We start from the raw sequence: 72,089 nt of genomic DNA on the forward strand, positions 1-72,089 counted from the left end.
ACAGCTTCTACCCCATAGACAAAAGACTCCTGAACATCTAATCAAATGGCTATCCAGACGCCTTTTTTTACGCTGCAGCTACTCTCTGTTTATAATCTATGCCTAGTCACTTTAACTCTACCTAAATGTACATATTACCCCAATTACCTTGACTAACCGGTACCCCCGCACATTGACTCTGTACCGGTACCCCACTTGTTATTTTACTGCTGCTATTTAATTATTTGTAACTTTTGTCTTTTTTACTTAACACTTTTATTTATTTATATATATATTTTTATCTTTTTTTTTTTTTTACTTCTTAAAGCATTGTTGGTTAAGGACTTGTAAGTAAGCATTTCACTGTAAGATCTATCTATACCTGTTGTTTTTGGCGCATGTGACAAATCAAATTTGATTTGATAAAGCCCAGATTGGTGAAGTGCTGTAGAGACTGTTGTCCTTCTGGCAGGTTCTCCCATCTCAGCCATGGAACTCTGTAGTTCTGTCAGAGTGGTCATTTGGTTCTCTGTCACCTCCCTGACCAAGGACCTTCTTGCCCGGTTGATCAGTTTGGTGGCCAGCTCTAGGCTTTCTGGGTATTGTTTTTGACCATTTCCCATTGATGGAGACCACCATGCTCTAGAAAGTGTTTTATTCCCTTCCCCAGATATATGCCTCATCACAGTTCTATCTCAGAGATCTACAGACACTTCCTTGGACTTCATGGTACAATTTCTTCTCTGTCAACTGTTGTACCTTTTTATTGAAAGGTGTGTTTCTTTCTAAATCATGTCCAAACAATTGAATTGGCCACATGTTGACTTCAATCAAGTTGCAGTGACATCTCAAGGATGATCAAAAGATGCACCTGAGCTCAATTTGGTGTGTCATAGCAAAGGGGTGTGAATACTTATGTAAATGAGAGATTTCAATTTAATTTTCAATACATTTGTGAAAATGTCTAAAAACGTGTGTTCACTTTGTCATTATGGGGTATTGTGTAAATAGAGATGGGTGAGGATGTTTTTAAATCAAGTTTGAATTCAGGCTGTGAATCAGTGAAATACTTGAAGGGGTATGAGTACTGTCTGAAAGCACTAGCAGCTGTTTCTACTATGCATATGGAACCCAACCTGGAGCAAATTAGGGTTACGTGCTTTGCCCAAGGACAGATTGTTTGAGGGATCGTTTTACTTTGTCGGTTTGGGTATTTGAACCAGCCCAACGCTCCTAACCACTAGGCTACCTGCTGCTCTGTTATGAGCAATGGACAATGAAAAATAATAACATGGGTGCCTGTGCAAGTTTTTTTTTCCTAGTGGGTGGAGACATGGAGGACACACCCTTCTCTTGGAGAAACCTCGGTGTGATGTCATAGTGACTGTATATCAGCAGGTCCCTCTGTCGGCGCTCTACACCGTTGCACTACGGTGAGATTATCAAACACACAGACGGACTATTCAGGAGCTTTTGAGTGAGAGCAGGTTCGTATGCCTACTTATGTTTACCACCACATGTATTCTCAGCAAACACAGTGAAAAGGTCATTGGTGAGCAACACTGAGAAAATAATCAGGTTATTAGAAATTCCTTATAATAGAATGGATGTCTGCAGAGCAAATCAAACTGCTATGATTATATCATGTAACTTCAGGTATAATGTTTAGTATAAACAGCATGGCTCCAGCCCTGAATTCTGATTGGCTGACAGACATGGTATATGTACCATATACCACGGGAATGACAAAACATTTATTTTTACTGCTTTAATTACGTTGGTAACCAGTTTATGATAGCAATAAGGCACCTCGGGGGTTTGTGATATATGGCCAACATACCACGGCTAAGGGCTGTATCCAGGCACTCCGTGATGCGTCCGTGCCTAAGCTAAGCCCTTAGCCATGGTATATTGGCCATATACCACACCCCCTCGTGCCTTATTGCTTAAGTATAATGTATTTGTCCTGACTTAAGGATGAGGACTGCGGTGGCTTTGCTGTGCCTGGCGGCTCTGTGTGCAGCGAGGAAGAGAAGTGAACAGACCTCAGAATGGGACTACAGAACGGAGGGTGGGTAGCTGCCCTGGGCTGTTTTCATTTCAGACTCACATTTATTCACAAAGTACATGTTTATGTAGGTTCACGGTGAATAAAGTAACGCTCCCTATACTTTCAATTCATTTTTCAGCCAAAGGTGGGTGAACCCTTGTTCAACATTTTTTTTAAAGTACATAAACTGCATTTACTTTGCAGTTGTGTGTGTGGCTTAGTTGGCAGAGCATGGCACTTGCAAAGCCAGGGTTGTGGATTGATTCCCTCAGGGCACCAGTACAAACAAATATGAAAATGTATGCACTCACTACTCTTAAGTCGCTCTGGATAAGAGTGTCTTCTAAAATGTAAAAACTTTTACTTGCGTTTACCATCCACTACATCACTGGGAATCATCCTCAGTCATGATTTGCTCTTGCATTCCTGAGGTGTTCTTTAGACTTGACCAGGTTGACAGAAATCAGCATAGTGCTGGTGTTACAAGTAGAAGTACAGCTTGTGATGCCAAACACTATCAACAAAACTTTTTACTAAATGATCCCCCCCCCCCCCTCTTCTTTTGTTCATGCCACTGCAGCAGAGAAGGTGAACACTAGAGGCTGTGTCAACCTCACCCTGGTGTTGGACAACTGGAAGTTTGCTATCATGAACCAAGTCGTAGAGCTTCTCCTCAACGACCACAGCTCTGTGCTGCCTGACTACGGGAGGTGGCTATATCCTGTTCAGATGTGTTTTAGTTGGTTTAAGTTAGATTTGAGAATTTAATTGGTGAGATCAGACATTTTAACATAGTGTATGATTGGATACATAGAAAAAGAAGATATTTCACTGTGTTGCAAAGCCAATTACTTTATACCTTTAACTTTAGTTAGATCCCAAGAAGACTTTATTATAATATGTAGGTTGTTTTTGCACTGTAATGGACTGTACTTTTCTCCTTCACCATCCTTTCCTCCACCAGGATCCCTCCTCTATCAGATGCCCTAGGAGATCTCTACAAGGAGTTTAATACTCTGAAGGAGCGTCTGGGGGAGCTGACCACCAAGTTTGAGGGCATCGAGAGCTTTGTGGATGACCTGAGGGCAGGAAGAAGCCCATCCCAGAGGAGAGCAGAGCCCCGCCCACTCACACCAGAGGAAGAGAACCTGAACACAACACCGACCCGAACCGGAGAGGGAACCAGTACCGGCACCGGTACTAGACCACAGGGACGCAGGAACCTGGTGGTGGTCCGGAGAGTCAAGATACCTGCTAATGGTGCCCAGGTCTAAGCGGTTGGACTGTGTCCACAACCATCCATACTGTCCTCATCTAAAACTCAGTGGTGAAAATGCCGATATCATTCCCTCTAAGCACTCAAGACTAGAAATACACTGCACGTCCCTCAATTAGTTGTAAAAGCAACATACAGTAAACATGTATTGCTCTCCCCTTTCCTTCAATGGACTCAAATCACATTTTATTTCAAAACACATATTGTGGAAGACTAGTTGTAAATATTGTTTTGCTATTCCAAATGTTTTACACAATGTTTTGTGAGAATGTGAACCTGTGGAAGAATCTGATAACCTTTTTGTCGATAGGTGGCGCCACAGTGTGTCCAATGACCATGCCACATTTTTGTGGCTTTCCATTAAGTTTCCCTGTGAGGATTTGATTGAGGGTTTGATATTTTACAATATAACTATTTGTCGTGTGATGTTTGTCTAATTATTAGCATATCATCAGTTATTACTGCATATTAACAATACCCCCCCCCCCCCCCCCATGAGACTTTTATTTAGGAAAATGAGTTAGCAGATTCATTGAGAGATTTTTATTTTGAAAAGGCCTCTGTTGGAACATGAGTCACTTCCCCTGATAACTGACTGCTTCATTCTCACTTTGTTGTTACCAATTATGTATATAAACCTTGGATTGTTGACGCTATGTATTGGGCCATTGAGAGGCTTTGAAGCCACCGGTCGGCCATATTGACTCTCCTCAGTAGGGGCAGTCCTCCATAGGAATGAATGGAATTCTACAGTATTTCAATTAAATGTTTCAAGGACAAAATTACATATTATATAAGTATTTGTGTTGTTGTAGTGGGGCCAGTGACATTAGTAATCTAAGAAAATTATACTTTAAGGAAAATATTTGTATTTTTTCCCAGTTTTTATGTTAAACTCACATTTATTTCATGAGTATGCATTAAGGTGTCTGTAATAGAATAAATTGTGGCATTTATTTTGTTTACATTATTTCATCTATTGCCTAAAAAAATAAGTAATGAAATCCAAGCGGGTCCCGGTCCAAAATTCTGACTTGTCTCAGATCTGATATACAGTTGAAGTCGGAAGTTTACACACACACTTAGGTTGGAGTCATTAAAATGTGTTTTTCAACCACTCCACAAATTGTTAACAAACTATAGTTTTGGCAAGTCGGTTAGGACATCTACTTTGTGCATGACACAAGTCATTTTTCCAACAATTGTTTACAGACAGATTATTTCATTTATAATTCGCTGTATCACAATTCCGGTGGGTCAGAAGTTTACATACACTAAATTGACTGTGCCTTTAAAGTGTACTGTAAACTTTCTGTTAGCTAGCGTTACGTGTATGATCTGTGTAGTAATATTATTCGTATCTCAGAGCCATTTGCTTTGCTAGTTATGGCCTAATGTTAGCTAGATAACATTGAACCTGGTAGGTTAGTTACCTGCAGATTCATGCAGGGTAGTAATGTCATGAGTTGGGATTATGGTTCATTGTTTACCTAGTTAGCTAGCTACATGTCTGAACAAAAGACTCCACTATGCAAGTAACCATTTCAATAGAATGTTTATGATTTTTTATTTTTTTATTTCACCTTTATTTAACCAGGTAGGCAAATTGAGAACACGTTCTCATTTACAATTGCGACCTGGCCAAGATAAAGCAAAGCAGTTCGACACATGTCACTGCGACAACTGTTGATAGACGTAGCTGACGTAGCTGGTAAATTCGCTCTGACTATCTACTCCGATTTCAGAGCACTCTCATCTGAGTGCCAGAGCGCAGAATAACTGACGAATTTACTAACGCTCAACACCCGTTGAATATGGCCGGTGTCAGTAAACGTTGGCAAAAAAGCATAATGAAATTGTTGCCAGCAGCACAGTTAGTCACCAACGCTCTGGATAACATGAAAACAGCCTCACCAGCTCTGCTAGGGGGAGTAAAATGGTCAGAGTGAGCTGTTCTCTCATTTATGTCTGGAAGTAGCTAGCCAGCATTAGCCAGTTAGCTTGGGTGTTTGACTGCTGTTGTTAGGTCAGAACGCTGGGATCAACCCTACTCCTCGGCCAGAGAGTCCACTGTGCGCTCTGAATTTACGAATGGACAATCTGACAACGCTCTGAGTTTACGAACGCCCAGAGCATGCTCTGGCACTCCAGATTAAATTTACGAACACACCCATAGTATAAATCAGCATTTAGTCTTGAAATCTTTGGTAGTTTAGTACATGGCTTCACATGGGAATCCTTAAAGAGATGGGTGGGGTTAAGGCTGGTTGCATCACTGCCTGGTACGGCAACTGCTCGGTCTCTGACCGCAAGGCACTACAGAGGGTAGTGCGTACGGCCCAGTACATCACTGGGGCCAAGCTTCCTGCCATCCAGGACCTCTATACCAGGCGATGTCAGAGGAAGGCCCTAAAAAGTGTCAAAGACTCCAGCCACCCTAATCATAGACTGTTCTCTCTTCTACCGCACGGCAAGCGGTACCGGACTGCCAAGTCTATGTCCAAGAGACTCCTAAATAGCTTCGACCCCCAAGCCATAAGACTCCTGAGCATCTAATCAAATGGCTACCCAGACTATTTGCATTGGTGTTGTCCCCCCCCTCTTTACACCGTTGCTACTCTCTGTTGTTGTCTTCTATGCATAGTCACTTCAATAACTCTACCTACATGCTACTTTAAATAACCGGTGTCCCTGTACATTGACTCTGTACTGGTACTTCCCTGTATATAGTCTCCACATTGACTCTGTACTGGTACCCCCCTGTATATAGTCTCCACATTGACTCTGTACCGGTACCTCCCTGTATATAGCCTCCACATTGACTCTGTACCAGTACCTCCCTGTATATAGTCTCCACATTGACTCTGTACTGGTACCTCCCTGTATATAGCCTCCACATTGACTCTGTACCAGTACCTCCCTGTATATAGTCTCCACATTGACTCTGTACTGGTACCTCCCTGTATATAGCCTCCACATTGACTCTGTACCGGTACCCCCCTGTATATAGCCTCCACATTGACTCTGTACCAGTACCTCCCTGTATATAGTCTCCACATTGACTCTGTACCGGTACCTTCCTGTATATAGTCTCCACATTGACTCTGTACCGGTACCTCCCTGTATATAGCCTCCACATTGACTCTGTACTGGTACCTCCCTGTATATAGCCTCCACATTGACTCTGTATATAGTCTCGCTATTGTTGTTTTACTGCTGCTCTTTAATTACTTGTTACTTTTATCTCTTATTCTTATCTGTACTTTTTGAAATTGCATTGTTGGTTGGGGGCTCATAAGTAAGCATTTCACTGTAAGGTCTACACCTGTTGTATTTGGCGCATGTGACTAATAAAATAAAATTTGATTTGATTTGATTTCAACTTCTTCTGTCCTACAGGTCTACTTGTAGTAACATCATTCATCCAGCAGGAGGTGTAATCAGAGGAGGCTGGAGGAGCTGGCTCTGAAACACTACAACGTTGTCTAAAACGTAAGTGAGCGGCTTGGGCTCAAACAATGTCATGTTTAAAGACTGCTATGCAAGGCCTATTCAACATGTTGGACTACAATGATGGATCAGTTTGCAGCTTTTCCATGTATTTCTTCCTCTCAGCTGATGTAGGATTTTCCTGCATCAGCTGATCTGTGTCATCAACAGAGACCTATGGTTAAGACTCTCAATTCTACATCATATGGTCGTGCTTGGCTCTTTTATTCAACTAATATCTTTAGTGATTTCAGCTTCACATACTGATACTGTTTTTTTAAACTAGGAAACTTTACATTTGCCACAGTGTATCGAGGCGTAGTTAGATTATTTATTTTTACTGATACTTTCGGCCATCCAGGTTTGGCATTCATTGCCCAGTGTGCCTATCAGAGACTGAAGAGCCATCCAGCCTGCCCTGTGGACACGTGTTCTGTCTGTCCTGCCTGCAGAGCAGCCTTCAGACAGGCAGTACTGTCCTAATTGTCAGGGAAGAGCTGCAGCCAGACTTCCAACCGGTCTGTGTCTCACACCACCAGATGAGTTCAGAAACGTCCTTCGACATGCACCATTCTACTTCAGTGATCTTTGCTCTGAAGCTGAAGTTTTGTCTTTACCTCTTCGCACAGCACTAACTTTATATGAATTGATGTAAAGGTTATTATGATTGTGATAGATTATTGAAATTTCTGATTTACAGTTAGCTTGTGTCATCAGTTACGTCGATTTAAAAAAAAACAGCATTCAGTAAATGCGTTGACTCCTGTGCTGTTACGGAGCCCTCTATCTGTTATAGCCTCTCTCAGGGCAGCTCTGCAGCAGCATGCAGAGATCAGGGCGAGGCTGATGTAACTCCTTCTTGCTAGAGGTGGTGTCCCGCTTCTGCCTGTCTGACGGGGAGAGTCCCAGAAAGGTGGTGTCCCGCTTTTGCCTGTCTGACGGGGAGAGTCCCAGAAAGGTGGTGTCCCGCTTCTGCCTGTCTGACAGGGAGAGTCCCAGAGAGGTAGTGTCCCTCTTCTGCCTGTCTGACGGGGAGAGCCACAGAAAGGTGGTGTCCTGCTTTTGCCTGTCTGACGGGGAGAGTCCCAGAAAGGTGGTGTCCCGCTTCTGCCTGTCTGACAGGGAGAGTCCCAGAGAGGTAGTGTCCCTCTTCTGCCTGTCTGACAGGGAGAGTCCCAGAAAGGTGGTGTCCCGCTTCTGCCTGTCTGACGGGGAGAGTCCCAGAAAGGTGGTGTCCCGCTTCTGCCTGTCTGACGGGGAGAGTCCCAGAAAGGTGGTGTCCCTCTTCTGCCTGTCTGATGGGGAGAGTCCCAGAGAGGTAGTGTCCCTCTTCTGCCTGTCTGACGGGGAGAGTCCCAGAAAGGTGGTGTCCTGCTTCTGACGGGGAGAGTCCCAGAGAGGTAGTATCCCTCTTCTGCCTGTCTGACAGGGAGAGCCCCAGAGAGGTGGTGTTCTACTTCTGCCTGTCTGACGGGGAGAGCCCAAGAGAAGGGCATCGTAGAGCTGCTCTTCTCCATACACATCTCTGTACAGGGTGAGTGCACTGGAGGAGATGGGAAGACATTTTGAGTGGTACCCTGGCCACAATGTAGTGGCTGGAGCCAATTCACATAATAAAGTGAACATGTAATGTTGTAGAGTTAATGTAGGGAATGTGTACAGGACCAGAGAGCTCACTACCTTCCTGACTTACAACATTCCTGACGTCCACTCTGTGCTACCTAAACTCCTGCTGCAATAGATGTATAGGCGCCTTACAGTATACATACTACACACACATTTACAGTATACATACTCTACACACACACATTTACAGTATACATACTCTACACACACACATTTACAGTATACATACTCTACACACACACATTTACAGTATACATACTCTACACACACACACATTTACAGTATACATACTCTACACACACACACACATTTACAGTATACATACTCTACACACACACACATTTACAGTATACATACTCTACACACACACATTTACAGTATACATACTTTACACACCAATTTCTCTCACATTGTCTTTCAAAGAGCTGGCCTTAGACTAATTATATACGGTGCATTCGGAAAATATTTTTCCACATGTTGTTACATTACAGCCTTATTCTAAAATGGATGAAGTTGTATTCCCCCCTTATCAATCTACACGCAATACCCCATAATGACAAGCAAAAACAGTAAAAAAATAATAAATAAATGTTAGCAAAAACAATTATGAAATATCACATTTACGGAAGTATTCAGACACTTTACTCAGTACTTTGTGGAAGCAGCTTTGGCAGTGTCTTCTTTGGTATGACGCTACAAGCTTGGCACACCTGTATTTGGGGAGTTTCTCCCATTCTTCTTTGCAGATCCTCTCAAGCTCTGTCAAGTTGGATGGGGAGCGTTGATGCATAGTTATTTCAGGTCTCTCCAGAGATGATTGATCAGGTTCAAGTCCGGGTCTGGCTGGGCCTCTCAAGAACATTCAGAAACTTGTCGTGAAGCCACTCCTGCGTTGTCTTGTCTGTGTGCTTGTCCTGTTGGAAGGTAAACCTTCTCTCCAGTCTGAGGTCCTAAGCGCTCTGGAGCAGGTTTTCATCAAAGATCTCTCTGTACTTTGCTCCGTTCATCTTTCCCTCGATCCTGACTAGTCTCCCAGTCCCTGCCGCTGAAAAACATCCCCACAGCATGATGCTGCCACCCCCATGCTTCACCGTAGGGATAGTGTCAGGTTTCCTCCAGACGTGATGCTTGGCATTCAGGCCAAAGAGTTCAATATTGGTTTCATGGTCTGAGAGTCCTTTAGGTGCCTTTTGGCAAAATCCAAGCGGGCTGTCATGTGCCTTTTACTGAGGAGTGGCTTCGGTCTGGCTGTAAAGGCCTGAACGGTGGAGTGCTGCAGAGATGGTTGTCCTTCTTGTAGGTTCTCCCATCTCCACAGAGGACCTCTGGAGCTCTGTCAAAGTGACCGTTAGGTTCTTGGTCACCTCCCTGACCAAGGCCCTTCTCCTCCGATTGCTCAGTTTGGCCGTGCGGCCTGCTCTAGGAAGAGTCTTGGTGGTTCCACATTTCTTCTTTTAAGAATGATGGAGGCCACTGTGATCTTGGGCACCTTCAATGCTGCAGAAATGTTTTGGTAACCTTCCCCAGATCTGTGCCTCAACACAATCCTGTCTCAGAGCTTTACGGACAATTCCTTCAAACTCATGGCTTGGTATTTGCTCTGACATGCACTGTCAACTGTGGGACCTTATATAGACAGGTGTGTGCCTTTCCAAATCATGTCCAATCAATTAAATTTACCACAGGTGGACTCCAAACAAGTTGTAGAAACAGCTCAAGGTTGGTCAATAGATACAGAATGCACCTGAGCTCATTTGTGAGTCTTATAGCAAAGGGTCTGAATACTTATGTAAATAAGGTATTTCTGTTTTTTATTTATAATACATTTCCAAACATTTCTAAAAGCCTGTTTTTGCTTTGTCATTATGGGGTATTGGGATGTCATTATGGGGTATTGTGATGTCATTATGAGGTATTGTGATGTCATTATGGGGTATTGTGATGTCATTATGGGGTATTGTGTGTAGATTGATGAGGAATTTGTTATATTTAATCCATTTTAGAATAAAGCTGTAATGTAACAACATTTGTAAATGTCAAGGGGTCTGAATATTTTCCCAATGCACTGTATTTTTACGCAGGGCTTATGTGTAAATATTAGGTTTATGATTGCTTAATCAAAGCTTAGAAGTTGTTCCACTTGTCTGAATAACCCCACAAGGGTGTGCATCACCATGTCTTAGACTAGGAGTGGAAGGCTATTCACCAAAAAGTATTTATAACCATTTGTCGCATCATTTATTTCACCAACAAAAAAAAATGAGCCACCCTTGTCACATGTCTTTTGTGCATACGTTTTACAGACAAATTGGTGTTTACTTTACACCCGTTGTGATTTTTTTCTATTGCATAGAAATGGTTGGATGGAAACCTTTGACGGTGACAATCTTTCAACATGGCATTAAATCATCTCATCTCCGGGTGACTTCTGTCACATGAAGAAGCTGTGATGGAGGTAACGCTGAGTAAATACCTAACGTCAAGTCAGATAGTTTCACATTCACGTTCCCTGAACAAATGATAAGAAACAGGTAGGGCTGCATACCAATGAAACAAAATATGTTCTCATGCTTTGAATTGTTCACACTACCTGCGTTGCTTAATGAATTTATTTTGCAACTGTATAATACATATAAAGTTGGTTCATGTGAAAATAATAACACATACAGTGCTGTGAAAAAGTATTTGTCCCCTTTCTCATTTTCTCAATTTATGCTTATTTTTGATGCTGAATGTTATCAGATCTTCAACCCCAACCTAATATTAGATTAAGGGAACCTGAGTGAACAAATATCACAACAATTACATACTTATTTAATTTATTTCATGAACAAAGTTATGCAACACCCAATTCCCCTGTGTGAAAAAGTAATTGCTTATTGAGTAATAACTGGTTGTGCCACCCTTAGCTGCAATGACTGAAACCAAAAGCTTCCTGTAGTTGTTGATCAGTCTCTCACGTCTCTGTGGAGGAATTTTGGCCCACTCTTTCATGCAGAACTGCTGTAACTCAGCCACGTTTGTGGGTTTTCAAGAATGAACTGCTCGTTTCAAGTCCTGCCACAACATCTCAATTGGAATTAGATCTGGACTTTGACTAGGTCATTCTAAAACTTCACATTTGTTGCTTTTGAGCCATTTTTATGTAGTCTTGTGTGTTTTGGATCATTGTCTTGCTGCATGACCCAGCTGTGCTTCAGCTCACACACAGATGGCCTGACATTCTCCTGTAGAATTCTCTGATACAGAGCAGAATTCAGGATTCCTTCTATTAAGGCAAGTCGTCCAGGTCCTGTGGCAGAAAAGCATCCCCAAACCACCACACTATGTGTGCATGTGCAATAGTCCCTTGGGTGTCTAGTGATACAGGTTATGGACTCTATAGGCCACAGGTGTCAAACACAGACAACGGAGGGCCGAGTAGCTCCAGCTTTTTGCTCCTTCCTTGTATTTGATTGATGAATTACGGTCACTAATCAGTAAGGAACTCCCCACACCTGGTTGCCAAGGCTTAGTTGAAAAATAAAAACAGAAACCTGCAAACACTTGGCCCTCCATGGAATGTGTTTGACACTCCTCCTATACGAGATTTAAATGGTGGTAGCGTAGTCAAGGGAACAAGCAGTGCTAAACGCAACCTTGCTGTTATCCCACACACAGTCTCTGAGGTTCATAATGAATGTCCCTTTTTCTGCCTATGTTTAAAGTAATGAAATACCAAGAAAATATATATTTTTGTCAGATGCCTTAAATGTACTGAGAATGTTCCAAAGCCAAGCAACTATGCTGCACCTGGTTGGCTCTGCCATGAGGCTGAAACCTGGTTGGCTCTGCCATGAGGCTGAAACCTGGTTGGCTCTGCCATGAGGCTGAAACCTGGTTGGCTCGGCCATGAGGCTGAAACCTGGTTGGCTCGGCCATGAGGCTGAAACCTGGTTGGCTCTGCCATGAGGCTGAAACCTGATTGGCTCTGCCATGAGGCTGAAACTTGGCCGCAAGTGGATCTTTCATTAAGACAATAACCCCACACATCAAAATACACAAATAAATTGTTTATGGCCACAAAATCTACATGTTGCAATGGCTCTCAGTCTCCGGACTTGAAACCCATTGAAATCCATTTGAATTGACGAGTCCATGAGTGCAGACGAAGGAGATCAATGATCTGGAAAAATTCTGTATGGAGGAAGGGTCTAAGATCCCTCCCAATGTGTTCTCCAATCTCATAAAACATTTTTGAAAAAGGCTTAGTGCCATTATCCTCTCAATGTGAGGTATTGAAAGATATTGAAAACAGGGGTGTCAATGATTTTTGCCCTTATCAAACAGAATCTCTTTCTCTGAGCAATTGTATTATAAAATAATATCATTTTCCATTTTTTGTTTGCATATCATATAACTCAGTACTTGAATTGTTTATTTTATACAGTAATTTTTGCTGATCTTTTTCAAGGATGTCAATAATTTCGGACCCCATCGTAGCTATGAGCTGCCTGTCAGAACTTAAACCTAAACATTTGCAATGCTAACTAACTCGCCTATGTGTAACCAGTGTAACCACGGTGAAATGGCTGGCTAGTTTGCGGTGCAAGCTAGTAGTGTTTCAATCGGTGACGTCACTCGATCTGAGACATTTTAATTAGTTGTTTCCCTTCCCACTTTTGTGGAGAGCTAGGTAATGATGATCCGTGGGTGACTGTTGTCGATGTGTTCAGCGGGTGCTTGGTTCGAGCCCAGGTTTGGACAAGGAAGTAATACTGTTACATATGTAGCTCGATAGTTACTGCTACATCATTGTCCAATTAATTTGTTTAGGCCAGGGCTGTTCAATGTCGGTCACAACCCTTCTGGTTTGCCATGTAATCAGGGACTCAAACCTCAAATCAAATCAAATTTTATTTGTCACATACACATGGTTAGCATATGTTAATGGAAGTGTAGCGAAATGCTTGCGCTTCTAGTTCCGACAATGCAGTAATAACCAACAAGTAATCTAACCTAACAATTCCACAACTACTACCTTATACACACAAGTGTAAAGGGATAAAGAATATGTACATAAAGATATATGAATGAGTGATGGTACAGAACGGCATAGGCAAATGCAGTAGATGGTATAGAGTACAGTATATACATATGAGATGAGTAATGTAGGGTATGTAAACATAAAGTGGCATAGTTTAAAGTGGCTAGTGATACCTGTATTACATAAGGATGGCAAGATGCAGTAGATGATATAGAGTACAGTATATACATATACATATGAGATGAGTAATGTAGGGTATGTAAACATTATATTAAGTGGCATTGTTTAAAGTGGCTAGTGGTACATTTTTACATAATTTCCATCAATTCCCATTATTAAAGTGGCTGGAGTTGAGTCAGTATGTTGGCAGCGGCCACTAAATGTTAGTGGTGGCTGTTTAACAGTCTGATGGCCTTGAGATAGAAGCTGTTTTCAGTCTCTCGGTCCCTGCTTTGATGCACCTGTACTGACCTCGCCTTCTGGATGATAGCGGGGTGAACAGGCAGTGGCTTGGGTGGTTGTTGTCCTTGATGATCTTTATGGCCTTCCTGTGACATCAGGTGGTGTAGGTGTCCTGGAGGGCAGGTAGTTTGCCCCCGGTGATGCGTTGTGCAGACCTCACTACCCTCTGGAGAGCCTTACGGTTGTGGGCGGAGCAGTTGCCGTACCAGGCAGTGATACAGCCCGACAGGATGCTCTCGATTGTGCATCTGTAGAAGTTTGTGAGTGCTTTTGGTGACAAGCCGAAGACAATACTTTCCACCTCCCCATTTACTCCAATAAATTATCTCCTGGTGCCGGTGATGTGGTGATGTCAAACTCGGCAAAAATATCAGTCTTGAAAGACAATTACTTGAATCATTCAATGGATAGTTTTGGGGACAAAAGTGATAACGAAAGTCTCTTATTTGGAATTTTCAAATGTGACTTCTCGCCGTCAATGAGAATTGTCTTTCTGGGCCAGATTTGAGATAAACTGTAATACCGAAGTTGTCCTCTGAGTCCAGTCGAAAGCATGCTTCCAGACCAGAACCCTGGGTCCTTGGCTGGTAGAGGTGTAGAATGATTGGGAGTGATTGCTGCTTAGACTTCCCCCCCCTGAAGCATGCTAGGGATTCAGCATTTTCCGGTGTGAGGTAAGGTGAAACTTTGCATTTAAGACTTGTGTTTATAAGCAGTGCACAAATTCATGTGTCAATGCACAACCTGATCGTGTAACCCTGGCATTAAAGACAAGAATGTTTTCATGTGGTGAGTCAAAAACATACAGTCATATTCACACAGTCGTCATCGATCATCAGTCAGTTATCCAGGGTAGCTGTATATCCGGTTCAGTGAGGTATTGCATGTCAAGGTGATGTCCTTGGTTGAACGTTAACAAGATGCATAACAAGCATTGTTAAAAGTCACTTCAATTAGATGGAACTTTTAAGTACATCTTTTTAACAATATTTGTGCATTGAAACTCTGCTTTCAGTAAATCTAAACTTACCAGTTGTTATGTGTGTGTCACGCCCTGGCCTTAGTATTCTTGGTTTCATTTATTATTTTAGTTAGGTCAGGGTGTGACATGGGGAAGGTATGTGTTTTTTGTATTGTCTAGGGTGGTTGTAATGTGTAGGGGGTTAAGTAGAGTAGATGGGTTAGTGTTCAGTGTAGGTGTCTAGGAAAGTCTATGGTTGCCTAAATTGGTTCTCAATCAGAGACAGCTGGTTATTGTTGTCTCTGATTGGGAGCCATATTTAAGGCAGCCATGGGCTTTAGCTGTTTGTGGGTAATTGTGTTTGTGTCAGCACTATTTGTCTTATTAGCTTCACGGTCGTCAGTTTGTTATTTTGTTAGTTTGTGTATAGTATTCGTTTCGTGTTTTTCCCTCTCTCCTCTAAATAAAAGAGGATGTATTTTGTACACGCTGCGCCTTGGTCCAATCTCTCACAGCAAGACGATCGTGACAGTGTGTGCTGAGAGATCAATTTGATTCCTAAGTGACTTCTGGAATTTAATCTGAAACTAGGCTTTAATTTGATCTGAACATTCCATTAAATACTAGTTCTTTGGATATCATTTGTTTTTGATTTTTGAATTAAACATTTAAAAATGTTCCCCTAAAACAAGACAATGTTCGAATCTAGTTAATGACGAGGTGTTAGGAATTGTACATAATTATTGTTTTTCAGCTTGTATCCCGGCCGTGGCCCTTAGTCTACCTTTGTATTTTGCATGCTAGCTACTGAGTAAAGCTTTCTCTTGTCACTATCACCCATGGAGGGCTATTGTGAAATTAGGGCAGAGTTTTAAGCATGCTGTATTTAGAAGGGGAAAAAAGCATTTGTTAAAGGTGCAATGCACATACAATTTGATATATTTTTATATTAGTTGCTAGACGATTAATCAGGTGTGCACAATTTTGATGTATCCTTGTAGCGACAACGCGACAAAGTATTTTTACTGTTGTTTTATTTCTTTACTTACACACACACACACATCTTTTTTTTCTCACACTATTGGTTAGAGCCTGTAAGTAAGTATTATGTACCTGTGGTATTCGGCACACGTGACAAATAAACTTTGTTTTGACAACGTTGGAGCTTTACTGTCCATTTTCTTTTGATAGCATAGCTAAATCTTAAATATGCTCCAGAGAGGGAGGGGTTGTTAAGTTAGTAGCAAGGTAGGCTACAGCCTCATGATAATCTTCTGGTTTAATTTCTCAGAGGAATTTAAAATATGTATTTATCAGCATTGGTCACGCATCATGTACCGTCTAATCCATCGTTCTTTCTTTTGTCAAAGCTGTCATCCAAGAAGATCAAGATTCTTAACACGAACAAACAATGTATTGTTAGTCATCGTAGCTACATTTCCACCTTATTTACCTGGCTGTAGTACTGTACATACGGTTTCAAAGATTATTTGTGACATGCAAAGGATACAGCCAGTGTAAAACCTTAGCTATTTCCCTTCCATGTAGTACGGGGTCAGTGCCAGTACCATAGCTACAATGTGCAGGGAGACTGGAGTGGCTAAACTGTATGTACAGTTGAAGTCGGAAGTTTACATACACCTTAGCCAAATACATTTAAACTCAGTTTTTAACAATTCCTGACATTTGATCCTAGTAAAAATTCCCTGTCTTAGGTCAGTTAGGATCACCACTTTATTTTAAGAATGTAAAATGTCAGAATAATAGTAGAGAGAATGATTTATTTATTTCAGCTTTCATTTCTTTCATCACATTCTCAGTTGGTCAGAAGTTTACATACACTCAATTAGTATTTAGAAGCATTGCCTTTAAATTGTTTTCGATAGGATTGTGATGGCCACTCCAATACATTGACTTTGTTGTCCTTAAGCCATTTTTCCACAACTTTGGAAGTATGCTTGGGGTTATTGTCCATTTGGAAGACCCATTTACGACCAAACTTTAACTTCCTGACTGATGTCTTGAGATGTTGCTTCAATATAGCCACACTTCTTTCCTCATGATGCCATCTATTTTGTGAAGTGCACCACTCCCTCCTGCAGCAAAGCACCCCCGCAACATGATTGTAACAATTCCAGTGGTGGAAACAAGAGTCAGGTGCAGAGAGCAGGAATCTCTTTCAAAAAGTGGAATTTTATTTCCTTAACGTAATCACCTACAAACCGGTGACGCCACACTAAACACTGGGCGCGTAAAGAGAAATGTCCAAAGTCAATAGAATAACAAAATACACAAAATACACACCACAAACACGAAACAGAAAATCAAGCCCGCACAAAAGGGAGCGGGCAAACTGGGTTTAAATAACCCCTAATCTAAACACACAACAGGTGAAACAAATTAGACAAACTAAAAGGATAACAGAAAAGGGGATCGGTGGCAGCTAGTAGACCGGAGACGACGACCGCCGAGCGCCGCCCGAACGGGAAGAGGCACCATCCTCGGCGGGACTCGTAACAGTACCCCCCTCCCGACGCGCGGCTCCCGCAGCGCGCCGACTCCGGCCTCGAGGACGACCCGGAGGGCGAGGAGCAGGGCGCTCCGGATGGAGGCGGTGAAAGTCCCTCAACAGGGACGGATCCAAGATGTCCCCCACCGGTACCCAGCATCTCTCCTCCGGACCGTACCCCTCCCAGTCCACGAGGTACTGCAGGCCCCTCACCCGGCGTCTTGAGTCCAGAATGGCTCTGATCCTATACGCCGGGGACCCCTCGATGTCGAGAGGGGGAGGAGGGACCTCCGGTACCTCACCTTCCTGCAGGGGACCAGCTACCACCGGCCTGAGGAGAGACACATGAAACGAGGGGTTAATACGATAGTAAGAGGGAAGTTGTAACCTATAACACACCTCGTTTATCCTCCTCAGGACTTTAAATGGCCCCACACACTGCGGCCCCAGCTTCCGGCAGGGCAGGCGGAGGGGCAGGTTTCGGGCCGAGAGCCAGACCCTGTCCCCTGGTGCAAACACAGGGGCCTCACTGCGGTGGCGGTCAGCGCTCCTCTTCTGCCGTTCACTGGCCTGCTTGAGAGAGTCCTGGACCGCTCGCCAGGTCTCTCTAGAGCGCTGTACCCATTCCTCCACCGCAGGAGCCTCAGTCTGGCTCTGGTGCCACGGAGCCAGGACCGGCTGGTACCCCAGTACACACTCGAAGGGCGACATGTTCGTAGATGAGTGGCGGAGTGAGTTCTGGGCCAACTCCGCCCACGGGACGTACCTCGCCCATTCTCCTGGCCGGTCCTGGCAATACGACCTCAGAAACCTACCCACCTCCTGGTTCACTCTCTCCACCTGCCCATTACTTTCGGGGTGATACCCAGAGGTGAGGCTGACCGAGACCCCCAGACGCTCCATAAACGCCCTCCATACCCGGGACGTGAACTGGGGACCTCGATCAGATACGATATCCTCCGGCGCCCCATAATGCCGGAAGACGTGGGTAAATAGAGCCTCCGCAGTCTGTAGGGCCGTAGGGAGACCAGGCAATGGGAGGAGACGACAGGACTTAGAGAACCGATCCACAACGACCAAAATGGTAGTGTTCCCCTGAGACGGAGGAAGATCCGTCAAAAAATCTACTGATAGATGAGACCATGGCCGTTGTGGAACCGGAAGGGGTTGTAACTTCCCCCTTGGTAGGTGCCTAGGAGCCTTACTCTGAGCGCATACCGAGCAGGAGGAGACATAGAGTCTCACGTCCTTAGCCAAGGTGGGCCACCAGTATTTCCCTCTAAGACCACGCACTGTCCTCTCCACCCCCGGATGACCCGAAGCAGGTATTGAGTGAGCCCACCGAATCAATCGATCACGAACACCAAGCGGTACGTACCTACGGCCAGTCGGACACTGGGACGGCGCAGGTTCTACCCTCAACGCCCGCTCGATGTCCGCGTCCACCTCCCATACCACCGGAGCCACCAGACATGAGGCGGGTAGGATGGGAGTCGGATCGATGGGCCGGTCATCCGTGTCATAGAGACGAGACAGCGCGTCGGCCTTTGTGTTGAGGGAACCTGGTCGGTAAGAGATCGTAAATCTAAAACGAGTAAAAAACATAGCCCACCTCGCCTGACGCGGATTCAATCTCCTCGCCTCTCGGATATACTCCAGATTGCGATGGTCAGTCCAGATGAGAAAAGGGTACTTAGCCCCCTCAAGCCAGTGTCTCCACACCTTCAGGGCTTTTACCATAGCTAGTAACTCCCTGTCCCCCACATCATAGTTCCGCTCAGCCGGACCCAACTTCTTAGAAAAGAAAGCACAGGGACGGAGCTTCGGTGGCGTGCCCGAGCGCTGTGATAGCACGGCTCCAACACCAGCCTCGGAGGCATCCACCTCCACTATGAACGCTAATGAAGGGTCCGGATGCGCCAACACGGGAGCCTCAGTGAAACGTGCCTTCAACTGATTAAAAGCTCTCTCAGCCTCGGCCGACCACTGTAGACGCACCGGCCCTCCCTTTAGCAGTGAGGTAATGGGGGCCACCACTTGGCCAAAACCCCGGATAAACCTCCGGTAGTAATTGGCAAACCCTAAAAACCGCTGCACCTCCTTTACCGTGGTTGGAGTCGGCCAATTACGCACGGCGTTAACGCGATCACTCTCCATCACCACCCCTGAGGTGGAAATGCGATAACCCAGGAAGGAAACGGCTTGTTTGGAGAACACACATTTCTCAGCCTTGACGTATAGGTCATGCTCCAGCAGCCTCCCAAGGACCCTGCGCACCAGGGAAACATGCGCGGCACGTGTAGCAGAATAGATCAGGATGTCATCAATATACACTACCACACCCTGCCCGTGCATGTCCCTGAGAATCTCATCTACAAAGGATTGGAAAACGGCTGGAGCATTCTTTAACCCATACGGCATGACGAGGTACTCATAGTGGCCTGATGTGGTACTAAACGCTGTTTTCCACTCGTCTCCCTCCCGAATACGCACCAAATTATACGCGCTCCTAAGATCCAGTTTTGTGAAAAAACGTGCTCCGTGGAATGATTCCACCGCCGTAGCGATGAGAGGTAGCGGATAACTAAATCCCACTGTGATTGAATTTAGACCTCGATAATCAATGCACGGACGCAGACCTCCCTCCTTCTTTCTCACAAAAAAGAAACTCGAGGAGACGGGTGACATGGAGGGCCGAATGAACCCCTGTCTCAGAGCTTCCGTGACATTTGTCTCCATAGCCAACGTCTCCTCCTGTGACAAGGGGTACACATGACTCCTGGGAAGTGCAGCGTTCACCTGGAGGTTTATCACACAATCCCACCGTCGATGAGGTGGTAATTTAGTCGCTTTCTTTTTACTAAAAGCGATAGCCAAATCGGCATATTCTGGGGGAATGCGCACAGTGGAAACCTGGTCTGGACTCTCCACCGAGGTGGCACCGATGGAAACTCCCACACACCTACCTGAACACTCCTCTGACCACCCCTGAAGAGCTCCCTGTCTCCAGGAAATGAGGGGATTGTGAATGGCTAGCCAAGGAACCCCCAACACCACTGGAAACCCAAGTGAATCAATAAGGTAGAAACTAATCTGCTCCCTATGATCCCCCTGTGTTACCATGTCCAGCGGAATCGTGGCCTCCCTGACCAGCCCTGACCCTAACGGTCGGCTATCTAAGGAGTGCACGGGAAAAGGTGGGTCTATCTGCACCAGCGGAATACCCAACCTACGGGCGAGTCCGCGATCCATAAAACTCCCAGCTGCGCCTGAGTCTACGAGCGCCTTATGCTGGAGAGAAGGGAAAAACGCAGGGAAAAAAATAACCAAAAACATGTGACCGACAGGAAGCTCTGGGTGAGTCTTGTGCCTACTCACCTGGGGTGATCGAGGAGTATTCCGCCTGCCATCTCCACTCCCAGAGGCGCTCCTCCAACACCGGTCCGAAGTGTGTCCTCTCCTGCCACAATAGGTGCAAGAGAAGCCACCTCCTCTGGCCCCCCTAGATGCAGCCCCTCCCAACTCCATCGGGGTTGAAGCGGGAGGACTGGGAGGTGGAACGGACAGGACCCCCTCTGAACGCCCGCGGGCAGCTAGCAGGTTGTCCAGTCGTATAGACATGTCAATTAACTCATCGAGAGAGAGCGTAGTGTCTCGACAAGCTAGCTCCGGACGGACGTCCTCCCGAAGTCTACATCGATAATGGTCCATCAGGGCCCTGTCATTCCACCCCGCGCCAGCAGCCAAGGTCCGGAACTCCAAAGCGAAGTCTTGCGCACTCCTCGTCTCCTGTCTGAGGTGGAACAGTCTCTCACCCACCGCTCGGCCCTCCTGAGGGTGGTCAAATACGGCCCGAAAGCGGCGAGTGAACTCTGGGTAGTTGTCTCGAACCGAGTCTGGGCCGTTCCAGACCGCATTAGCCCATTCCAGGGCTCTACCCGTCAGACAGGAGATGAGGAGGCTAACACTCTCCTCTCCAGAGGGAGTCGGACGAACAGTGGCCAAGTAGAGCTCCAACTGGAGCAAAAACCCCTGGCACCCAGCCACCGCTCCATCGTACTCCCTTGGGAGCGCAAGACGCAATGCACCCGAACCTGATGCTGACGTTGATGGGGAAGGTTGCGCCGTCTGGGAAGGAGCTGGGGTTGTAGTCGGGATACCACTCCTCTCCCATCGTTCCATCCTCTCTATCATCATGTCCATTACCGTCCCTATCCGATGGAGAACGGCGGTGTGATGCTGGACACGCTCCTCCATCGATGGGAGAGGGGTGGTTGCTGCTTCTGCTGACTCCATTATGTGGTGCGGGCTTCTGTACCAATTCCAGTGGTGGAAACAAGAGTCAGGTGCAGAGAGCAGGAATCTCTTTCAAAAAGTGGAATTTTATTTCCTTAACGTAATCACCTACAAACCGGTGACGCCACACTAAACACTGGGCGCGTAAAGAGAAATGTCCAAAGTCAATAGAATAACAAAATCCACAAAATCCACACCACAAACACGAAACAGAAAATCAAGCCCGCACAAAAGGGAGCGGGCAAACTGGGTTTAAATAACCCCTAATCTAAACACACAACAGGTGAAACAAATTAGACAAACTAAAAGGATAACAGAAAAGGGGATCGGTGGCAGCTAGTAGACCGGAGACGACGACCGCCGAGCGCCGCCCGAACGGGAAGAGGCACCATCCTCGGCGGGACTCGTAACAATGATGCTGCCACCCCCGTGCTTCACGGCTGGGATGGTGTTCTTTGGCTTGCAAGCATCCCCATTTTCCTCCAAACATAACGATGGGAAGCTTGTGGAAGGCTACCCGAAACGTTTGACCCAAGTTAAACAATTTAAAGGCAATGCTACCAAATACTAATTGAGTGCAATCTGACAGAAGGAGACGACTCCTGAACAGCTAAACAATGGCTGCCCACCCACAGACTATATGCACTGTCTATCTGCACTGACTCTATGCACATTCACAGGTGTCGACCCACACATTCACACTCAGCTACTCGGATACTCTTAAACACTCACACACTTACTGACGCCAACATACAGTTGAAGTCGTAAGTTTACATACACCATACACCTCAGTTTTTCACAATTCCTGACATTTAATCCTAGTAAAAATTCCCTGTCTTAGACCAGTTAGGATAACCACTATATTTTAATAATGTGAAATGTCAGAATAAGAGTAGAGAGAATGATTTATTTCATAATTTTATTTCTTTCATCCCATTCCCAGTGGGTCAGAAGTTTACATAGGGTTGGCATCCAATTGTTAAGGTACAACACACCTTGTAAATTTTATTCAGTAAAACCCTCATTCACCCAAGTTCTTCTCTGCAGCTACCATAACATCTATTTTCTGATATTTAAATCCATTTTTGTGGTGCAGGTGATAACCATGGCAACGAATGGTAAGAAGACGAGTACTATTAATCAGCCTTGACCAATCATCATCCTCCTCCACCCTATTCACTGTCTCAGCATATGACACCTTCTGTTCTATTCTGACCCTGGCAACCCCTGGCAATCCCTTCCAATCCCTGGCAGTCTCTCTCGCACCGGACACTTCTGATCCCCAGCGATATGGGCACCACCACAATTGACACAGACGTGTTTTTTTCTTTGTCCCATGCCTTCCTGTACACTTCTCACATCTCTGAATCTCCCTCCTACACACTGCTGCAACTTGACCATAAGCTATATACATATAATAGTGTGTATAGACCATATGGACAGTATATGAATAGAAAAGGTATGTACAGCAGTAGTTATATAAGATTAGCCATGATGACTAGAATACAGTATATACATATAAATTGGGTAAAACATTATGTAAACATTATTCAAATGACCAGTGTTCAATGACTAGAATACATCATACACATTGCATTTGGAAAGTATTGAGACCCTTTGACTTTTTCCACATTTTGTTACATTACAGCCTTATTCTGAAATGGATTAAATTGTTTTTCCTCCCTCATCAATCTACACACAATACCTCCTAATTGTCAGGTCCACTCCCACTCCAGTGCTCGACATCACCGGTCAACTAACTATTGGTCCTGGGAACCCATCTTGAAGCGTACCTGGCAACCATCATTTCGCACTCCTATGTCTCATCAACATCAGTCACACCAGGACTTCATTATTCCCTTGATTACCTACCCTTTATATAGCACTCTTTGGTTATCAGTCATCAGGTAGTATTGTTTGTTTCCATGTTTCCTCTTGTTTTGTATTTTTCCATTTTCATTGTTATTAAACTCACTAACTGCACCTGCTTCCTGACTCCCTGAATATATGTTAAAATAATGACAAAGCAAAAACTGTTTTTTGGCTTTATTGCAAATGTATTAAAAATAAAAACGGCAATTTCACATAAATACGCTGTATGGAGTACACCTAGCTGAAATGACTACAGTAAAGCCTGCAAAAACACTACAGTGAATACTATAGTATGCTATAGTATTTTTTCATGTGGGTTGTTTGGGGAAACGTGTTTCGTTCACGAATCAAACTAAGAAACCCTTTGGTGTCTAACCTCGGTCCATTTATCTTGTCGTGCTCCCTATGTCGTTTTGTCCCATAAGCAGTAGATGCGTAGGGGGAAATGTGGAGCTTTATTGTTATGTGATGACAACACGTTGCCAGGATACTGCTTCAGTATGATCTGTTAGATAAAAGAATAAAAACAGACAACAATGTCAAGTTCAATAGCCTTGTTCAAGCATTGTACAAGTGCCTAAACACGGAGTCCGGGGAACAGCCCAGCTAGTCGATTACCTATCAACTAGACTCCGTAACACATACCTTCAAAAAATATGAAACAATTATCATTTATTTGACCAACGCCGTTTCCATCACCATTTTTCACAAAGTTGCCGAAAGAGAAATCCACCATGTCGAACAGATCAGTCTTTTTTTTGTCGAACTTTAGTACATTTCTCCTAGATCTGCCATTCCCATTACATATGTTGCATACATTTTTTTGTGACACTGCTTTTATCAAATTAACCTGGGTCAATGGAAACCTGCCCACTGACTTCCGAATGTCAAAGCGACAAATCAAAGTGCATCAGGATCGAGCATTGCTTGTGTATTTTGCTGTTCATTCTTAGCCTAAAGCGCAACAAATCAAATCAAATTGTATTTGTCACAGGCGCCGAATACAACAGGTGTAAACCTTACAGTGAAATGCATACTTACAAGCCCTTAACCAACAATACAGTTTTAAGAAAAGTAAGAGTTAAGAAAATATTTACTAAATAAACTAAAGTAAACAATACAAGAGCAACAATAAAATAACAATAAGGAGGCTATACAGGGGTACCAATTCAATGTGCGGGGGTACAGGTTAGTCGAGGTAATTGAGGTAATACTGTACATATAGGTAGGGGTAAAGTGACTATGCATAGATAAAAAAAAACAGCGAGTAGCAGCAGCGTAAAAAAAAGGGGGGGGGGGGGGTCAATGCAAATAGTCTGGGTAACCATCTGATCAGCTCTTCTGCAGTCTTGACCTGGGGGGAGGAAGCTGTTTAGAAGTCTTTTGAACGTAGACTTGGCGCTGCGGTTACAAGCGAACATGCTGATCCTTTGTACTCCCACACCTCTAATTTACCTCTTGTTATGCAACAGCTGTGTTTCAGTTTGTATTCTGGTTCAGAAGAATAATCTCCTACATGCTCTACGAGATCCACTGTCACGCGTCACGTACCGTCTAATCCATCGTTCTTCTTCTTTTTTTCCGAAGCTGCCATCCAAGAATGTCAAGATTCTTAACATGAACAAACAATGTATTCAGTATATTATACATGTAAAGTGGGTAAAACATTATGTAACATTTTTTTAAGTGACCAGTGTTCAATGACTAGAATACAGTATACACATACTGTATATGACTAAGAACAATATAGTACAAAAACAAATATATGTACTACAACCAAGTAAATAAGTTGTAAAAGTAGCTACGATGACTAAGAATACATTGTTTGTTCATGTTAAGAATCTTGACATTCATGAATGACAGCTATGACAACAACAAAAAAATTATGGATTGCACTGCATTGTTGAAGACAGTTATGCAAGCAAACATTTCACTCTGCCTTGTGCACCTGACCAATAAACTTTGATTTGATATACACTCAACACCATATGTATTTGTATAGTGAAGTTAAGATGTTTAATTTGTCTCTATACTCCAGCATTTTTTCCCCTCGATTTAAGAGCAAATGTTTTATATGAAGCGACCGTAGGCTTTTATTTTAGGGTATTTTCTAGAGGTGGGCACCAATATTGATATTCTTATGCTATTGAAAGCCACCCTTTGCCTTGATGACATCTTTGCACACTCTTGGCATTCTCTCAACCAGCTTCGTGAGGTAGTCACCTGGAATGCATTTCAATAAACAGGTGTGCCTTGTTCAAAGTTAATTTGTTGAATTTCTTTCCTTCCTAATGCGTTTGAGCCAATCAGTTGTGTTGTGACAAGGTAGGGGTGGTATACATTGATAGCCCTATTTGGTAAAAGACCAAGTCCATATTATGGAAAGAACAGCTCAAATAAGCAAAGAGAAATGACAGTCAATCAGTACTTTAAGACATGAAGGTCAGTAAATTTGGAAAATTTCAAGAACTTTGAAAGTTTCTTCAAGTGCAGTTGCAAAAACCATCAGGGGCTATAATGAAACTGTCTCTCATGAGGACCGCCACAGGAAAGGAAGACCCAGAGCTTAATCTGCTGCAGAAGACAAGTTCATTAGAGTTACCAGCCTCAGAAATTGCAGACCAAATAAATGCTTCACAGAGTTCAAGTTACAGACACATCTTAACATCAACTGTTCAGAGGAGACTGTGTGAATCAGGCCTTCATGGTCGAATTGCTGCAAAGAAACCACTACTAAAGGACAACAATAATAATAAGAGACTTACTTGGGCCAGGAAACATGAGCAAAGGACATTAGACCGGTGGAAATCTGTTCTTTGGTCTGGTGAGTCCAAATTTGAGATTTTTGGTTCCAACTACCGTGTCTGTGTGAGACGCAGAGTAGGTGAACGGATGATCTCGGCATGTGTGGTTCCCACCGTGAAGCATGGAGGAGGAGGGGTGATGATGTGGGGGTGCTTTGCTGGTGACACCGTCTGTGATTTATTTAGAATTCAAGGCACACTTAACCAGCATGTCTACCACAGCATTCTGCAGCGATACGCCATCCTATCTGGTTTGTACTTAGTGGGGACAATCATTTGTTTTTCAACAGGACAATGACCCAACACAGCTCCAGGCTGTGTAAGGGTTATTTGACCAAGAAGGAGAGTGATGGAGTGCTGCATCAGATGACCTGACCTCCACAATCACCCGACCTCAACCCAATTGAGATGGTTTGGGATGAGTTGGACCGCAGAGTGAAGCTAAAGCAGCCAACAAGTGCTTAGCAATTTGTGGGAACTCCTTCAAGACTGTTGGAAAAGCATTCCAGGTGAAGCTGGTTGAGAGAATGCCAAGAGTGTACAAAGCTGTCACCAAGGCAAAGGGTAGCTACTTTGAAGAATCTAAAATCTAAAATATATTTTGATTTGTTTAACACCTTTTTGGGTTACTACATGATTCCATATGTGTTATTTCATATTGTTGATGCATTCACTATTATTCTACAATGTAGAAAATAGTAAAAAATTAAGACAAACCTTTGAGTGAGTAGGTGTGTCCAAACGTTTGACTGGTAGTGTATTTGAGCATATCAAGATATTGGTTCATTCTTACAGTTAATCTACACTATTCTGCATTTTACAACATGCATACATTACTGCCTGAACAAAACCTTGTCACAGACCCTTAACTTAGCATAGCACCTTTTTTTCCCTGAAGAGTGTATCTAGAATCTAAACGTGTTCTTCGACTGTCCCCATAGGAGAACCCTTTGAAGAACCCTTTTTGGTTCCAGGTAGAACCCTTTTGGGTTCCATGTAGAACCATTTCCCGCAGAGAACTCTACATGTAACCCAAAAATGGTTCTACCTGGATCAAAAAAGGTTTGTACCTAGAACCCCAAAAAGTGTTCTCCTATGGGGACAGTCGAAGAACCATTTTGGAACCCTTTTTTCTAAGAGTGTACCTAATTGCCCTGCTGATGGCCCATCAACGGTGGGAGATGTATTCAAACTGGTTAGGTAGGTATTTGCTACCAGAACATTCAGAGACATACTGTATGCCTAGTTCCAACTATCTGGTTAAAAGAAAGAACCAGAGAAACAGGTTAGCTATTCTAAGATACAACATATAATTGTGTGGGTGCACTTGTCACAACGACAGTGCATGTCATAGAGATCATTCGTTGTTGTTATTGACCAGCCCCCATTGTCTACAGTATATAAGAGTCGTACATGTATAGGGCCAAACCAACAGAACTACACAGAAGAAAGGTTGAATGCATAGATACAGGTGAGCTCGTCTAACATATTTGTGAATGAAGCCAGATTTGAAGAAGGGGATAATGATATTCGTGGGTATGACGATAATGATAATCATGATGATAAACATAATGATAAACATGATAATCATGTTATGATAATCATGTTATAAGGAGATTCTGACAATGAGGAGTCAAAGGACGCTTTCCGTGTTGCTTCTGTTGATGATGGGTAAGTACTTCATCCATTTTGTTTGATGCTGACTGTGCTACTGTTTGAAATGTGAATTTCATTTAACTGACCTTGATTCCACCCTGTTGTTGCACAAGGTACGGTGACCACTGCACTTCCTGGTGAGTTTACATTGTGTCCAATTCCACTTTTCAACTCTGACTGAATTATAGAAGACTGAAACCATCATGTTGATACTTATAGATAACAGGAAACAAGCAGAGATCAGATCACTTCGTAGTGAATGAACTAGCACAGATAAATCAATTTACTTCCTTATTCTACAGAAAGAATGCATGGGAATGCAAGTTAACTTGCACACTTAAATTAAATTAATATTGCCACATTATCCCTCGAGATGATCTGTGATTTAGAATTAAAGATTTTTGGAACATAACTGTTTTCATAGTGTTTTAGTGTAGTTTCTATACACACATTCCATGCATTGTTTAATTTAGAGAATTAGCTCATCTTTATCTACTTTGTTGGTTAAAACCACATGATGCACCTTAGATGATGTCAAAAGTGTTTGAATCGCTCTTGAAGTATTATCTTCAGTAAATCCAATATATATGGCCTAAGTAGCCATGATTGCTAACATTAGCTAGCCTTAGTCAGATGACTTATAAACAGTGGTGGAAAAAGTACCCAAATCATCATACTTGAGTAAAAGTAAAGCTACCTTATTAGAAAATGACTCAAGTAAAGTGAAAGTCACCCAGTAAAATACTTCTTGAGTAAAAGTCTAACAGTATTTGGTTTTAAATATACTTAAGTATCAAAAGTAAATGTAATTGCTAAAATATACTTAAGTATCAAAAGTATCACGAATAATTTTGTGATATTATATTAAAACCTCTTAAGGATCTGCGCCTTTTTATCAATTTTCGCCTAAAGTGACAAACCCAAATCTAACTGCCTGGTGCTCAGACCCTGAAGCAAGGATATGCATCTTCTTGGTACCATTTAAAAGGAAACACTTTGAAGTTTGTGGAAATGTGAAAGGAATGTAGGAGAATATAACACATTAGATCTGGTAAAAGATAATACAAAGAAAAAACCAACAGTTCTTTTGTATTTTTTTGTACCATCATCTTTGAAATGCAAGAGAAAGGCCAAAATGTATTATTCCAGCCCGGGTGCAATTTAGTGTTAGTGTAGCCGTTGCATTTATGTATACAAAATGTTGTATCAAGACTTCCCAAATGTGCCTAATTTGTTTATTTAACCTCCTGGCTAGATTATGAATTTCGAGTGGATCACAAGCAGAATGGTTTTGGGGGTGCTTAGCACTTTCTCATTCAAACAACTAGCAAAAGTCTAAATGCTGAAACCCTGTTTTGTTATTATGTAGCAGTTATAGTTTCTGTCTGGTTTATAATTACTATCAAAATGTCCCAAAATAATATACATCAACCAGTGGTTGCAGCATGGTACAACACAACACATTACTCTTAAAATGTCACAAAATAAGTTTAAAAATCAACTGGTGGTTGCCGCATGATACAACATAACAAACAAGCGCTTAAATAAAAAAGGAAATCTCATATTTTGGGGCTACAGGGCTTTACAGGAAGTGCTCGTGCTTGGTTTTCAACCTCTTTGTCTATTCCCTCCAGCAACTACTGCTGATGCAGACATCATTTCAACGGTTGGCCATTCATCAGCCACTGGTGAGTTTACATTAAGTCCAATAAGTGATTTTCAACCCACTTCTCAACTAAATTGTAACCATCTCTCATCTTATTCATATAGTATGTTATATACACAACCGTTCAAAACTTTGGGGTCAATTAGAAATGTCCTTGTTTTTGAAAGAAAAGCACATTTTTTGTCCATTAAAATAACATTAAATTGATCAGAGATACAGTGTTGACATGTTGACATTGTTAATGTTGTAAATGACTATTGTAGCTGGAAACGGCAGATTTTTTTATGGATATCTACATAGGCGTACAGAGGCCCATTGTCAGCAACCACTCCTGTGTTCCAATGGCACGTTATGTTAGCTAATCCAAGTTTATCATTTTAAAAGGCTAACTGATCATTAGAAAGCACTTTTGCTATTATGTTAGCACAGCTGAAAACCGATGTTCTGGTTAAAGAAGCAGTACAACTGTCCTTATTTAGACTATTTGAGTATCTGGAGCATCAGCAGTTGTGGGTTCGATTACAGGCTCAAAATGGCCAGAAACAAAGAACTTTCTTCTGAAACTCATCAGTCTATTTTTGTTCTGAGAAATGAAGGCTACTCCATGTGAGAATTTGCGTCCCTCTGCAACTGGATCTTCGACATCCTGACGGTTCACCCCTAGGTGGTAAGGGTAGGTAACAACACATCTGCCAAGCTGACCGTCAACACGGGGGCCCCTCAGGGGTGCATGCTTAGTCCCCTCATGTACTCCCAGTTCAGTGCATAGCCTCGCCCGACTCCAACACCATCATTAAGTTTGCTGATGACACGACGATGCTAGGCCTGATCACTGACAATGATGAGATAGCCTATAGGGAGGAGGTCAGTGACCGGGCACTGTGGTGCCATGACAACATCCTCTCCCTCAACGTCAGCCAGACAAAGGAGCTGATCGTGGTCTACAGGAAATGAAGGGCCGAGCATGCCCCCTGGGCTTTAGTGGAGCGGGTCAAGAGCTTCAAGTTCCTCGGTGTCCCCGTCACTAAGGATTTAACATGGTCCAGACACACCAAGACAGTCATGAAGAGGGCACGACAACAACTTTTCCTCCCCAGGAGACTGAAAAGATGTGGCATGGGTCCCTCCAGATCCTCAAAAAGTTCTACAGCTGCACCATTGAGAGCATATTGACCGGTTGCATCACCGCCTGGTATGGCTAATGTTCGACATCTGACCGTAAGGCCCTACAGAGGGTAGTCATACGGCCCAGCACATCACTGGGGCCAAGCTTCCTGCCCTCCAGGGACCTAAATACTAGGCGTGTCCGAGGAAGGCCTTAAAACATTGGCAAAGACTCCAGTCACCCAAGTCATAGACAGTTCTCTCTACTACCGCATGGCAAGCGGTACCTGAGCGCCAAGTCCAGGTCCAAAAGGCTCCTTAACAGCTTCTACCCCCAAGACAAAAGACATACTCTATATACCTACATACTCTAACCCTACATACTCTATATACCTACATACTCTATACACCTACATACTCTAACCCTACATACTTTATATACCTACATACTCTATACACCTACATACTGTATATACCTACATACTGTATATACCTACATACTCTATATACCTACATACTCTATATACCTACATACTCTATATACCTACATACTCTAACCCTACATACTCCATATACCTACATACTGTATATACCTACATACTCTATATACCTACATACTCTATATACCTGCATACTATATATACCTACATACTCTATATACCTACATACTCTATATACCTACATACTCTAACCCTACATACTCTATATACCTACATACTCTATATACCTACATACTCTAACCCTACATACTCTATATACCTACATACTCTATACACCTACATACTCTAACCCTACATACTTTATATACCTACATACTCTATACACCTACATACTGTATATACCTACATACTGTATATACCTACATACTCTATATACCTACATACTCTATATACCTACATACTCTATATACCTACATACTCTATACACCTACATACTCTATATACCTACATACTCTATATACCGCTATTCCCAAACACCATAGTGGGTTCGAAACAAAAGCAGGACACCGCTTTGGTCCCCGAGTCTTGAAACGCCGTATGAGCAGCACAAAAAGTTCACCTCTGGATACTCTGATCGAATTGACAGAACACAGCTACTTCTTCACCACAAATGGATCGGCCAAAAGGCATGGATCCACTTTCTCCACGAATCATACTCACTTTTGTCAGGATCAAATTTAAAATTCACTATCCCTCATCTGCTCTGGGTTTTCAGGCTCGTAACATGCATTTTTCTCTCCTTTACTTGACTCAAATGAGAAAGTATATATTTCGCAGTCGTTTTGCATATTGCGCCCTACTTTCTGACTCACCTGAGCCCCGGACAAGAATTCCATCTGTGTGTGGGAATTCGGGAAACTCAGTACCGAGCCGCCCACTGTTGACATGCTTCCAAAATGACAAGCCCGGCCTGCGTGCCAGGTCGCCTCTTCCTGTGGTTTTCCGTTCTTAGGTCACATCTATAACATGTAATTACATAACACAACAGATTAGATAAACTGGCATGACAAACTCACTCACACATTCACCAAAAACAGCTGTGAGCAAACCACTCCCCAAATATGCTAATGAGCCACCGCCCCTTCAAAAGAGGAAATATTAATTTTCTGCAAAGTGCAAAGAACCTTTGAAGGGGTCAAAGGGTTCTTTGGATCAGTATGGTTCCACATAGAACCATCACCCTTCCTATAGAGCCCTTGAGGAACCTTCTAAGTGCTAAACTTCATCTAAAATCAGTTGGCTGAGATCCCGGTGCAGATATCACACTATAGGTTTCCAATATAAATTGTTGATCTAATACCAATGGCAAATGTGGAGTATTTAATTCCAATAATCTCTATTTTTATTTTAGTGTGTGGCATCTCTCCACTCAACAACAAAATAGTGGGAGGTGAAAATGCCCCTGCAGGAAGTTGGCCCTGGCAGGCAAGTCTCCAAACTTCTGACGGACATGTTTGCGGTGGGTCCCTCATCAACAAGGTGTGGGTGATGTCTGCAGCCCACTGCTTCACCAGGTGAGTTAGCGTGAGATACAGGGGACATAAAAGTTGTAATACAAATAGATAATTATGTCAGTTATTTGTGATGCAGCTGAGCGCAACTCTTGAAATAAGTTTTCCAAAATGTAACTGTCCATTAATTCCATGTTAATCTTATATTTCATCACTTTGATCCATCTTAATTTAATTACAATTTTTCGTTCCAACAAAAAGCTCAGACCCAAATGGTTGGAACATTAGCCTTGGTCGTCAGACCCTGGAGGGAATTAACCCCAACGAAGTGTCCAGAACTGTGGATGAGATCATTATACATCCAGATTACAACGAGTTCACAAAGGACAACGACATCGCTCTGCTCAAACTCTCCTCGCCGGTCATCTTCACAAACTACATCCGACCCGTCTGTCTGGCAGCAAATGATAGTGTTTTCAACAATGGTACTGATAGCTGGGTGACCGGCTGGGGTAACATCAATGAAGGAGGTGAGGACACATTCATGATCCATTGTAGGAGATGTTGATGAGATGATGTTTTATGTGAAACAGTATCCCCAGTGGTCACAATGCAGGAGCACACGGAAAAAAAGAGTTTCTTATTGCGATGGAAATTGACAACCTGATGAAAACTGTCCTGAAGTTGTTACCTCCCATTTTTAATCTCCCATCACACATCACTTTATTTCCTTCAGTTCCCCTCCCATCCCCCCAGGATCTGCAAGAAGTGGAGGTTGCAGTTGTGGGGAACAGACAGTGTGACTGCCTCTATCGGGATAGCTTAATCACAGACAACATGCTCTGTGCTGGTGATCTGGCAGGGGGCAAGGACTCGTGTCAGGTAAAGTTCACGCTAACCCATCTTGTTCTACTACAGGGCCCAGTTTTTCAAAAGTTATCGATTCGGATTTCGGCAAGTGGACAGGATTAAATGCATAGAAATAGAATGAATAGAACGGGCGTCCCCATTCAGGTCAATGATACTGTTCTACTCATTATAATTATATGCTTTTAATCCGATTGCCGAAATCTGATCAGATATGTTTTGAAAAACTGGGCCCTGTTCCATTTCATTTCCTAGAGCCTTCTTTTAATGAACTTGCTCCATCTTCTCAGGGTGACTCAGGAGGTCCAATGGTGATTCAACAGAACTCTGTCTGGGTCCAGTCTGGGGTTGTTAGTTGGGGTTATGGCTGCGCTCGGCCCAATCTCCCTGGGATCTACACCAGAGTGTCCCGTTACCAGTACTGGATCGACTCCCATATCATGACCGACAAGCCAGGCTTTGTCCAATTTACCTCCAGTGGGGTAGATGCTGACAGCGATTACATCTGTTCTGATGTCCCAACAACTACTGTCGACCCCAACCCCTACCCCTCCACCTACGCTTACCCCTACCCTTATCCCTACCCTTACCCCTACCCTTACCCCTACCAACACCCCGACCCTTACCAATACCCTTACCCTTACGAATCCATTTTTGATCATGGGAACAGTTTGTTCAGCTCCCTTTATTTGCTGAGCACCTTATTCATTCTGATGTTTCTTACCATTTAACTTATTTCCGTGATGCAGTCAAGGGCAAGGTTTTATTGGCAGTCTGAGTGCAAGTGCTATTTGTTGGGGAGATGTATCTTTTAAAGTAATGGCTGGCGTGCTCTGGAAGAACGAGAGTTGGGAAGGAGGTAGCCTATTGCTGCATATCCTATCTAGTATATTGTGTGTTGACTTTTCCCTGGGCACATCCTGCTGAGTGAGTGTTGTTTTCAATGGGCCTTACTGTTGTCTTGATTTATTTGTGAAGATGGATAACCTGAAATATATTTACTTATTTATTAAAGGGGCAATATGGGATTCAAACAAACAGAGACCCTGACACTTTTTTTGTAAAACGCTTAGGGATAGAGCTGAAGAAATGTATCTCTTAAATTCATAGACAGAGGTTTGGGTACAATGACTGTCTGATAGCTTTAACAATGTTTTGTAAGCTTTACAATTTTTTACAATTACATTGTTTACAAAAAAACATGGTAAAACAAGCTTGTATTTTGGCTTGTGGTGAAGTAGGACAGCACTAAAGCTCATGAGACATTTTAAGTTACATTCTTCAAGAATTAATGGCTATATATCATTAAAGATGCACTTTAGTCTCATCTTCATCTCATTTATCACATGATTTATTTAACAAAAGTCATGATATGTCACAAGTGGGAGGGGCGTTTCCTCTTCTGTTCTCTATTGGTCCTCTAACCACTAATTTGCACAAAACATATATGTTATACCCTTAAGTGGGTGTACATTAATTGGGATAGATATTGTTTCAACAAGAAAGTTTTTTTTTTTTTAAGCTGGAGTGTGTCTAATTTAAAAGTAAAATAATGGGTGTACCGTTCCCAGATTGCCATTTTAATATTTGAGAAATGACAAATCCTTTTGCTATGAAAGCTGTATAATAAAATAAAAAATCAAATGTTCTTTATGGAGCGGCCTGCAGTGGTCTAGTGGTTAGTGCCACAGCCGACTGGATAAGAGCGTCTGCTAAATGACTAACATGTAAAACGTCTCCTGTCTTTCTTGTCTCTTCTTCTATCTTTCCTATCAATGGGTAACACTATGCTTTAAATACACATATGAACCTTTCCTAAAGAAGGCACTGCATTGGGAAACTTTGGTGGAGGTTTACTCATTAAAATGTTGTGAACACATATGTGCGACTTTATTTATTTTTTATACAAGGTTCACATATTAGCCAAGTAGTTTAAGTAGTTTATAAGTGTGTGTATATATAAGTGTGTAAATATATATATATATATATAAGTAGTAAATAAGGCCTTTATTATGCCGTATATCAATGTATTCTACCTTAATTAAGGGTTCAATTATTAATAAATAAGTCATGTGTTACTGGCCAGTCCTCAATAACATAATTCTAATTATTATTAGGCAGTAAATCAATATTATCCGGAGAATATTGATAATATTGATTTCAGCTTTTATATATTATCATATCCATGTAGTACAGGATCAGTGCCAGTACCATAGCTACAATGTGCAGGGAGACTGGAGTGGCTAAACTGTATGTACAGTTGAAGTCGGAAGTTTACATACACCTTAGCCAAATACATTTAAACTCAGTTTTTAACAATTCCTGACATTTGATCCTAGTAGAAATTCCCGGTCTTAGGTCAGTTAGGATCATCACATTCCCAGTGGGTCAGAAGTTCACATACACTCAATTAGTATTTGGTAGCATTGCCCTTTAAATTGTTTGACTTGAGTCAAACGTTTCGGGTTGCCTTCCACAAGCTTCCCACAATAATTTGGGTGAATTTTAGCCCATTCCTCCTGACAGAGCTGGTGTAACTGAGACAGGTTTGTAGGCCTCCTTGCTCGCACACGCTTTTTCAGTTATGCCCACTAATTTTCTATAGGATTGAGATCAGGGCTTTGTGATGGCCACTCCAATACCTTGACTTTGCTGTCCATAAGCCATTTTGCCACAACTTTGGAAGTATGCTAGGGGTCATTGTCCATTTGGAAGACCCATTTGCGACCAAGCTTTAACTTCCTGACTGATGTCTTGATGTTTCTTCAATTTATCCACATAATTTTCCTCCCTCATGATGCCGTCTATTTTGTGAAGTGCACCAGTCCCTCCTGCAGCAAAGCACCCACACAACATGATGCTGCCACCCCCGTGTTTCACAGTTGGGATGGTGTTCTTCGGCTTGCAAGCATCCCCCTTTTTTCCTCCAAACATAATGATGGTCATTATGGCCAAACAGTTCTATTTTTGTTTCATCAGACCAGAGGACATTTCTCCAAAAAGTACCATCTTTGTCCCCATGTGCAGTTGCAAATTCTAGTCTGGCTTTTTTTATGGCGGTTTTGGAGCAGTTGCTTCTTCCTTGCTGAGCAGCCTTTCAGGTTATGTCGATATAGGACTTGTTTTACTGTGGATATAGATACTTTCATACCCGTTTTCTCCAGCATCTTCACAAGGTCCTTTGCTGCTGTTCTGGGATTGATTTGCACTTTTCGTACCAAAGTACATTCATGTCTAGGAGACAGAACGCGTCTCGTTCCTGAGCGGTATGACAGCTATGTGGTCCCATGGTGTTTATACTTCCGTACTATTGTTTGTACAGATGAACATGGTACCTTCAGGCATTTGGAAATTGATCTCAAGGATGAAACAGACTTGTGGAGGTCAACATTTTTTTTTCTAAGGTCTTGGCTGATTCCTTTAGATTTTACCATGATGTCAAGCAAAGAGGCACTTGAGTTTGAATGTAGGCCTTGAAATACATCTATAGGTACACTTCCAATTGACTCAAATTATGTCAATTGGCCTATCAGAAGCTTCTAAAGCCATGACATCATTTTCTGGAATTTTCCAAGCTGTTTAAAGGCACAGTCAACTTAGTGTATGTAAATTTCTGACCCACTGGAATTGTGATACAGTGAATTATAAGTGAAATAATCTGTCTGTAAACAAATGTTTAAAAAAGTACTTGTGTCATGCACAAAGTAGATGTCCTAACTGACTTGCCAAAACTATAGTTTGTTAACAAGACATTTGTGGAGTGGATGAAAAACGAGTTTTAATGACTCCAACCTAAGTGTATGTAAACTTCCGACTTCAACTGTGTATATGCTGCCAGATTTTCCACCGGATCATAGCAATTGGTTTCTCTGGGAATTTTAATGTTCTGCTGACCAATATGCCACCTCATGTTTGTTGCCTATATTTTAGGACTTAGTAGTGCTATTTTAATTCATTATGACCCTTGCTTTATTTGAAAGGATTTGAGAATGAGTTAAGAGTTGGGGAAAACAGGGCAGCTACAGGGCCATGAGAATGAGATATGCAGTTGTTGATATGGGAGTGAGAGGACACTTTTTACACCAGTTTCACAGAGACCGTTTGGTCATTGAGGTTACTTACACAGCAAATTCTTCAGTGTTACATTGAACACTGAGAGTGTTAAATTAAATCTGAAAGTGTGGACCTGTATAGACATCGGAACAGTGTTCAATTGACACACTGCTTAGTGTGTAAAGCCTTATTTCCCAGAGTGCTTTGCATTTCAAGTGAATTGTAGAGATAGCAGCACCCATGACTGTATTTGTTGGTGACAGAGACATGCTTGTTGCATTTGTAACAGCTGTCCAGGAAGATTTTTGAGAGAAGGGGATTAGAGACGGCTGCCAAGATGGCGGCTAGGAAAAAGGAGGAAAGTGGAACATAGTATAAGAAAAAATGGAGTGGGGGATTGCACAAGCCTTCTGGAAGATCAAATGAAGGACAAGATGATTGACAAGAAAAACATGAAAGGGGAACATGTTATGGGGGAATATGGAATGGAGGAATTCACAGAACTTTTGAAAGAGGTACAGAAGGAAATTGAATGTGACGAGAGTGACAGGTGCAGTGATATCCGTCGAGAAGGAGCTGAGTGTAGAGGGAAAGAGGGAAGCTGTGCTGTGAAGGAGCTGAGTGTAGAGGGAAGCTGTGCTGTGAAGAAGGACATGAGTGTAGAGGGAAGCTGTGCTGTGAAGAAGGACATGAGTGTAGAGGGAAGCTGTGCTGTGAAGAAGGAGCTGAGTGTAGAGGGAAGCTGTGCTGTGAAGAAGGACATGAGTGTAGAGGGAAGCTGTGCTGTGAAGAAGGAGCTGAGTGTAGAGGGAAGCTGTGCTGTGAAGGAGCTGAGTGTGGAGGGAAGCTGTGCTGTGAGGAAGGAGCTGAGTGTAGAGGGAAGCTGTGCTGTGAGGATGGTTAGCATCAGGAGCAAAAAGAGGGATATGTCCTCCAGTGGTTCAGAGATGGAACCTGACTAGTGGATGAAGTACCTACAGTGAGGACTGCCGGGTTTGTGTCTCGTTCTTACGATGATAAGGATGATTCTGGCCCAGTGGGAGTGAGATTTGTGGAGAGAATGGATCCTTGTATTCTGGCTGATAAATATGTGGCGTCAGGTTCGGTGTAGAAGAGATTGGGGACTGTTGAATCGGTGAAAGTAACTCGAAGTGGTCTCGTGAACTGAGAAACATATATAGTCAGACAGATTTATTGTGTTTCTTCAGTCCAGAGGGAGCTGGCGCTCCAGACCACGCGACTAGGAACAAGAACTGTGACTGCTTTTCTGTCCGGAAGTAGGGTGCCGTTGAAAGGAGTGATAACGGGGGTGGCTTTAAGTAATGAGGAGGATCAGCTGAAATTGAAGATTCCTGGTGTCTGTGAAGCCAGTCGTTTGGTGTGACGTAAACGCGGTGGAAAACTTGGTGAAACGGAGAAGACTTTGTCCATCCTGCTGAGTTTTCATGCAGAGTTTTTGCCCGACTAGGTCAAGATAGGATGTGTCAGTTATCCTGTGAGAGCTTTTGTTCTGAAAATACTAGTGTTTTATGTGCCTAGCTTATGGTCATGTGGCAGCAGTGTGTAGGAGGGAGATTCCAAGATGAGAAGTGTGCAGGAGGACATGAGACAAAGGAATGTGTAGTATCGGTGGAGAAAGCTGTGTGTGAGCTGTGGGGGTGCACATGGGGATGGAATCGGAGGTGTCCGGTGAGACAAAGGCAGCTGGAGGTTAGCATGAGTCAGAGTAGTAAAGAAAGTGTTGTATGCTGAAGCAGGGAAGAGAGTGGTAGAGGAAGATGGGTACAGGGTGAGGGGTACAGGGTACAGGGTGAGGGGTACAGGGTACAGGGTGAGGGGTCCTGAGAAGATTCCTGTGAGTTGGCAGAGACCGACAAAGAGGGATAAGAATAATATGCTGTCACGGTTTTCTAAAGTAGAACCCAGAAGCAGACCAGGACAAGGAGAATAGGACGAAGGTGAGTATTTATTTACAAGTTTAAACGTAGAGGTAGAAAGATCCAGGTGGCGGAGCGGGCAGCGGAGGTGGGTTGATGGGAGTGAATAGGCAGATCCAAGGGAGTAACAGAAGCCACCGACGACCAGGCAGGGATGGGGTGAGTGTTCCGGGTGAATGACTGTAGACAGAACAAACGGAGGTAAGTTCAAGGCAAGCAAGATGTACAAAATAACAAAACAAACTCTATCAAACTGGAGGCTGATACGCTGGCACAACATACTGTTCATGGCTAACGATCCGGCAGGGAATGGATGTCAGGTCAAAGGTTATGAAGTGGAGGGGTGATGATCAGGACCAGGTGTGCAGATAGCTGATGGGATACAGGTGCGGGTAATCAGAGATCTCCCAACTAGCTACGTCGCCCGGCAACCAGACAGGGTGCGTTCCAGGACACCGGAAAAACACTCCAGGACAGAACACAGGCAAAAACAGACTCAGGAAGCGGGATTCGTGACAGTACCCCCCCTCCAACGAACGCCACCGGGCGGACTACCCGGAGCGCCAGGGTGGAGGCGGTAGAAGTCACGAAGCAGGTCAGCATCAAGGATCTGACGCCGAGGAACCCAACTCCTCTCCTCTGGGCCATATCCTTCCCAATCCACGAGATACTGGAACCCTCGACCCCGCCGTCTGGAGTCCATGATGCGGCGCACCGTGTAGGCAGGACCCCCTCCGATCATCTGAGGAGGAGGAGGACGAGGAGGAGGGGGCAACCCCGTGACAAAGTCCAGAGCCAGATGCGACCAAGGTCGCCGGGGAATAGGTAGGAGGTGAAGAAGCCCAGAGTTGGGCCGATTGGTACTCTTATTCTGCGCACAAACAGGACAAGCTATCTTGCTGGTGTGGGACCACTGAAGGACAGCAGAATGGACCGACTCAGGCACGAACAACCGACCCGGTGGACCGTTACCGGGGCCGGGCTGCGTCCGAAGGGCCGCCATCACATCCTCCTCAATCCTCCATGTAACGGCTCCCACGACAAAGTTCTGGGGAAGAATCGTCTCAGTCTTGGCCCCACTCTCCGTCTTGGAGAACATCCGGGACAAGGCGTCCGCCTTGCCGTTCCTCGACCCAGGTCGGAACGTCAGGGAAAAATTGACGGGAGTTGAGACGTCTAGCCGATTGCACGTAAGCCAGATTCTTGTGGTCAGTCCAGACCACAAACGGTTGCCTCGCTCCCTCCAACCAGTGGCGCCACTCCTCCAAGGCAAGCTTCACAGCGATAAGCTCCCGGTTACCCACATCGTAGTTTCTCTCTGTTGGTTAAAGACGACAAGAGTAGAAGGCGCAGGGATGGAGTTTACCGTCAGTGGAGCTACGCTGGGACAGGATGGCGCCCGCCCCCACATCAGACGCGTCCACCTCAACAACAAACTGACGGGAAGTGTCAGGTTAAGAGAGAATGGGGGCGTTGGTGAATCGGCTCTTCAAGTTCAGAAATGCTCGGTCTGCCTCAGGAGTCCAACAGAAACTTCTGGTGCAAGACGTCAGGGCAGTTAAAGGGGCGGCCACCCGGCTGTAATCACGGATAAACCTCCGATAGAAGTTCGCAAACCCCAGGAATCTCTAGAGCTGCAATCTCGTACCGGGCTGGGCCCAATCCCGAACCTTCTCTTGGTCCATCTTGATCTCTCCCCTGGAGATGATGTACCCGAGGAAGGACGTAGTGTGGGCGTGAAAATCACACTTTTCAGCCTTCACGAACAAGCGGTTCTCCAATAACCGCTGCAGGACCTGCTTGACATGCTGGACGTGGCTGGAAAGCTCCCTTGAGAAGATGAGGATATCATCCAGGTAAACGAACACAAAAATACCAATCATATCTCTCAGCACATCATTCACCATACTTTGGAAAACAGCAGGAGCGTTGGTCAGTCCAAACGGCATCACCTGGTACTCGAAATGTCCCATAGGTGTATTGAACCCAGTCAACCACTCGTCCCCCTCTCTGATCCGAACCAGATGATAAGCATTGCGTAGGTCAAGCTTCGTAAACACCGTAGCACCCTGTAAAGAGTCGAAAGCAGAGCTCATCAAGGGCAGGGGATACTTGTTTTTGACCGTAATATCATTCAACCCCCGATAATCAATACACTGTCGAAGAGAGCCATCCTTCTTGCTCACAAAAAATAATCCTGCTCCCAGGGGTGATGACGAGGGGCGAATGAGACCTGCAGCTAGAGACTCCTTGATGTAGGTCTCCAAGGCTTCACGCTCAGGTCGAGAGATACTGTATAACCGTCCCTTGGGAAAGGCAGCTCCAGGGAACAGATTAATCGCACAGTCATAAGGTCGGCGGGGAGGAAGTGACAGAGCCTTCTGCTTACTGAACACTTCACCCAAATCGTGATAGGTTTCTGGAACCAGGGACAAATCAGGGGGAGCAGACTCACTGACCTGACTGGGAACAGCATGAGAACAGGCAGTCCTAAGGCAGTTAGCATGACACTCAATGCTCCAACTAGTTACCTTACCCGTCCCCCAATCAAACGAGGGATTGTGTTCTCTCAGCCAGGGGTAACCAAGAACCAGAGGAACATGGGGCGAAGGCAGAATGAAGAAGGAGATAACCTCTGAATGATTCCCCGACAACAACATCTTAACCGGTTCAGTCCTCATAGTGATCCGTGCCAGACTACTGCCATTCAGAGTGGTTGCTTCAATGGCTTCCGGCAATTGCTCCTTGGAAAGCCCCAGCTGTTCCACCAAGTCGGCATCAATAAAGCTGCCATCGGCACCTGAATCGATAAAAGCGTTCATCGCTAAACTCTGTTTCTTATTCATGAGGGTCGCAGGAAAACGGGGTCTGACAGGGTTCTTGGGAGGTTGAAACTGGCTCGCTAAAAGTCCTCCCAAACTTAGCGAGCCGGGCAGTTTAACGGGCGCTGAGGACAAGCGGAGATGTAATGTCCCGAGCTACCACAGTAGAGGCAGCTGTTGGTCTCACGTCTACGTTGGCGCTCCTCCTTAGTTAACCCGTGCCGCCCCACTTGCATGGGTTCAGGATCTGGCGGCAAGACACCTCCACTAATCCCGTGTGGGGAATAATGATCAACACATTCTGGTCCACTTCCTGACCCGAATGGTAACCGAGTTGCTGATTGATTGGACGGACCCCACTGCTTCTCCCTCCTCTCTCGGACTCTATTATCCACCCGAATAGATAATGTGACCAAACTGTCCAGGTTACTAGGCTCTGGATAGGAGATCAGCTCGTCCTTGAGTTGCTCCGACAACCCCTGGTAAAAAGCCGCTTGTAGTGACTCCTCATTCCAACCACTCTCCACAGCCAATGTCCTGAATTCGATCACAAAATCTGCCACACTGCGAGCTCCTTGGCGAAGAGAGAACAAACGCTTAGCTGCGTCCTTACCTCGGACTGGATGGTCAAAAAGCTTTCTCATCTTTCTCATGCAGGTCTCCTGTCGTCCCCAAACGCCTGAAGCCCATTCCAGAGCTCTACCACGCAGCAGTTCAATAACAAAAGCTATCTTAGCCTTCTCTGTGGCGTAAGAGTAGGGCTGCAGATCAAAAACTAAACCACACTGCATAAGAAATGAACGGCATCTTCCCAAATCCCCTTCGTACTTATCAGGCGTCGGAACCTTGGGCTCACAGAAGGAAACCGCTCCAGAAGCGGCAGGTGAGAGGGGTGAAACAGGTGGTGGATGATCCGCCGGCAAACTGAGCTGATCCTGGATACTCGTCAAGCTAGCAGAGAAGTTCCGGACTGAAAACGCTATCTCCTGTAGCGCCGTGCTGTGTTGTCCCAATATCTTCTCCTGATGGGTAATGGCATGACAAACGGAGTCCAGGTCCGCTGGGTTCATCCTTGGCCGGATCGTTCTGTCACGGTTTTCTAAAGTAGAACCCAGAAGCAGACCAGGACAAGGAGAGTAGGACGAAGGTGAGTATTTATTTACACGTTTAAACGTAGAGGTAGAAAGATCCAGGTGGCGGAGCGGGCAGCGGAGGTGGGTTGATGGGAGTGAATAGGCAGATCCAAGGGAGTAACAGAAGCCACCGACGACCAGGCAGAGATGGGGTGAGTGTTCCGGGTGAATGACTGTAGACAGAACAAACGGAGGTAAGTTCAAGGCAAGCAAGACGTACAAAATAACAAAACAAACTCTATCAAACTGGAGGCTGATACGCTGGCACAACATACTGTTCATGGCTAACGATCCGGCAGGGAATGGATGTCAGGTCAGAGCTTATGAAGTGGAGGGGTGATGATCAGGACCAGGTGTGCAGATAGCTGATGGGATACAGGTGCGGGTAATCAGAGATCTCCCAACTAGCTACGTCGCCCGGCAACCAGACAGGGTGCGTTCCAGGACACCGGAAAAACACTCCAGGACAGAACACAGGCAAAAACAGACTCAGGAAGCGGGATTCGTGACATATGCGCATCTGTAAGGTTGGTTTCTCAGCATTCATAGCCCTGGTTGTCAACTGTAATGCAGAAATGGAACGTAAGTCACAGAAAATAGAGGTTGTGGTGGCAGTCACAGTGAAGTACTTTGGATTGCGAGGTTTTACTGCAGAAGAGTTGCAGTGGGTGTTGAGTGGTAGTGTTCTGTTCTCTCAGACCATTGGTCTGGAGTAGGTTTTAGGGTTAAATAGTGGAATAGGCTGATGTTTATTTTTGTTGTAAGGGCTAAAAGTTGTCAGGGAAATAGTTTTTTCCCCCAATTTTGTATTACCGGAATGTAATATACACTGCTCAAAAAAAGAAAGGGAACACTTAAACAACATCAAACATCAAACTGTCCACTTAGGAAGCAACACTGATTGACAATACATTTCACAGTGGCCTGCTGGAGGTCATTTTGCAGGGCTCTGGCAGTGCTCCTTCTTGCACAAAGGCGGAGGTAGAGGTCCTACTGCTGGGTTTTTGCCCTCCTACGGCCTCCTCCACGTCTCCTGATGTACTGGCCTGTCTCCTGGTAGCACCTGCATGCTCTGGACACTACGCTGACAGACACAGCAAACCTTTTTGCCACAGCTCGCATTGATGTGCCATCCTGGATGAGCTGCACTACCTGAGCCACTTGTGTGGGTTGTAGACTCCGTCTCATGCTACCACTAGAGTGAGAGCACCGCCAGCATTCAAAAGTGACCAAAACATCAGCCAGGAAGCATAGGAACTGAGAAGTGGTCTGTGGTCACCACCTGCAGAACCACTCCTTTATTGGGGGTGTCTTGCTAATTGCCTATAATGTACACCTTTTGTCTATTCCATTTGCACAACAGCATGTGAAATGTATTGTCAATCAGTGTTGCTTCCTAAGTGGACAGTTTGATTTCACAGAAGTGTGATTGACTTGGAGTTACATTGTGTTGTTTAAGTGTTCCCTTTATTTTTTTGAGCAGTGTATGTTTACCGTGACTGGCCTCACACTACAGTACAGTAGCTGGCGGTGTATGCACCTAAAAGTTGGATGTGATCAGTCAACCTAATCCTAATCCTAAGAAGAAGAAGCTGTCCAGTGAAGACAGGAAGACTGGTCTCGGCACCAGTGTAACAGATGTGATCGTACTTCGTAACTATGCGTGTCCCGAGCCTTTCGCCAAATGCAATTCTTGAGGTGGAGTAACTCTGCAAGATCACTGTCGAACCAGGGGCTGAACCGGTTTTTAATTCACATTGTCTTTATGGGGGCGTGTTTGTTAACAATACCACTGAAAATATCAAAAAATAAGATGCAAGCGTCTTCGACAGAGGGGATCAAACTGATTCTGTACCATTTTACAGAGGCCAGTTCATGAAGGAAGGCTTGCTCATTAAAGTTTTTTAGCGAGCGTCTATGATAAGTCAGGACAGGTCGTTTCACTGAGCAGCAATTACGTACACAGGCTGTAAAACAGTGATCACTAAGGTCATTACAGAAAACACCGGACTGACACCTGTCAGGGTCATTTGTGAGGATAACATTGAGGAGAGTAGCCTCTGCTGGGAGTTTGGAGTCATACCTTGTGGGATTGGTAATAATCAGTGAAAGATTTAGGGAGTCCCATTGCTTTAGGACTTGGTCAGGTGGTTTAAGCATGTCCCAGTTTAGCTTACCAAGCAGGACAAATTCAGACTTAGTGTAAGGGGCCAGGAGAGAGCTTAGGGCAGGTAGGGTACAGGCCGGTGCTGATGGAGGACGATAGCACCCAGCAGCAGTCAACAAAGAGCCATTTTAAAGTTTAATGCTTAAAACCAGCAAATCAAATTGTTTGGAGACAGACTTGGTGGAGACAACCGAGGACTGAAGGTGATCCTTGGTAAAGATACCCACTCCCCACCTTTAGAAGCGCTGTCTTGCCAAAAATGGTTATAACTACAAAGGTTAACATCAGTATTCGAAACACGTCTCAGTAATGACCAACACATCTGGATTGGAGCTGTGAATCCACACTTTCAATTGATCCAATTTAGGTAATACGTTTCTAGTATTAACGTGCAGAAAACCCAGGCTTTTACGAGAGCAGAAATCAGTGAAGCAGATATCAGAGCACAAGTCAGAATTGGGGCAAGCAACAGTATATGGGCCAGGGTGTACATGCACATTTCCACATATCATCAACAGTATTACAATCAAGGCATGGCATAAGACAGGGAGAGCTCTGCAGTGCTAATTTATGACATCTGAATGTGCATTAGATGGCAACAAGATCAAATTGTACAGTAATTTCATCAGGTAACATGAATACAAAGCCGGCGAGACGTGGTTAGAATAGGATGGGAGGCCAAAAGTCTGTGTAACCAATAGAGAGTCAGTCCCGAGTGTGGTAACAAACAGAGTCTGTCCCACGATTGGGTAAAGAAAGTTCATGGTCAACAAAGCATTTAGGAGTCATGATGCAACTAGCAAAATAGCAAAATACACAATAATTGTTTTAAAATATATAACGACTTGGGGCTAGCCATTGTATGTTCAGTGTCACTCACTGTGTGTGCCGGAGGTCAGCGAAAGCTCAGGAGAGTGGGGGGAGTGTGGTGGGGGTACCTGTACCAGACAGGGGGAGACAGGCCAGGGCAGACAGTGAACAGTGAGGGGGGAGTGTGGTGGGGGTACCTGTACCAGACAGGGGGAGACAGGCCAGGGCAGACAGTGAACAGTGAGGGGGGAGTGTGGTGGGGGTACCTGTACCAGACAGGGGGAGACAGGCCAGGGCAGACAGTGAACAGTGAGGGGGGAGTGTGGTGGGGGTACCTGTACCAGACAGGGGGAGACAGGCCAGGGCAGACAGTGAACAGTGAGGGGGGAGTGTGGTGGGGGTACCTGTACCAGACAGGGGGAGACAGGCCAGGGCAGACAGTGAACAGATTGCCAGTTGGAATCCAAGCAGCAGTGCAGCAGAACAGTCACTTGTTGGGCCCAAAGGCATCGGCACCTCTCACCTCACACCTCCGTGCTAATTGAAGTTGTATCTGGTCTGTCCTAGCAAGCTCAGTTCCAGGTTGGATGGTCTCCTCAGGTCTCTGCTGTTTGTTTGCTAGATCACCCTCTGTATAGCTTGGAAAAAGGAAAGCAGTAATCCCTCCAATTGATTTTGTCCAAAATTAGGTTGTAGGTTAGGAGTTTTGATCTGAAGCAAAAGCCATGCTGTGGAGGGTAGTATCCTGTATATGTCCCTGCCGAAAAATCCAAGTTTATCTAACTCCAGATCTATCCTTTTGTAAAAAAAAAACCATGTTGAAAAATGTGAGAGCTCACATGCAGCTGTGTCTCTCTCCATACTCCACCCCATACTCCATACTCTACTCCATACTCTACTCCATACTCTACTCCATACTCTACTCCATACTCCATACTCTACTCCATACTCTACTCCATGCTCCATACTCTACTCCATACTCCATACTCCACCCCATACTCCATATTCCACCCCATACTCCATATTCCACCCCATACTCCATATTCCACCCCATACTCCATACTCCACCCCATACTCCATACTCCACCCCATACTCCATACTGTGCTCCATACTCCACCCCATACTCCATACTCCACCCCATACTCCATACTCTACTCCATACTCCACCCATACTCCATACTCCACCCCATACTCCATATTCCACCCCATACTCCATACTCTACTCCATACTCCACCCCATACTCCATACTCCACCCCATACTCCATACTCTACTCCATACTCCATCCCATACTCCATACTCTACCCCATACTCCATACTCTACTCCATACTCCACTCCATACTCCACCCCATACTCCATACTCCATACTCCACCCCATACTCCATACTCCACCCCATACTCCATACTCTACTCCATACTCCATACTCCACCCCATACTCCATACTCTACTCCATACTCCACCCCATACTCTACTCCATATTCCACTCCACACTCTACTCCTTACTCCACTCCATACTCCACCCCATACTCCATACTCCACCCCATACTCCATACTCTACTCCATACTCCACCCCATACTCCATACTCTACTCCATACTCCACCCCATACTCCATACTCTACTCCATACTCTACTCCATACTCTACTCCATACTCCATACTCTACTCCATACTCCACCCCATACTCCATACTCTACTCCATACTCCATACTCTACTCCATACTCTACTCCATACTCCATACTCTACTCCATACTCTACTCCATACTCCATACTCTACTCCATACTCCACCCCATACTCCATACTCTACTCCATACTCTACTCCATACTCCACCCCATACTCCATACTCTACTCCATACTCTACTCCATACTCTACTCCATACTCTACCCCATACTCCGTACTCTACTCCATACTCCATACTCTACTCCATACTCCATACTCCACCCCATACTCCATATTCCACCCCATACTCCATATTCCACCCCATACTCCATATTCCACCCCATACTCCATACTCCACCCCATACCCCATACTCCACCCCATACTCCATACTGTACTCCATACTCCACCCCATACTCCATACTCCACCCCATACTCCATACTCTACTCCATACTCCACCCCATACTCCATACTCCACCCCATACTCCATATTCCACCCCATACTCCATACTCTACTCCATACTCCACCCCATACTCCATACTCCATCCCATACTCCATACTCTACCCCATACTCCATACTCTACTCCATACTCCACCCCATACTCCATACTCCATACTCCACCCCATACTCCATACTCCACCCCATACTCCATACTCTACTCCATACTCCATACTCCACCCGATACTCCATACTCTACTCCATACTCCACCCCATACTCTACTCCATATTCCACTCCATACTCTACTCCATACTCCACTCCATACTCCACCCCATACTCCATACTCCACCCCATACTCCATACTCCATACTCCACCCCATACTCCATACTCCACCCCATACTCCATACTCTACTCCATACTCCATACTCCACCCCATACTCCATACTCTACTCCATACTCCACCCCATACTCTACTCCATATTCCACTACATACTCTACTCCATACTCCACTCCATACTCCACCCCATACTCCATACTCCACCCCATACTCCATACTCTACTCCATACTCCACCCCATACTCCATACTCTACTCCATACTCCACCCCATACTCCATACTCTACTCCATACTCCATACTCTACTCCATACTCTACTCCATACTCCATACTCTACTCCATACTCTACTCCATACTCCATACTCTACTCCATACTCCACCCCATACTCCATACTCTACTCCATACTCTACTCCATACTCCACCCCATACTCCATACTCTACTCCATACTCTACTCCATACTCTACTCCATACTCTACCCCATACTCCGTACTCTACTCCATACTCCATACTCTACTCCATACTCCATACTCTACTCCATACTCCATACTCTACTCCATACTCCATACTCCACCCCATACTCCATATTCCACCCCATACTCCATAGTCCACCCCATACTCCATATTCCACCCCATACTCCATACTCCAACCCATACTCCATACTCCACCCCATACTCCATACTGTACTCCATACTCCATACTGTACTCCATACTCCACCCCATACTCCATACTCCACCCCATACTCCATACTCTACTCCATACTCCACCCCATACTCCATACTCCACCCCATACTCCATATTCCACCCCATACTCCATAATCTACTCCATACTCCACCCCATACTCCATACTCCATCCCATACTCCATACTCTACTCCATACTCCATACTCTACTCCATACTCCACTCCATACTCCACCCCATACTCCATACTCCATACTCCACCCCATACTCCATACTCCACCCCATACTCCATACTCTACTCCATACTCCACCCCATACTCCATACTCTACTCCATACTCCACCCCATACTCTACTCCATATTCCATTCCATACTCTACTCCATACTCCACTCCATACTCCACCCCATACTCCATACTCCACCCCATACTCCATACTCTACTCCATACTCCACCCCATACTCCATACTCTACTCCATACTCCACCCCATACTCCATACTCTACTCCATACTCTACTCCATACTCTACTCCATACTCCATACTCTACTCCATACTCCACCCCATACTCCATACTCTACTCCATACTCCATACTCTACTCCATACTCTACTCCATACTCCATACTCTACTCCATACTCTACTCCATACTCCACCCCATACTCCATACTCTACTCCATACTCCACCCCATACTCCATACTCTACTCCATACTCCACCCCATACTCCATACTCTACTCCATACTCTACTCCATACTCTACTCCATACTCCATACTGTACTCCATACTCCACCCCATACTCCATACTCTACTCTATACTACATACTCTACTCCATACTCCACCCCATACTCCATACTCCACCCCATACTCCATACTCTACTCCATACTCCATACTCTACTCCATACTCCACCCCATACTCCATACTCTACTCCATACTCCACCCCATACTCCATACTCTACTCCATACTCCATACTGTACTCCATACTCCACCCCATACTCCATACTCCACCCCATACTCCATACTCTACTCCATACTCCATACTCTACTCCATACTCCACCCCATACTCCATACTCTACTCCATACTCCACCCCATACTCCATACCCTACTCCATACTCCGCCCCATACTCCATACTCCATACCCCATACTCCATACTCTACTCCATACTCCATACTCTACTCCATACTCTACTCCATACTCCATACTCTACTCCATACTCTACTCCATACTCCACCCCATACTCCATACTCTACTCCATACTCCATACTCTACTCCATACTCCACCCCATACTCCATACTCTACTCCATACTCCATACTGTACTCCATACTCCACCCCATACTCCATACTCTACTCCATACTCCATACTCTACTCCATACTCCACCCCATACTCCATACTCTACTCCATACTCCATACTCTACTCCATACTCTACTCCATACTCCATACTCTACTCCATACTCCACCCCATACTCCATACTCTACTCCATACTCCGTACTCTACTCCATACTCCACCCCATACTCCCTACTCTACTCCATACTCCATACTGTACTCCATACTCCATACTCTACTCCATACTCTACTCCATACTCCACCCCATACTCCATACTCTACTCCATACTCCATACTGTACTCCATACTCCATACTCTACTCCATACTCTACTCCATACTCCATACTCCATACTCCATACTCCACCCCATACTCCGTACTCTACTCCATACCCCATGCTCTACTCCATACTCCATACTCTACTCCATACTCCATACTCCACTCCATACTCCATACTCTACCCCATACTCCATACTCTACTCCATACTCTACTCCATTCCATACTCCATACCCCACTCAATACTCCATACTCTACTCCATACTCCACTCCATACTCCATACTCTACTCCATACTCTACTCCATACTCCATACTCCACTCCATACTCCACTCCATACTCCATACTCTACTCCATACTCCACCCCATACTCCATACTCTACTCCATACCCCACCCCATGCTCCATACTCTACTCCATACTCCACCCCATACTCCATACTCTACTCCATACTCCACTCCATACTCTACTCCATACTCCACCCCATACTCCATACTCTACTCCATACTCCACCCCACAATCCATACTCTACTCCATACTCTACTCCATACTCCATACTCTACTCCATACTCTACTCCATACTCCATACTCTACTCCATACTCTACTCCATACTCTACTCCATACTCCACCCCATACTCCATACTCTACTCCATACTCCATACTCCACCCCATACTCCATACTCTACTCCATACTCCATACTGTACTCCATACTCCACCCCATACTCCATACTCCATACTCTACTCCATACTCCACCCCATACTCCATACTCTACTCCATACTCTACTCCATACTCCATACTCCATACTCCATTCTCCACCCCATACTCCATACTCTACTCCATACTCCATACTCTACTCCGTACTCTACTCCATACTCCATACTCTACTCCATACTCCACCCCATACTCCATACTCTACTCCATACTCCATACTCTACTCCATACTCCACCCCATACTCCATACTCTACTCCATACTCCATACTGTACTCCATACTCCATACTCTACTCCATACTCTACTCCATACTCCACCCCATACTCCATACTCTACTCCATACTCCATACTGTACTCCATACTCCATACTCTACTCCATACTCTACTCCATACTCCATACTCCATACTCCATACTCCACCCCATACTCCGTACTCTACTCCATACTCCATGCTCTACTCCATACTCCATACTCTACTCCATACTCCATACTCTACTCCATACTCCATACTCTACTCCATACTCCATACTCTACTCCATACTCCATACTCTACTCCATACTCCATACTCCATACTCTACTCCATACTCTACTCCATTCCATACTCCATACCCCACTCAATACTCCATACTCTACTCCATACTCCATACTCCACTCCATACTCCATACTCTACTCCATACTCTACTCCATACTCCATACTCTACTCCATACTCCACTCCATACTCCATACTCTACTCCATTCTCCACCCCATACTCCATACTCTACTCCATACTCCACCCCATACTCCATACTCTACTCCATACTCCACCCCATACTCCATACTCTACTCCATACTCCACTCCATGCTCTACTCCATACTCCACCCCATACTCCATACTATACTCCATACTCCACCCCACACTCCATACTCTACTCCATACTCTACTCCATACTCCATACTCTACTCCATACTCCACCCCATACTCCATACTCTACTCCATACTCCACCCCATACTCCATACTCTACTCCATACTCTACTCCATACTCCATACTCTACTCCATACTCTACCCCATACTCCATACTCCACCCCATACTCCACACCCTACTCCATACTCCGCCCCATACTCCATACTCTACTCCATACTCCATACTCTACTCCATACTCCACCCCATACTCCACACTCTACTCCAAACTCTATTCCATACTCCACCCCATACTCCATACTCTACTCCATACTCTACTCCATACTCTACCCCATACTCCATACTCTACTCCATACTCCACCCCATACTCCATACTCTACTCCATACTCCATACTCTACTCCATACTCCATACTCTACTCCATACTCCACCCCATACTCCATACTCTACTCCATACTCTACTCCATACTCTACCCCATACTCCATACTCTACTCCATACTCCACCCCATACTCCATACTCTACTCCATACTCCATACTCTACTCCATACTCCATACTCTACTCCATACTCCACCCCATACTCCATACTCTACTCCATACTCTACTCCATACTCTACCCCATACTCCATACTCTACTCCATACTCCACCCCATACTCCATACTCTACTCCATACTCCACTCCATACTCCATACTCTACTCCATACTCCACCCCATACTCCATACTCTACTCCATACTCCATACTCTACTCCATACTCCATACTCTACTCCATACTCTACCCCATACTCCATACTCTGCTCCATACTCTACTCCATACTCCATACTCTACTCCATACTCTACTCCATACTCCATACTCCACCCCATACTCCATACTCTACCTGACGATAGACACAAGGAAACACATTAGATGTGCAGGACAACAGTATGTTGATGGCTGGAGATTCGTGATACGACTGTTAGCATGGAAATAGCTGTGAATTAGCAGGGAGACAATGTGACCATTACAGTTAGCGTATGCTAGTCAATTCGCTCTTACAGCAATAACATACAAAACCACTTCCCAGGATGCCCGCTAACAGGTACCGTACACATACAGTCAAAAGATTGGACACCTACTCATTCAAGTGTTTTTCTTTATTTTCACTATTTTCTACTTTGTAGATTAAAGTGAAGACATCAACACAATGAAATAACACATTAATTAAGGAATCATGTAGTAACCAAAAAACGTGTTACTCCATTGAATCCATCCATAGTCACCAACCAGCACCGCGGCCATAGAATTCACTTCTTAATAAGTTAATATATGGCAGATAGCAGACGACTCTATCTAAAGCCACTTATAGTATAGTGAATATACTTGTAATATGTGTATGTGATCCCTGCGGGAATTGAACCCACGACCTTTCAGTGTTAACCCTGTGTAGGAACGAGAACCGAGAGCAGAGGACGAGACGTCTCCAGACGTGAATGAATTTTCACTGAATGTGTAGCTGAACTATAGGGAAAGGGGATAGCTAGTCAGTTGCATAACTGAATTCATTCAACTGACATGTATCTTCCATATTTCACATCAAATCAATTCAAATGTTATTAGTCACATGCGCCGAATACTAAAGGTCTTTTTTACAGTGAAATGCTTACTTACGAGCCCCCAACCAACAATGCAGTTTCAAAAAATACGGATAAGAATAAGAGATAAAAGTAACAAGTAATTAAAGAGCAGCAGTAAAACAACAATGTGGAGACTATATACAGGGAGGTACCGGTACAGAGTCAATGTGGAGGCTATATACAGGGAGGTACCAATACAGAGTCAATGTGGAGACTATATACAGGGAGGTACCGGTACAGAGTCAATGTGGAGACTATATACAGGGAGGTACCAATACAGAGTCAATGTGGAGACTATATACAGGGAGGTACCGGTACAGAGTCAATGTGGAGGCTATATACAGGGAGGTACCGGTACAGAGTCAATGTGGAGACTATATACAGGGAGGTACCAATACAGAGTCAATGTGGAGACTATATACAGGGGTGGTACCGGTACAGAGTCAATGTGGAGGCTATATACAGGGAGGTACCGGTACAGAGTCAATGTGGAGACTATATACAGGGAGGTACCAATACAGAGTCAATGTGGAGACTATATACAGGGGTGGTACTGGTACAGAGTCAATGTGGAGGCTATATACAGGGAGGTACCGGTACAGAGTCAATGTGGAGGCTATATACAGGGAGGTACCGGTACAGAGTCAATGTGGAGACTATATACAGGGGGGTACCGGTACAGAGTCAATGTGGAGGCTATATACAGGGAGGTACCGGTACAGAGTCAATGTGGAGACTATATACAGGGAGGTACCGATACAGAGTCAATGTGGAGGCTATATACAGGGAGGTACCAGTACAGAGTCAATGTGGAGGCTATATACAGGGGTGGTACCGGTACAGAGTCAATGTGGAGACTATATACAGGGAGGTACCGGTACAGAGTCAATGTGGAGACTATATACAGGGAGGTACCAGTACAGAGTCAATGTGGAGACTATATACAGGGAGGTACCGGTACAGAGTCAATGTGGAGACTATATACAGGGAGGTACCGGTACAGAGTCAATGTGGAGACTATATACAGGGAGGTACCAGTACAGAGTCAATGTGGAGACTATATACAGGGGTGGTACCGGTACAGAGTCAATGTGGAGGCTATATACAGGGAGGTACCGCTACAGAGTCAATGTGGAGACTATATACAGGGAGGTACCGGTACAGAGTCAATGTGGAGACTATATACAGGGAGGTACCGGTACAGAGTCAATGTGGAGGCTATATACAGGGAGGTACCGCTACAGAGTCAATGTGGAGAGTATATACAGGGAGGTACCGGTACAGAGTCAATGTGGAGGCTATATACAGGGAGGTACCGGTACAGAGTCAATGTGGAGACTATATACAGGGAGGTACCGGTACAGAGTCAATGTGGAGACTATATACAGGGAGGTACCGGTACAGAGTCAATGTGGAGACTATATACAGGGAGGTACCGGTACAGAGTCAATGTGGAGACTATATACAGGGAGGTACCGGTACAGAGTCAATGTGGAGGCTATATACGACGCCAGGATAGCGGAGTCAGGACAGCGGACAGCGGAGTCAGCTGAGTCAATCACCACCTTCCGGAGACACCTGAAACCCCACCTCTTCAAGGAATACCTAGGATAGGATAAAGCAATCCTTCTGACCCCCCCCCCCCCCCTCCCCCTTAAAAGATTTAGATGCACTATTGTAAAGTGGCTGTTCCACTGGATGTCATAAGGTGAATGCACCAATTTGTAAGTCGCTCTGGATAAGAGCATCTGCTAAATGACTTAAATGTAATATATATACAGGGAGGTACCGGTACAGAGTCAATGTGGAGACTATATACAGGGAGGTAGCGGTACAGAGTCAATGTGGAGGCTATATACAGGGAGGTACCGGTACAGAGTCAATGTGGAGACTATATACAGGGAGGTACCGGTACAGAGTCAATGTGGAGGCTATATAGAGGGAGGTACCGGTACAGAGTCAATGTGGAGACTATATACAGGGAGGTACCGGTACAGAGTCAATGTGGAGACTATATACAGGGAGGTACCGGTACAGAGTAAATGTGCAGGGGCACCGGTTAGTTGAGGTAGCATGTAGGTAGAGTTATTGAAGTGACAATACATAGAAGACAACAACAGAGAGTAACAACAGTGTAAAGAAGGGGGGGACAACAACAATGCAAAGAGTCTGGGTAGCCATTTGACTAGATGTTCAGGAGTCTTATGGCTTGGGGGGAGAAGCTGTTTAGAAGTCTCTTGGACCAAAACTTCGTACCGCTTTCCATGCGGTAGCAGAGAGAACAGTCTTTGACTAGGGTGGCTGGAGTCTTTGACAATTTTCAAGGAACTTGAAGCTCTCAACCTGCTCCACTGCAGCCCCGTCAATGAGAATGGGGGCGTGCTCGGTCCTCTTTTTCCTGTAGTCCGCAATCATCTCCTTTGTCTTAACCCAACCCCTCTGAATCAGAGAGGTGAGGAAGGCTGCTTTAACCATCGTGCACGTCATCGGCGCCCGGGGAGAAGTTGTTGCTGTTGCAGGGTGATAACTTCCTTGCTCAAGGGCAGAACGGCAGATTTTTCCTACTTGGGGATTCGAACCAGCGACCTTTCGGTTACTGGACCAACGCTAGGCTACCCGCCGAACTATAGCTGAACTTTCTACAGTAAATATTTCTTAATCCTACATGAGTCATGACACAGTGGTCTCTATGTTGTTCTTAATTTTTATCTACTACACCTCTATGACATCTGTCCTCTCTGTCACTTTTTTTTTTTCAAACCCAAATGTTTGCCGGCTCCAACAGATGATGCTCCTTAGGTTTTATTTTGTATCCACTTGGCCCCATCAAGTGGCCATTTTTTCCAGCTTTTCCCTCCTCAACAAATGCCAACGGCATTACCACCACCAAGCGAAATGCTTTTGTCAGGTGACTTGCCTTTCGTGGACCAACACTCACACTTGACTTTCCCCCTCCCTTTCTAGCTCTGACTTTGGTGATAACTACTTTACTGAGGGAAAATGTACTTGCTACAACTGTGATTTGTTGTTGTCACACCTAGCTATCTTAAGATGAATGCACTAACTGCTCTGGATAAAAGCATCTTCTAAACTACTAAAATGTAAGTGTAAGATTACACAAACAGATCTGAATCAAGGCTAGTTCCCGCTTCAGGATGAAGTTTCCCCTAGGTACAGATCTAAGATCAGCTTCCCCTCCCCCAATCCTAACCTTAACCATTAGTGGGGGAAAATGCTAAACTGACCCAAGATCAGCATCTAGGGTTCAACTACACCCAAGTTCCCCTGTCTCGCTCTGCGTGGCACTGCCTGCCCACCTTATGTCGCCCCCTCCCGATATGCTGTAGGAGCTGCAGCAGACGAGAGCCCAGAGTGCTGCAGAGGTACAGCCCTCGGCCCAGGAGGAGATGGAAACCCTGAGATACCACAGCACCAAGGTGGGCCGCAAGAAACCCCCCAAGACCACTTCCTCCTCCCCCCGTAACCAGAGCCCCACCTCCCGCTACAACAGGAACCTCATCTCCCCCACTGACACTGACGCCAAGGCCCAGAACACAGGTCAATCTCTCCCAAGGCCTCTCATGACAACTTAGCCCATCAGTCATTCACGGACGTAATGTAAACGAGTGTGAAGTAGATGCACTGTAGCTGACTTCCCAATTTCTTTTCTCCATTGCCAGTTAACATATCCTGACTTCTAAACACATATAGTTGCATATAGACATTGTGCTCATGTTGTCCTCTATTTGTCCACAGACTTTAACAATGTGAAGGTTGCGACTGACCTGGATGACGTCACGACCCCTGAGAGCGCTGTTGCCTGCACTGTCCAATCGCAGAGATTCTCAATGCTCACAGGTAACAAACCAAGGATTTGTTGTTGATTCTAGCTCTATATACATTTTACATAACAGATCATGTATGAGACCTGATCTTTGGAATAATCCCCATGTATATTCAATGTCTCATTCTCAACACCTGTCTTACTGATCTGTATATTGTCTACAATTATATCCATTTGGTTGTAATGTTATCAAAGTTTTCTCTTCTCTGTATAACAGGAGATTGTGCAGCAGTCAGTGAGTGTGGAGGACCAGTGACAGGTGGCGCTGTTGAGCTGAGCCCAGTCTATGACCACCCTGAACGACCTGACAGGGGATGGCAACTCCAGTCCTCGAGGGCCTGATTGGTGTCACACTTTTTCTCATTCCCTAGCAAACACAGCTGATTAACTTCTTTGGGCTAGGGGGCAGTATTTTGAAGTTTGGATGACAAACGTGCCCAAAGTAAACTGCCTGTTACTCAGGCCCAGAAGCTAGGATATGCATATAATTGGTAGCATTGGATAGACAACACTCTGAAGTTTTTAAAACTGTTAAAATATTGTCTGTCTAACAGAACTGATTTGGCAGGCGAAACCTCGACGACAATCCATCCAGGAACCTCCCGTACCTCAGACTCCTGGAGTGGACCAACCACCACCGGCCTGAGGAGAGACACATGGAACGAGGGGTTAATTCGGTAATAGGGGGGAAGCTGTAACCTGTAACACACCTCATTCACTCTCCTCAGGACTTTAAATCGCCCCACAATTTTTTTGTTTGTTGTTGAGGTTATTGTACTTTTCAATGCTTTTCTATGGGAAAGTCTAATAATTAGGACACAGATTGCAGTTCCTATGGCTTCCACAAGATGTCAAGTCTTTAGAAATGTTTTCATGCTTATTTTTTGAAAAAAGGAAGAAGCATTCGTATTCTTTCGAAGTGTCACTCAGAAGGACTCTAGTCTTTTGGTGCTCGTGAATGAGTGTGCGCTCCTCATTCTTTTTCTCCGATATTGAAATCAGTTTATTCCGTCTTAAATTTGATTGATTATTTACATATTAGTGTACCTGAGGTTGGATTAGAAAAGTTTGAATTGTTTGGATGAAGTTTACAGGTAACTTTTTAGATTCCTTTGTAGGCATGTTGGGCAAGTTGGAACAGGTGGATTTCTGAATCAAACTCGCCAAATAAACAGACATTTTTGGGATATAAAGAAGGACTTTATCGAACAAAAACGACCATTCATTTTGTAACTGGGACCCTTTTGATTGCAAAAAGATGAAGATCTTCAAAGGTAAGTGATTTATTTTATTGCTATTTCTGACTTTCTTGGTTGGAAAATGTTTGTGGCGCGCTCCGGTGAGGGCACGCACTTGGTTATTTATCTCCGGGAATGAACATACTATTTTCCGTCTTAAATTTGATTGTTTATTTACATATTAGTGTACCTAAAGATTGATTAGGAACATTGTTTGACTTGTTTGGACAAAGTATATTGGTAACGTTTGGGATTCATTTTGTATGCATATTGGACGAGGGGAAACTGATGGATTATTGAATGAGGCGTGCCAACTAAACTGACTTTTTGGGAATATAAAGAAGGACTTAATCGAACAAAACAACCATTTGTGATGTAGCTGGGACCTTTTGGATTGCCAACAGAGGAAGATCTTCAAAGGTAAGTGATTTATTTTATCGCTATTTCTGACTTTCATTACGCCTCTGCCTGGTTGGAAAATGTTTTTAATGCATTTGCCGTTGAAAAAATAGGACCAAGGTGCAGCGTGGTGAGCGTTCATTTTCTCTTTATTTAAACTTCTTATGGCTGCAGGGACAGTATTGAGTAGCTTGGATGAAAGGTGCACAGAGGTGCCCAGAGTAAACGGCCTGCTCCTCAGTCATAGTTGCTAATATATGCATATTATTATTAGTATTGGATAGAAAACACTCTCAAGTTTCTAAAACTGTTTGAATTATGTCTGTGAGTATAACAGAACTCATATGGCAGGCAAAAACCTGAGAAGTTCCACTTCCTGTTTGGATTTTTACTTCCTACGGCTTCCACTAGATGTCAACAGTCAATAGAACTTTGTCTGATGACTCTACTGTGAAGGGGGGCCGAAGGAGAAAGGAATGCGTAACCACTGCCATGAGGTGACCATGCTTTGATCACGCGCGTTCACGTGAGAGGCAGCTCCGTTCCATCGCTCATCTGAAGTCAATGTAATTCTCCGGTTGGAACGTTAATCAAGATGTATGTTAACAACATTATAAAGATTGATTCAATACATCGTTTGACATGTTACTACTGACTGTTACGGAACTTTTGGACATTTCGTCACGTTTTAGTGAAAGAGCTTTGTGACTTTGGAATTGTTTACCAAACGCGCTAACCAAAGTAGCTAATTGGACATAAATAACGGACATTATCGAACAAATCAAGCATTTATTGTGGACCTGGGATTCCTGGGAGTGCATTCTGATGAAGATCATCAAAGGTAAGGGAATATTTATCATGTAATTTCTGGTTTCTGTTGACTCCAACATGGCGGCTAATTTGACTCTTGTTCTGAGCTCCGTCTCAGATTATTGCATGGTTTGCTTTTTCCGTAAAGTTTTTTTGAAATCTGACACAGCGGTTGCATTAAGGAGAGGTATATCTATAATTCCATGTGTATAACTTGTATTGTCATTTACATTTATGATGAGTATTTCTGTTGAAACGATGTGGCTATACACTATCACTGGATGTTTTTGGAACTAGTGAATGTAACGCGCCAATGTAAACTCAGATTTTGTTTTATAAATATGAACTTTATCAAACAAAACATGCATGTATTGTGTAACATGAAGTTCTATGAGTGTCATCTGATGAAGATCATCAAAGGTTAGTGATTCATTTTAGCTATATTTCTGCTTTTTGTGAAAGCTATCTTTCGCTGGAAAAATGGCTGTGCTTATTGTGGTTTGGTGTGACCTAACATAATCGTTTGTAGTGCTTTCGCTGAAAAGCATATTTGAACCCGAACACTTTGGTGGGATTAACAACAAGATTACCTTTAAAATGGTATAAGAAACATGTATGTCTGAGGAATTTTAATTATGAGATTTCTGTTGTTTTGAATTTGGCGCCCTGCACTTTCACTGGCTGTTGTCATATCATCCCGTTACCGGGATTGCAGCCATAAGAAGTTAATTAATAAGAATGACGCTGACAAAACAATAAACACTACAAAAAACAAACCGTGAAGCTCAAAGGCTATGCGCCCTAAACAAAGTCAACCTCCCACAAAGACAGGTGGGAAATAAGGCTACCTAAGTATGGTTCCCAATCAGAGACAACGATAGACAGCTGTCCCTGATTGAAAACCATACCCGGCCAAAACATAGAAATAGAAAATCATAGAAACACAAAACATAGAATGCCCACCCCAACTCACGCCCTGACCAAACCAAAATAGAGACATAAAAAGGATCTCTAAGGTCAGGGCGTGACATACCCGGGGCGCTCTCCTCAGATAATCACATGGTATGTTTTCGCCGTAAAGCCTTTTTGAAATCTGACAAAGCGGTTGGATTAACAAGAAGTTAATCTTTTAACCGATGTGTAACACTTGTATTTTCATGAATGTTTAATATTCCAAATGTTTGTATTTTTGAATTTCACCGGATGTTGTCGAGGTGGGACACTAGCGTGCAAATGATCCGTAAGAACTTAAACTAATTGCATTCTAAACTGAAGATCATGATTAGGTGATTACTTGAGTCAGGTATGTTAGTTGGAGCTGAGGCAAAACTGGGACATCAATCAGGCCCCTGAGGACTGGAATTGCCCCCCCCCCCCCCCCCCCCCCTGTATAATAGACACGCTGAACCTACTAGAAGAACCAGAGGGGCTGTCTGAACCCAAAAAGAAGAACCAGAGAGGCTGTCTGAACCCAAGAAGAAGAAGAACCAGAGAGGCTGTCTGAACCCAATAAGAAGAAGAACCAGAGAGGCTGTCTGAACCCAAGAAGAAAAAGAACCAGAGAGGCTGTCTGAACCCAAGAAGAAGAAGAACCAGAGAGGCTGTCTGAACCCAAGAAGAAGAAGAACCAGAGAGGCTGTCTGAACCCAAGAAGAAGAAGAACCAGAGAGGCTGTCTGAACCCAAGAAGAAGAAGAACCAGAGAGGCTGTCTGAACCCAAGAAGAAAAAGAACCAGAGAGGCTGTCTGAACCCAAGAAGAAGAAGAACCAGAGAGGCTGTCTGAACCCAAGAAGAAGAAGAACCAGAGAGGCTGTCTGAACCCAAGAAGAAGAAGAACCAGAGAGGCTGTCTGAACCCAAGAGCTACCGTAGGGAGAAGAACTCTTCTGTTTCCAACTATTCCCACACATAATAGAAAGATCGGAATCAAAATGGAAACAAGGTTTGAATTGATCATTTTTTGCATAAAATATTATATCTGTGTGAAGTGATTTGTAATTATGTTCCTGCTCCCTGCCCATCTGATTGGCCCGCGGCCGAATCCAGTCGATAATCCCAGCAGTAAGTTGTACCCTTCTCTCTGTCCGTAGCAGATCTAAAGCTACTTGGAATTGTAAGCAATTTTTCTGTCAGGTTTCTCACCATATTATTTTCATCTATCCAGTCCTGTTTCACAACTGTATTCACCTCTTGTTAATGCCTTGTAATCCAATAGAGTTGAACTACCTGATGTGTACTCTAACTTCAGCCTTTAGCGCAATGAGCTAACAAAGTCTTGTTACGCCAGGAGATTCAAGTTCAAACCCCCTTCGGTCAAATACGCTGCTCAAAAAAATAAAGGGAACACTTAAACAACACAATGTAACTCCAAGTCAATCACACTTCTGTGAAATCAAACTGTCCACTTAGGAAGCAACACTGATTGACAATAAATTTCACATGCTGTTGTGCAAATGGAATAGACAAAAGGTGGAAATTTATAGGCAATTAGCAAGACACCCCCAAAAAAGGAGTGATTCTGCAGGTGGTGACCACAGACCACTTCTCAGTTCCTATGCTTCCAGGCTGATGTTTTGGTCACTTTTGAATGCTGGCGGTGCTCTCACTCTAGTGGTAGCATGAGACGGAGGCTCAGGTAGTGCAGTTCATCCAGGATGGCACATCAATGCGAGCTGTGGCAAAAAGGTTTACTGTGTCTGTCAGCGTAGTGTCCAGAGCATGGAGGCGCTACCAGGAGACAGGCCAGTACATCAGGAGACGTGGAGGAGGCCATAGGAGGGCAACAACCCAGCAGTAGGACCGCTACCTCCGCCTTTGTGCAAGGAGGTGCACTGCCAGAGCCCTGCAAAATGACCTCCAGCAGGCCACAAATGTGCATGTGTCAGCATATGGTCTCCCAAGGGGTCTGAGGATCTCATCTCGGTACCTAATGGCAGTCAGGCTACCTCTGGCGAGCACATGGAGGCCTGTGCGGCCCAACAAAGAAATGCCACCCCACACCATGACTGACCCACCGCCAAACCAGTCATTTTGGAGGATGTTGCAGGCAGCAGAATGTTCTCCACGGCGTCTCCAGACTCTGTCACATGTGCCCATGTGCTCAGTGTGAACCTGCTTTCATCTGTGAAGAGCACAGGGCGATAGTGGCGAATTTGCCAATCTTGGTGTTCTCTGGCAAATGCCAAACGTCCTGCGCGGTGTTGGGCTGTAAGCAAAACCCCCAACTGTGGACGTCGGGCCCTCATACCACTCTCATGGAGTCTGTTTCTGACCGTTTGAGCAGACACATGCACATGTGCTCTATTTCTATGCGTCCCGTGCTTTATTTTCGGTTTTGTACACCAGCTTCAAACAGATGAAAATACAATATTTTTGGTTATGAAAAAAAAAATCACAGCAGCTTAGATGGTACAATGATTCTCTACAATAGACTTGCTTGTTTTGTCACAAACTGAAATTAGGCTACTAGAATTTTAGCAACCAGGAAAGGGCGGAGCAATTTCTGCATATTGCACTTTTAATTGTTACCGAGAAATGAATTGGTATTGAGATTAAAATGGCTGCATTGGACCTTTTAAACCCTTATCAGATCTTTACCTCATCTCAACCTGTTCCAAATTGAAACAACATTTTTTTACAACTTTGGGGGGCCAAATTAAATCAGGCCGCTGCCTAAGCTGTCCTCTCTTTTCATCCCTCTTTCCTTCTCCCTCTCCCTCTCCCCTTCCTCCCTCTCCTCTCAGCAGAAGGTGGTAACAGTGAGACATGTGAAGGAGACAGAGAAGGAGCTGAGTAGGAACTTCACTGTAGAAGGAGAAGTACGAGGTCACTATCCAGAGACACTTCACCTTTATAGAGCAGGTAGACACACACACACACACACACACACACACACACACACACACACACACACACACACACACACACACACACACACACACACACACACACACACACACACACACACACACACACACACACACACACACACACACACACACACACACACACTGACAGGACTCCCTCAAACTCTAATCTAAAATCAATGTGGATTGGTCAAGGCAATGCCGTCAGTCTCTTTTTAAAACTGAAATGTCTTTATTGCCCCTATCTCTCGTCTCAACCTTATTTTCTCTCTCTGGGTTTGTGTTTGCTGATTGACGATAAGAAGGCTCTGAGTGAGCGTTGTGAGGGAATGGTGGGAGAGCTCAAACTAGTGGATCAGAAATACACCATGAACATTGCCCAGCATGATCTGGTAAGGGGTGACGCACGCAGGCGTGCGCGCACACACACACACACACACACACACACACACACACACACACACACACACACACACACACACACACACACACACACACACACACACACACACACACACACACACACACACACACACACACAGCTTACAGAACTGCCATCCTCTGTCAAGGCCACTAGGTGGCAGGCTTGAGCCACCCACAACAAGAGCTGTGAAGGAGTCAGATGAGATAAGGGCCATGTTCAGTACAATTTCTTTTTTGAATTGTTGCAGATAGAAATGCTATGAATAGAAATGACGTCATTCATTATTCTACATAACATATTTCTATCTGAACGTAACAAAATGTTGCGTCCCTGTTTTGTCTACGCATGAGTCTATCCTGGTATGGTCTGTCTGTCAGTGGACTTTTATGACAGTTTATTAAACACCTGTCCTAGTGAGCTGACTAACTCTCCACTGTTCTCTCAGCCCTTGTCTGTCTGCTGTTCAGTCTTACCCCCATTAAAACACATAACCACTATTCTTTCATAAACTTTTCCCTCTTGTGCAATGTAGCCTCACAAACCATTCACGTTTGCATATCACTACGAATATATGTATGTCTGATTACTGCACACTCCATCTATTATTGGTAACATGAGATGTAGCCTAATAATATTATGCCATGTAGCAGACGCTTGTATCCAAAGCAACATACATGCGTGTATACATTTAATAAAACAATTTACATACGGGGGGTCCCGTGTACATAAGGGTGGTCCCGTGTACATAAGGGGGGTCCCGTGTACATAAGGGGGGTCCCGTGTACATAAGGGGGGTCCCGTGTACATAAGGGGGGTCCCGTGTACATAAGGGTGGTCCCGTGTACATAAGGGGGGTCCCGTGTACATAAGGGGGGTCCCGTGTACATAAGGGGGGTCCCGTGTACATACGGGGGGTCCCGTGTACATAAAGGGGGTCCCGGGACTTTAATCCACTAACCTGGTATTGCGAGAGCCATGTTCTTCCAACTGAGATACAGTGGACTAATCTGTGGTCAACTGAAAGTACTCATGATGTTTGTCATGGAAGATGTCACAGAGATGGTGGAAGATGTCACAGAGATGGTGGAAGATGTCACAGAGATGATGGAAGATGTCACAGAGATGGTGGAAGATGTCACAGAGATGGTGGAAGATGTCACAGAGATGGTGGAAGATGTCACAGAGATGATGGAAGATGTCACAGAGATGGTGGAAGATGTCACAGAGATGGTGGAAGATGTCACAGAGATGGTGGAAGATGTGACAGAGATGGTGGAAGATGTCACAGAGATGGTGGAAGATGTCACAGAGATGATGGAAGATGTCACAGAGATGGTGGAAGATGTCACAGAGATGGTGGAAGATGTCACAGAGATGATGGAAGATGTCACAGAGATGGTGGAAGATGTCACAGAGATGGTGGAAGATGTCACAGAGATGGTGGAAGATGTCACAGAGATGGTGGAAGATGTCACAGAGATGGTGTCTCTACCAGGAGATTAAGAAGCTGAAAGAGTTAACGCCACGGAAAAGGTCTGCAGGGAGAAAAGTGGATCCATGAGAAGACCAAGAAGATCAGAGATCACTGTGAAAGGTGAGAGAGGGGGGATTCAGTTGAAGTTGCCCATAAGGCAGGTTCTAGGAGCTACTTACCCTACACTAATCTCCACTAAATCCTACTAGGGAGGAAAATATCTGAAACGGACCCAAGTTCAGTGTCGAGGGTAAACTTAATTAGTGTAACTTGCGAAAGCAGTCACACTTTAATTTACAACTTATTTCAGACTTTTTATCATTTTAGTGGTACTTTTATCATTTAGTGGGACTTATTTAGTGGTACTTTTATTATTTAGTGGTACTTATTTAGTGGGACTTTTATCATTTAGTGGGCCTTATTTAGTGGGACTTTTATCATTTAGTGGGCCTTATTTATTGGGACTTTTATCATTTAGTGGGCCTTATTTAGTGGGACTTTTATCATTTAGTGAGACTTATTTAGTGGGACTTTTACCATTTAGCGGGCCTTATTTAGTGGGACTTGGAACAACAAAAGTCCTAAATTAAATAATGTAAAAAATGAAATAAAAAAATGATTATTCTTTAGAACGTTATTGTTGGTGCAGAATTGTTTTGATAATATTTATACTATTAAACCTTAAACCTGTCCTCCTCCACCCCAAAAAACTCATCCACTTTCATTGGATTTCTTCAACTTTATAAAGGTCCCATTGTTAAACTCCCAGATGTCCAACATTCTTTTCACAGTAAACAGTCTAACTTTAAAATCTTAAGGCTCGCCACACATCGCATTGAATGTGGATCTAGCATTCCTCTGCCGATCATTCAGCAAGCTGTGTTTTAGGGACCATCTGCAGTAGACACTGACTGCCATCATTTTTTCCCCACGATTCTACATGCTAAATTAGTTTGCAAATTACCTTCGTAGGTGCTAAGTACTCTCAGCCAGCAAATACTATGGGTGTGTCTTTGTCTACTTCTCTGCTGTTCAAATCTGAAATCAGAACAGAAATATATTCTACCAATCAAGCGATACAGATGTTTTAGTAACATCATCAGTTATGTTTTCTCTGATTTTTTGACCACTTAGTCTATTTCTCTGCTTTACGAAACCAGAAATCAGAATACACATATCTTTCTACCAATCAGGAAAGGCCCTAGCCTTTTGGGGCGCTAAGCAAGATCTTAGTATAGCCCCGCCTCCACCTCGCGGGCTAAATATTTTAGCGGCCCCAACTCTTGACGGTGGAAATAAATAGTTTTAAAGTAAATTCATAAAATTCCAGACATCTTTTCATGGGGAGTAGAGGAAATGTTGCCGTTTTGAAGCTTTCTGCAATTCTAAACATTATGCCATGAGGCAGAGAGAAGTTTAGCAATTTTATAACACATTTCATGAAAAATCAGGTCTGGAGCCAGAGGTCCAAAAGCTGATCTGTAAACACAAGCGGAAGCTGAAAAAGCTGCATGTCCTTCACGAGGCTGAGCTGCTGTAATCAATCAATTAAATGTATTTATAATGCCCTTCTTACATCAGCTGATGTCAGAAACCCAGCCTAAAACCCCAAACAGCAAGCAATGCAGGTGTAGAGGCACAGTGGCTAGGAAAAACTCCCTAGAAAGGTCAGAACCTAGGAAGAAACCTAGAGAGGAACCAGGTTATGAGGGGTGGCCAGTCCTCTTCTGTCTGTGCCGGGTGGAGATTATAACAGTACATGGCCAAGATGTTCAAATGTTCATAGATGACCAGCAGGGTCAAATAATAATAATCACAGTGGTTGTCAAGTGTGCAACAGGTCAGCACCTCAGGAGTAAATGTCAGTTGGCTTTTCATAGCCGATCATTGAGAGTATCTCTACCGCTCCTGCTGTCTCTAGAGAGTTGAAAACCGCAGGTCTGGGACAGGTAGTACGTCCGGTAAACAGGTCAGGGTTCCATAGCCGCAGGCAGAACAGTTGAAACTGGAGCAGCAGCACGGCCGGGTGGACTGGGGACAGCAAGGAGTCATCAGGCCAGGTAGTCTTGAGGCATGGTTCTAGGGCGCAGGTCCTCCAAGAGAGAGAAAGAAAGAAAGAGAGAAAGAGAGAAAGAAAGAGAGAGAGAATTAGAGAGAGCTTACTTAAATTCACACAGGACACCGGATAAGATGGGAGAAATACTCCAGATATAACAGACTGACCCTAGCCCCCCGACACATAAACTACTGCAGCATAAATACTGGACGCTGAGACAGGAGGGGTCTGCAAGCAGACGAGAGAGCAGCCCAACGCTACATACGCCAGAGTGAAGAACTCTGACAACAGCTGGAGAGAGACCGGGACGAGCAGTGTCAGAAAAAGAGGGAGTTGGCCAAGCAGAGGTGTATACACACAGATGCACACACACACACACATTACGGTAACACTGTGACAGTAAATAGGTGTAACAGTATAACTTTAAACCGTCCCCTCGCCCCGACACAGGCGCGAACCAGGGACCCTCTGCACACATCAACAACGGTCGCCCACGAAGCATCGTTACCCATCGCTCCACAAAGGCCACGGCCCTTGCAGAGCAAGGGGAAACCCTACTTCAGGTCTCAGAGCAAGTGACGTAACCGATTGAAATGCTATTAGCGCGTACCCGCTAACTAGCTAGCCATTTCACATCCGTTACACTCACCCCCCTTTCAACCTCCTCCTTTTCCGCAGCAACCAGTGATCCGGGTCACGGCACCAATGTAACAGTATAACTTTAAACCGTCCCCTCGCCCCGACACGGGCGCGAACCAGGGACCCTCTGCACACATCAACAACGGTCGCCCACGAAGCATCGTTACCCATCGCTCCACAAAGGCCACGGCCGTTGCAGAGCAAGGGGAAACCCTACGTCAGGTCTCAGAGCAAGTGACGTAACCGATTGAAATGCTATTAGCGCGTACCCGCTAACTAGCTAGCCATTTCACATCCGTTACATAGGCAAGACAGGAAACCCAACAGAATGGACAGAAACTAGCTTCAGAGACATGTCTTGTTAGTCACCAAACCATCCCTATACTGTAACTCACTTTAACCTTACAAGGCGAGTGCATTAGTGTGAGTGGTGAAGAGATGGCCTTCCCGTTGTGTGCGTGTGGTGTAGAGATGGCCTTGTTTCCACTCGTCCGTTCTATCCTACACATGGCCTGGTGTCTATCACGCTGTCTGATCTGTAGTGATAAGACACATAGCCTCAGGATAAGAACAAAGGAACCAGGAAAACCAGGCTGTGACTGCGTCCCAAATGGCACACTATTCCCTATATAGTGCACAACTTTTGACCAGGGCTCTATGGGTTCTGATCAGAAGTAATACCCTGTGTAAGGTATAGGGTGCGGTTTAGGACGCAACCCAGTGACTAATGGGTAAAGTATAGCCTCTGGCACTGAGCTACATCCTCTTCACGTGTACTATCTGATAGGGAACCTGCTCTCAACATCTTTAACCCTGGTGTAGTCTTAACATTCTGTATACTCCCCTTGTCCCAACGGTCTTCAATAAACCCTTCAAATTAACCCGCTTCATTTAATTCTAAACCACAAATCTATTTTGCATGAAGAAACAACCTGTCATTCATCACATACTTTGTGAATATCTGGGTTTTCCCTCTTCCCAATGCAGAAAGCATTTAATCAGTGGACACCACTCGTTTTTTATTACAACACACTTGTCATACTTGTTTTCTTCATGTCACGATTGTTTGTATAGACGGACCAAGGCGCAGCGTATGTTGAGTTCCACATAATATTTAATAGTGAAACTTAGCAAAACAAACAATAAAAAAACAAACAAACGAAACAGAGGTGCTACATACACTTACTCAAAACAATATCCTATAACCCACAGGTGGAAAAATGCAACTTAAGTATGATCCCCAATTAGAGACAACGATTACCAGCTGCCTTTAATTGGGAATTATACACAAACCCCAACATAGAAAATTAAACCTAGAACACCACATAGAAATAATAAACTAGACTAAAACCCCTAGTCATGCCCTGACCTACTCTACTCTAGTGACACTTCACTAAAGTAGAGGTTTATTATTATTATTATATTTGCTAAAGGTACTTCATAGGTGTAAACATAAATTGTTTAGCAAGAGATAGCACTTGTATAACCTAAGAAAGTAGCAGAAATGTGCAGAAAGTAGTTTTGAATGAGTTTTATTGAAGGGAAACAATAACAGTCAAACTTTTTTGGCAACATAATGATATATTCTTACATACTGTACAATGAGGAATTCAATTACAAAATACTAGTCTTCTCCCATTTGTTGAACCATTGCCCCCACTCACAAGGTGTATAATCAACAACAAAAAACAATAATAAAATAAGATAATAGATACAAAACAAAAACATGAAGAGCATAAACCAGTCAACTCTAATTAGCACATGTAGAACAGTGCCGTGTCTTTGGCTATGCCGGATTAAGTGATATGACATGCTATTCTATAAAATCCTTTCTCTGTTATTAATATTACCCGATTAACCTGTCTAGCCCCGGGGTGCCGCTAGCGGCACTCCTCCCACATTCCACTGAAAAGGCAGAGCGCGAAATTCAATTATTATTATTTTTTTAAATATTTAACTTTCACACATTAACAAGTCCAATACAGCTAATGAAAGACACAGATCGTGTGAATCCAGCCAACATGTCCGATTTTTAAAATGTTTTACAGGGAAGACACAATATGTAAATCTATTAGCTAAACACCTTAGCAAAAGACACCATCTTTTCTTTGTCCACCAACACCAGTAGCTATCACCAATTCGGCTAAACTAAGATATTGATAGCCACTAACCAAGAAAAAACCTCATCAGATGACAGTCTGATAACAAAACCTATCCTATACCATAAATATGTTAGAAAAAATGTGCATATTTCAGGTAGATATCATAGTTTACAATTGCACCCACCGTCACAAATGACTAGAATAAATACATAGAGCAACGTGTATTACCTAATTACTAATCATCAAACATTTCATAAAAATACACAGCATACACTAATCGAAAGACACAGCTCCTGTGAATACAGACAATATTTCAGATTTTTTAAGTGTCTTACAGCGAAAACACAATAAATCGTTATATTAGCATACCACATGTGCAAACATTACCAGAGCATTGATTCTAGCCAAAGAGAGCGATAACGTAAACATCGCCAAAATATATTAATTTTTTCACTAACCTTCTCAGAATTCTTCAGATGACACTCCTGTAACATCATATTACAACATACATATACAGTTTGTTCGAAAATGTGCATATTTAGCCACCAAAATCATGGTTAGACAATGACAAAAGTTGCCCAGCTGGTCAGACAATGTCGTGCGCCATATTAGACAGTGATCTAGTCGTATACATAAATACTCATAAACGTGACTAAAAAATATAGGGTGGACAGCGATTGATAGACAATTTAATTCTTAATACAATCGCTGATTTACATTTTTTAAATTATCCTTACTTTTCAATACAGGTTGCGCCAAGCGA

The 72,089-nt window shown here is 44.1% G+C and overlaps 1 protein-coding gene across 1 annotated transcript; it reads left to right on the plus strand.

Annotated features, from left to right (window-relative positions):
* Window positions 1-27,794: 27,794 nt before the first annotated feature.
* Window positions 27,795-35,473, plus strand: LOC129828637 (tryptase-like). Its single transcript, XM_055889732.1, has 8 exons — window positions 27,795-27,821; window positions 27,964-28,021; window positions 28,120-28,143; window positions 29,641-29,694; window positions 32,628-32,790; window positions 32,989-33,257; window positions 33,464-33,609; window positions 33,885-35,473. The coding sequence occupies exons 2-8, from the start codon at window positions 27,976-27,978 to the stop codon at window positions 34,323-34,325; spliced, it is 1,143 nt and encodes a 380-aa protein (XP_055745707.1). The 5' UTR covers window positions 27,795-27,821; window positions 27,964-27,975; the 3' UTR covers window positions 34,326-35,473.
* Window positions 35,474-72,089: the final 36,616 nt, after the last annotated feature.

This window comes from Salvelinus fontinalis, chromosome 30 (genome assembly GCF_029448725.1).
Source record: "Salvelinus fontinalis isolate EN_2023a chromosome 30, ASM2944872v1, whole genome shotgun sequence".
NCBI classification, from domain to species: domain Eukaryota; kingdom Metazoa; phylum Chordata; class Actinopteri; order Salmoniformes; family Salmonidae; genus Salvelinus; species Salvelinus fontinalis.

Bases quoted from the DNA above. Each gene is read 5' to 3' on its own strand.
- LOC129828637 (XM_055889732.1), top strand. From the start codon at position 27,976: ATGAGGAGTCAAAGGACGCTTTCCGTGTTGCTTCTGTTGATGATGG. The intron at 28,022-28,119 runs GTAAGTACTTCA...TTGTTGCACAAG, and splicing joins GTTGCTTCTGTTGATGATGG to GTACGGTGACCACTGCACTT. The intron at 32,791-32,988 runs GTGAGTTAGCGT...TCCAACAAAAAG, and splicing joins GCAGCCCACTGCTTCACCAG to CTCAGACCCAAATGGTTGGA.